This window comes from Crocuta crocuta, unplaced genomic scaffold (assembly GCF_008692635.1).
Source record: "Crocuta crocuta isolate KB4526 unplaced genomic scaffold, BGI_CrCroc_1.0 scaffold24, whole genome shotgun sequence".
NCBI classification, from domain to species: domain Eukaryota; kingdom Metazoa; phylum Chordata; class Mammalia; order Carnivora; family Hyaenidae; genus Crocuta; species Crocuta crocuta.
The window spans coordinates 6,730,746-6,796,810 of NW_027530974.1; the positions used below are offsets into that span (position 1 = coordinate 6,730,746).

Consider the following 66,065-nt stretch of genomic DNA (forward strand, 5'->3'; position numbering starts at 1 on the left):
AAAACATGGAAAGAGCCTAAGTGTCCATCAACAGATGAATGGATCAAGAAGATGTGGTTTATCTATACCATGGAATACTACATGGCAATGAGAAACAATGAAATCTGGCCATGTGTAGCAACATGGATGGACCTTGAGGGTGTTATGCTGAGCGAAATAAGTCAGGCAGAGAAGGAGAAATATCACATGTTTGCACGTATAGGAGGATTAGGAGGAACTTAACTGAGGACCATGGGGGAGAAGAAGGGGGGAAATGGTGGGGGAAAGGGAGAGAGGCAAACCATGAGAGACTTTTGAATGCTGAGAAACAAACTGAGGACTGATGGATGTGGGAGGGAGGGGGGAGATGGGCATGGAGGAGGGCACTTGTGGGGATAAGCACTGGGTGTTATATGGAAACCAATATGACAATCAACTATTTGTAAAAAAAATTAAAAAAAAAAGAATTTCCCTTGTTTTAAATCATAGTCAGCACATGTTCTCAGCATGGGACATAAAACCGCATAAAACACATTCTTTGTCCTTGAACAATTTAGTCTTCTGGGAAAGGAAATGGGAAATCCTTAAATAGGGGTAGCTGCTTAATAAAACCCCATAGCATTTTCTCGCTAATTATATAAAAGCAACATATCTAAAAGATGAAGAAAAGACCCTTCAATGTCTTTTTTACTTTCCTAATTTATAGTGATCATATTCTCAAAAGAAAAATTCAGTTACTTGGGAAAACAAGTAAGAATGCATATAAAAGGGAAATGGGGTTGATTATCTAAATCAGAAACTGTGCTAGTAATTGGCATAAGTAATACAAATAGCACATAAACATATCTATATATGGATGTTAAAAATCCCCACTACCTTAAATTCCAAACCAAGATCTTCATTTCTAACCTTGCCCTGTCTAGACTAGCAACTGCTGTTTTCAGCTACATTCTCAAGATCTATGAGCAGGTTAGTAATTTCCTCTAACAATCAGTCATACCTCTGAGTCGACAGAGTAACCTTCCTGTAACTTTCATAGTGCCACTTATTCTAATAGTCTCATTACCTATAGGGTAAACGCAAATTACTAAAGTTGGAAATGATGTGAAAATTTTCTAAGTGATGTGTTTAAGTCCCTGTATAAATTTAGTGAGGGTATGACTAAAGCCGGCCTTTTAGCTCCCAAACCAGTGTGCTTTTCAAAACCTAGTCCTCCCTAGCACTGTTTTCAACATCGAAGAGTCTACGAATTACTCTTTTGAATTTGCTGGGAGTATTTCCATCTGTGTTTTTGGTAAACAAGGGCAGAAACGAACCTTTATTCACTTCTCTATCCCTAGTATCTATTGAGGAAGAGAGTGGCTAGAATATAGGTGCTCCATAAATGCTTACTGAACTAAACTGAACCAGACATATTTTGCCATCCTTTTCATTCTCTAAGACCTAATGAATTCAAGTTTTATCTGTATTAAGAACGATTCTTTGACCATAATTCACAAAGATGGCTCTTACCTGGAATTCACTTATATATTATGGAGTGTGTGTATGTGTGTGTGTGTGTGTGTGTCTATACACACACATACATATATATGTATATATGTATGTATATATATTTTTGACATATAATATTATGGTCTTTGATATATTATTACAGTCTTGGTTTTTCTAGTATTATATATGTACAACTTGATTATAAATTCCTTTAAGATTGAATGCTATATTGATTATATTTCTCTTGGAATCAAGTCCAGACTGCACAATGCACCAAGGAATAAATGCTTATTAAATCTTACTTTGGCTTCTATACTAGGTGGGGGGAAAATACCCTGACAACCAGCTCTTCAATTCCTACTATTTTCTACCAATTACATGTTTATCTCTAAACATCATTTAGAAATTATAACTCTCCCTTTATTTGGAGTAAAGGACCAAGAGTTTTTCAAAATTCATTTGAAAACATTCCTGGGAAAGCTGTTTCTTTTTTTTATTTTAATTTTTTAATGTTTATTTATTCTGAGAATGAGACAGAGAGTGGGTGGGAGAGGAGCAGAGAGAGAGGGAGACAGAGAATCCCACACAGGCTCCACGCAGTCAGTGAAGAGTCCAGTGTGGGGCTTGAACCCACAAACCATGAGATCTTGACCTGAGCTGAAATCAAGAGTTGGACGCTCAACGAACTGAGCCACGCAGACACCCCTGGTAATGCTGTTTCTTGATTTTGGTTACACAGAGGTAACCAATCACCGGTTTGCTAGTTAATATACTTCAGTATAAAGTCCAAAACACCACCTGGGATTTTTTTCTATATACTTTTACTGCTGATAAAACCCTCACATCAATTATGTATGTTTGAGACAGGAAGAAAGTTAGGAAAAAATACAATTCTCAAAAGTACTCCTAACCTGCCTGACATCTTGTACATACTTTTCTACATTCTAGTATTTTTTTCACTGCTATAACTTAAATTCATTATCTCTTACACTTTGTTCATATGTACACAGAACTGCTTAAAAGGAGGGGAAAAGAAAACAAATCTGTTATCACAGTGACACCTGCTGGCTTTAGCTATAAATTTTAGATTCCAAGCAAAGGACACATTCTTTAGAATCAAAATTTTGCTTAATAAAATTAAACATTAATTTTTCCAGTTTAAGAAATTATTTTTGATGTATACTTAATTTTTAAAACAAATTTAATATGCAATTGACATTTTTAAATATTTTGTGACAATGATCTCACTGTAAGTTTATAAACTACTTCCTTAAAAAAGATACATTTCCCAAAAAAAGCTGTTAATTAAACCTTTCAGAGTACATGAAGTTTTTAAAAAAGTGTAAAACTTGTAGCTTTCTTTCCAAATTCTCTACAAATATATTTTAAGGGAATGCATTATATTACATCTTAAAAACATTTACAGGATGTTTTCTTTGTAGAATTGTAATTTTAGCAATATAAGCAATTTCATTTAAAAAAAAAGTCAAGAATTACATCTATGAGGGGGTGCCTGGGTGGCTCAGTCAGTTAAGCGTCCGACTTCAGCTCAGGTCCTGATCTCATGGTTCGTGGGTTTGAGCCCCGCATCGGGCTCTGTGCTGACAGCTCAGAGCCTGAAGCCTGTTTCAGATTCTGTGTCTCCCTCTCTCTCTGATCCTCCCCTGCTCACGCTGTCTCTTTCTCTCAGAAATAAATAAAACACTTTTAAAAAAAAAGAATTACATCTATGCAATAAAGGTTTTTTAAAAATATTTGTTTTGAGAGAGAGTGAGAGAGAGAGAGCACTTAAGCAGGGGAGGGAGGAGCAGAGAGATAGGGAGAGACAGAATCCCAAGCAGGTTCCACGTGGCCAGCATTGACCCTGATGTGGGGCTCGAATTCAGGAACCATGAGATCATAACCCAAGCCAAAACCAAAAATCGGATGCTCAACCAACTGAGTCATCCAGGAGCCCCTAGAGAAACTTTTAAACACAATCTAGCTAATCTCAATATTGACTTTTTTTGATCAGCTTTACTGAGATATAACTGACATGTAACATGGTATTAGCTTAAAGTGTGCCACATGATTTATGTATATATATCTAAATGGTCACCACAATAACATCCATCACTTCACAGTTATAACTTTTTTCTTGTGATAAGAACTTTTAAGGTCTATTCTCTTAACTTTCAAATATACAATACAGTACTGTTTATTATAGTCCCCATGTTGTACATGACATCCCATGACTTATTTATTTTACAACTGGAAGTTTGTACCTTTGACCCTCTTTGCCCATTTCACTCACTCATTCCCCACCCTCCTCCTCTGGAAACCACCAATCTGTTGCTGTTGACTTTGATTTTTTTTTTTTTTTAAATTCTGCATATAAGTGAGATCATATAGCATTTGTCTTTCTCTAACTTATCTTACCTATAATACTCTTAAGGGCTCATCCATGTTTTTGCAAATGACAAGATTACCTTCTTTATGGCTGCTAAATACTCCATTGTATATATATGTATCACATTTTCCTTATTCAACCGCTGATGGATTTAGGTTGTTTCCACATCTTGGCTATTGTAAATACTACAGTGAACAGACGGGTGTAGATCTCTTCCAGATAGTGATAATGTTCCCTTTAAATATATACCCAGATGTGGAATTGCTAGATCCTGTGGTAGTTCTAGGTTTAATTTTTTGGGGAAACTTCATACTGTTTTCCATGGTGGCTGCACCAATTTACAGTTCCACTAACAGAGCATGAGAGCTCCCCTTCCTCCACATCCTTGCCAATACTTGTTATTTCTTGTCTTTTTGATAGTAGTCACTCTAACAGGCATGAGGTAATATCCCATTGTGGTTTTGATTTGCATTTTTCTGATTAGGGGTGTTGAACACTTCTCTATGTAACTGTTGGCTATTTGTATGACTTTTTTCAAAAAATGTCTATTCAGTTCCTCTGACCATTTTCCAATTAACTGTTTGCTTTTATGCTGTTGAGTTGTAGGAGTTATGTTTTTGATATTAACCTATCAGATATGATTTGTAAATAAATTCTCCCCTAGTTTTCATTTTATTGATGTACAGAAATAAGTTCTTTCGTTTGAAGTAGTCCCACTTTTTGTTTTTGGTATCAAATCCAAAAAAAAATCATCAAATTCAAAGTGCTTACCTCTGTCTTCCTTCTTCTAGGGGTTTTATGGTCATACATTATTTAATCCATTTCAGTTTTTGTGTATGGCGTAAAATAGTGATCTTTCATTGTTCTGCATGTGGCTGTGCAGTTTTCCCATCACTACTTATTGAAGAAACTATCATTTCCCCATTGTGTGTGTGTGTGTGTGTGTGTGTATATATATATATATATTTTTAAGTTTATTTATTTCGAGAGAGAGTGTGCATGTGAACAGTGGGGAAAGGAAAAGAGATGGGGAGAGAATCCCAAGCAGGCTCCACATGTGTAATGCAAAACCGGACACAGGGCTCAGTCCCATAAACTGCAAGGTCTTGACCTGAGCCAAAATCAAGAGTCAAATGCTCAACTGACTGAGCCACCTAGGGACCCTCCCCATTGTATATTCTTGACTCTCTCATCATAAATTAAATGACCATATATATACCTGGGCTCTATATTCTGTTTCACTCATTTGTTTTTTATGCCAATATCAACTGTTTTGAGTACTACAGCTGTGTAATATATTTTGAAATAAGGAAGTGTGGTGCTTCCAGACTTGTTCTTCTTTCTCAAGATTGCTTTGGCTATTCGGTCTTTTGTGGTTCCACACTGTTTTTAGGATTATTTGATCTCTGTGAAAAATGCCATTGGACTTTTGTTAGGGACTACATTGAATCTGTAGTAACTGCATTGAATTAGGGTAGTACAGACATTTTATAAATTTTATAATTCTTCCAGACCTTGAACACAGAGCATTTTTCCATTTATTTGTATCTTCTTTAATTTCTTTCATCAACATCTGGTAGTTTTCTGTGTATCAATCTTTCATCTCTGGTTAAATTTATTCCTAGGTATTCTTTTTGATGCAATTATAAGTGGGTTTTCTTAATTTCACTTTGATTTCTCTTACTTTTGTTAGTCTATAGAAACAACTGATTTTTGTGTATTGATTTTGTATCCTATAACTTGACTGAATTTGTTGATTAATTCTTTATTTCTAACAGTTTTTTGGTGACATATTCAGGGGTTTTCTATATATATCATGAAGGAAGTACAATTGTCTCTCTTTGCAGATGACACTGACTTCTCTTACAGTGAAAATTTTCACTGAAATGGTGAGATCTGCTATGAAGTCTAAACTTTGCCATGCCTGCCTGGTCTCAATCAAACTTGATTTTCTTTTTTAAGAAACTTTCTAAGTTTAAGGGAGGAAAACAACTACTCCAGAGAAATAATGGGAACCACACATTCTGTATTAAGTACACGCTGGCTGTGGAGTGGATTTGCTGGCCAGGAGGGCTCCATGCACTGCCAAGGGCTGATTCTTATATCCCCTTTATCCTTTGCTATTTAAGTAAAGGCTGGGCCACTTGGGCCTGCTGAGTGTTGACTGTTCTCAGTGACCTCAAATCATACAGTGGTCTCTTCCCCAGTGGCACTTATCTTTTAACCTTTGCCACACTCATATAATTTTCTATCCTATGGCACAGCATGAAACAGTAGTGGATAGTTTTAGTAATTCAGAATATCTTAGAATATTGAAATTTCACATACTGACGTATTAATGTTTGTAGTACATGAAACATTCTTTAAAAAAACTATGTAATGGTAAAGAAAAATTGGGGGACACGTCTGTACTGTGGATTTTCATATTATTTATGGAATATTTTTAAAAACCATTAAGTGTTATTTATGTATCTAATGTGCTGCTGACTCAATGATAAGTGAGCAAAACACTGTATTTCTACCATTTTACTTTTTCTCGAAAAGAACAGTGTAGATGTCTTGCTTACAAGGATGAAGATTAAATTACATGTAAGGCACTTAAAAGCACAATGTACACTGTAAGCTATAAGCTATGTTATAGGAATGTATAGTTACCTTAAATCGATTTGAATTATTTCTTCAGAAATAATTATAATCTTGAATTTGTGTGAGAATCAGATGTCAGTGTACTTATTAACTTATTGCTCTTATAGTGCATTACATTTGAAAATCTGTTTTTCTGTTGTTTATGGAACATAAATATAAAAATTTCAGAAGTCATACTGCTTTGTTAATTTTGCCAGACCAGTCACAAGAAAGCACTGTTTTTAGTAGTTAAAATTTTAAAATGGGAAGAGGAAGAGCAGGCACACGGTGATGTGAGCGATTTTGATCCTCGGTTCATTCTATAACCTTGAATTACACTGTCAATAAAATATTAACGTCCATATTTACTAAAGTTGAAAATTAGTGTAATGATTATAAAATTTTTCTGAAGGACTAAGAACAAACAACTAGAAAATACATTTTCTAGAATGGTAGCTTCAAATATTTTAACTGAATTAATGTTTCAAATATTTTTCTGGTATTTTTCATCCTGAGATGTAGACTTATAACCCCAAATTGCAAAAAGAGCTCCTAGGGTACTCTTTCAGGAAAGATAGTCGCTATGCTAAATTCCAAAGCAATAAAACCCTCTACTTTTAATTTGCAATGGCAACAGGAACCTAATACGTCAAAATACATGTACATTTTAAAAACAGTTGAGAAAGTGAATGGAAGTGTTTAGATGGAAAGCCTATGTGTTACAGGAGCAAAGACGACAGTTTACTATGTATCTTGGAGGCATTTGTGACTCCTCCAGGTTTTCGTGGCATTTCAGGTTCAATACCACACATCTAGTACCTGCATCTACATATCCATAGTAGCTACCTACATATTCACAAACCACAATAATGTCCTGAAAAGAATCCAAAATGATGTATTCAGATAAAAGTGACTCAGAACAAGATTACACTCTCATTTGTTTTCAATAGCTCACAAATAGTAAGAAGAAAGTCTCCCATAGAAGTAATAAAAGCAATCAAATTAGTTCAGAGATAACAAACAAATGAATAGTGTACAGTAATTAAAAGGAAAGGTATCACCTTTTATACTAGAATATGGACATTTCTTTTGGGGGTAAATTTTTAAATCATTAAAAGTTTTTTTGTTTTTTTTTTTATTTGGTGGGGGAAGAGAGAAAAAGAGAGAGAATTCTCATGAGAGGGGCAGAGATAGAGGGAGAGAGAGAATCCCAAGCTCTGTCAGCACAGAGCCTAAACTGGGCCTGGATCTCCAGAACTGAGATCATGACCTGAGCTGAGATCAGGAGTTGGACACTTAAACAACTGGGCCACCCAGGTGCCCCTTGGGGGTAAATTTTAATGTAATAAAATCAACACGTATTTGTCTAACACGCTATTTCTGTACAGAGAAATCTCAGTAGATACCGAATATCAAAAACAATGAGAAAAACTTATTTTTTTAATTCATGGCTGAGTAATGTCAAAATAATGAAAACAACTGAAGGCAAGACAGGAAAAAGTGAAATCCCATAGCATCATTTAGACTGGCAATTGGTAACAGTCCTAAAAACATTTCCCCATCCCTGGGGCCTAAAAGGGCCCCGGGTTTAAGAAGCCATGCCTACCTGGGAGACGGTAATTACACAGTTCAGGACTATTCATCTGCTCTGCCATAACAAAATACTACAGATGGGGTGGTTTAAACAAATTTGTTTTCTCATAGTTCTGGAGGCGGGAAGTCCAAAATCATGATTCCAGAAAATTCCGCTTCTGGTGAGGCTTGCCGATGGCCACCTTTTTGCTGTGTCCTCCTATGAACTTTTCTCTGTGTGCAAGTGGAGAGAGTGCTCTGTTGTCTCTTCCTCTTTTTATAAGCACATGGTTATGGGATCAGGGCCCCACCCTTCTGACTTCATTTAACCTTAATTCCCTCTGTAACGCCCGATTTCCAAATACAATCACATTGGGGGTTAGGGCTTCAACGTATGAATTTGGCAGGACACAATTCAGTTCACAACAGGGGCTGAGCTGGATGGTCTGAGCTAGATGGGCAAGAGACTTGTGAACCCCCAAAGGGTATCAGTCTCCATGAGCAAACTAGGAAATACCTAAATGTGCCTTTCTTTACTCCAAGTAGATCCACGAAGGGGACAAAAGTCTCTGCCTGAAGGACAAGGGAGAGAGAGGCAGGAAACCCAAGATGAAAACTGAAGTGATCCAGGGTTTGTCATGCCACGAGATACAAACTGGTGATGTGAAAAAATAAAAACACTATCTGTTTTACAGAAACATATTTTAAATAAAAATTCCCCAAAATAAAGTTTAGAGGAATACCAACTCACAACCAAAATCACTGGTCATATTAGAAAACAAATAATCAATAAGCTTGTTTCAGACAAAGTAACATACAACAAATTGTAGATTTAGAGTCACAAAAAAGGAGAAAACATGAAATCACATGGAGAACATAAACATTTACTCTTTTTTAGGAAAAGAAAAAGAGGACAAGGCGATTGGGTGGCTCAGTAGGTTAAGTGTCCAACTTGACTCTTGATTTCGGCTTGTGTCTCATGGTTCCTGAGATTGAGCCCTTGAGCTGGGTTTTGCACTGGCAGCATAGAGCCTCCTTGGGATTCTCTCTCTCTCTCTCTCTCTCTCTCTCTTTCTCTCTCTCTCTCTTTCTCTCTCTCTCTCTCAAAATAAACATTTTTAAAAAAGGAAAAGAAAAAAGAGGAAATAATAGAACTATTCCAAATGACCAGGAATGTTTGAGAAAGAAAGAAATAAGATTTTTGGTAAAGAAAAAAGAAAAAACAACTGTAATTAAAAACTCAGTAGGTTAGGGGCTCAGCTGGATTAGTGTCTGACTCTTGATTTTGGCTCAGGTCATGAGATCGAGCCCCACTTTGGGTTTAGATTCTCTCTCTCTCTCTGCCACTCTCCTCTGCTCTAAATAAATATTTAAAAAGTTAGAAAACACTCAATAGCTTGTAAATAGGTTACAGAGGGCAAGAACACAGACCTAGGGACCTGGAAAACAGAATTAAAGAAATATCCAGAATGCAACACACTGTAGACATGAAACAGAAAATATGAAACAGATATAAAAGGGATACGAAGAACAGTGTGATGACAAAACATAAGTGTAATCTGATTTCCTAAAGGAGAGAACAGAGAAAATGAGCAATACGGAGTATTTAAAGAGACAGTGGTTGAGAATTTTCCAGAATTGTGAAAATCACTAATTTTCAGGTTGAGAAAGCTCAATTAATTTCAACAGAAGAATAAAAAGTAATTTTTAAAAGTCAAAAATACTGGAGTTAAAATAAAAAAGGAAATCCACAGATGGACACATTGTATTATAATGACTTTAATTGTAAAATACCAAAGATAGACTGTAAAGAATCTTTACAGAGAAAGAAGACAGACTAGCTTCAAAGGAGTACAAATCAGATCACAACTGTAATTTCAGTAGCAACAATGGAAGCAAGATCATGAAAGAATATCATTAAATTCTGAGAGAAAATAATCATTAATCCAGAATTGTAGAGCCAGCTAACTTTCAAGAATAATAAAATGATACAGTTTTGAATAAATCTAAATAAATAATGACTGTATGAAATAAAACAGCTATTCTGGGGATTAAACTGAGAAAAAATTAAAATTCTAGACACTAACTGATTGAGGAAATCAAACTTTGTTCAAAAATCTCTGGTTAAGAAAACAGGAAAGATACTAATTTTAGATTTTGTTAACTATGCAGGTTAAATTTCTTGGTAAGCACTAAAAGTTAAAAATTGAATTTTACCTTAAAAACATTTTTTATGTTTATTCATTGAGAGAGAGAGAGAGAAAGCACAAGTGAAGGAGAGGCACAGAGAAGGGGAAAGGCACAGAGGAGGAGAGACAGAATCCCAAGCTGGCTCTGCATCATCAGAGCAGAGCCTGATGTGGGGCTTAAACTCATGAACCGTGAGATCATGACCTGAGCCAAGATCAAGAGTTGGATGCTTAACTGACTGTGCCATCCAGGCACCCAAGTTTTACCTTTTAAACTAGTAGATGGAGTGTAAATGGAAAAAGAAAACAAGGGGCACCTGGGTGGCTCAATTAAGCATCTGACTTTGGCTCAGGTTGTGATCTCACGGTTCATGAATTTGAGTCCTGCATTGGGTGCTGTGCTGACAGCTCAGAGCCTGGAGCCTGCTTTAGATTCTTTCTTTCTCTCTTTCTCTCCCTCTCTCTCTCTGCCCCTCCGTTCCCCCACTCTCATTTTCTCTCTCAAAAATAAACATTAAAAAAAAAAAAAAAGAAAAAGAAAACAAAGCTCAATATAAGAGAAGGCAAAAAACAAAACAAACAACCAACAAAACCTGGGCAGTGAGGAAACACAAAAGCACAGAAGAGGAGATAAATGAATCCTAATAGATTAGTAGTTTCAACAAATTTAAGTGGATTAAACCCTCCAGTTAAAAGGTAATCAGATAGAAAGAAAAAAAAAAGTCAGAATTTTTCAGTTAAAAAACATAGATTTAAAAGTAATACAAAATGAAATAAAAAACATTACTAGAAATAGAAGCTACACTATGAGATTCAATTCTAAGCTTTGAAGACAGAAAATGTTAAATTTGTATGTACCTAATAAGAAAGTTTCAAAATACAGAAAACAAAAATTGACAGAATGACAGGAAGAATTAGAAAATCTACTAGAGTAAGAAATTTCAACATATCTCAGAATCTGAGGGATCACTGAGAAGGAAAACAGTAAAAGAGAAATAATTTGAACACCACTATAAGTTTGGTTTAATGGATACCCAGTAACCGGAAACAGCACACATTCAAGCACTAATGAAACACTTAACAAAAACTAACAATATTTTAGGTCATAAAGCAAATAAATTTCAACATATCAGTCTGATACTGACCCATTCCCTAACCATAATCCAATTACAGCATAAATCCATCATAAGGACAATTAAAAATCTACAGGTTATGAAATGAAAAACTCCACAAATATAGAAGTCAAAAAAAGAAATCATGATGAAAAATAGAAACTACTTAGACCTTAAAAACAAATATTGCTATAGCACTTTGATAGGACAGAACATTATTTCATTTGATCATTATAAAATAATCCTGTGAGCTACACAGAATCCATATTACCTCTCTCAACCGCATAAACAACAGAAATGCTGTAAATTAATTTTTATATGTAAATAAAATCTCTGTCAAAAGTGCTTTGGAAACTGAAATGTAAGTGAAAAATTTAAGGGGAAGGCAAACCAACTATCTCTTTTACACACTATGTTGACTAGCTCACAAAGTTATAAAGAAAGAATGTACTATCTTAACACTGAAAGTTCAAGATGCCCACCAGTTCATTTTGGTTTACAAAGTCCTTTAGATCTTTATGTAAAATATACAAACTTATATGGTATTTATTATTCATATGAGATGAACAAACACTATCAGAAGCCTTTGCTGCACGAGTGGAGGAACCAGAGTTAAGACATTTGCTCTCTCACACACAGTCCTGACGTCTTGGTTTTAGCATCTGTTCAAATGGTGCACAGGCAATTAACAGCATTCCAAAAACTGCCTACAGTACAAAGGGAATTTTCATTTAAGGTTCCCCTCCCTTTTCATGTGTGGGCTATTTTTGGAAGTGTGGTTTTATTTTTTTTCATGCACTGAAAGAGAATTAAGAAAATTCCAACATGCCTTTGTGTCAGCAAGTGCTCTTTTTAGTCCAGGTACCAGCGAGTGATTGATGGACCTGTCAGGCCCACAGTAGCGGACAGAGAAAGTTGGCAGAAGTTCAGTGTTATTGAAAGAAATCTCAAATACTTATTTCATCTCCTCTATTAACTTTAATCACATTTTCAACATGGAGCCAAGAATGAAGCTTTGACAGTAAGCCATAAATTTACACAAGCAAGCATTGTCACTTTTCTGCAGTAGCAACACTGAGATAACACGAGGGAGTTGGGTATTTTCTTTCTTGCGCCTTTCTCTACTGAAGAGCACTAAAAACTACTTGAAAAATTTACCCATACCTCAAATCCATTTGCCATAAATCTCAAGAAATTATTGCATTTAATTTTGCTTGGTTTATGGCAAATAAAAAAATCAACTTGGTTCCTCAATTAGACTGTTAAAAGCAGACTTTTTTTAAAGATCACAGTGATGACAGAATTGGTACATGTTTCATCATAATACACCTGCTTATGAGAACAGACACTGAACACTAAAAAAGGATTTACATTTAACACGGATCATTTGCTATGTGGGCAAATACTTCTGGTTTATTTAGAGCCAGAGTCTTTATATGGTTCCAGAGGGACTCCTTGGCAGATTTTGCTGATTACTCATTAAACAGTTGAAACGTGTATAGACATTATTTATCTTACAGAGCTTACCCACAGCAACACAGACACAAAAACGAGGTAAATGAGGTAACAGACAAGATTATGGTTCTTGGAAAGGCTAAAAGTCAAATAGATTTTTGGTAAGCTTTTCCTTCTAAGTATGTCTTAAAAGTTGAAAATACTACGTGCCGGAAGGCCACAAAGCTTAACAAGTGTGTCTTGTCACTCAGTGACACACGCGGCACTCTGCTGTTCTGCACAGTCTGTAACCTTCCCAGCAGGCAGTTCAAAGACCGACGTGGCCATCTTTGCCTCAGCAGAGACAAGGTCTTGACTCCCCTCTCTTCAATATGATGTCTGCTCCAAAGACAGTTGTTTCTGTCTACATTACTCATGGAATAATACTGTACACAGTCTTCCAATAGCCAAGGACATTATGACAGGCAGCCATTAGATCTGCCTTCTAAGCCAAATAACTACTATTCACCCTGTGTAAGAATGAATTATTTGTTCTAAAAAGTCTGTGCTTACAGTTCTCTGAGATAATCAATGGAAAGAACACCCAATTCTGATTAACAAAAAACAAATTTGTGCCATTTTTTCCTGCTACTCCTCCCCATTCAAATAATGAGATACAGGCACTTAAAACTGGAAAGATGTAGCTCTCTTCTTCTATTAAACACTTTCCTGCCTTCTGATGTAAGAGTGCCGCTGAATTTACTGCTAAGCTTGAAGCAGAGGCTAAATGGTTTGGTGGGAACAGTTTTTTTGGGGGGGAAAGTCAATGTTTTCCTATGAAAACATTGTTGCTCTTACGGTTAAAGTTCTTAAAAGGTTGAAAATTTTGCTAGGTCCTTCTCCATCTCGGCGTACTGTTCTTTAAGTCTCTCCATGGCTTTTCTGTGTTCTTCATCCACTTCGGCCTGTTTGCTGTGTTGTTCTTTCATGAAATCTTCCCACTGGATTATATGCTGTTTTTCACTAGCTATTAAATGGTCAGTAAGAATCTGAGAAAAGAAATTTGAAAGTCACATGACATTTTCCAGATAATTATTCTTCTATGCAGAAGAGACAAACATAACTTTACATCTTGATATTTGGTTACTACAGCAATCGGCTTGAAAGTCACAGTGCTAAAAGTGCATTCATTACAGTAATGTCCAACAGGAACACAACGTATTAGAAACATCTAAGTCTTCTCTTACCATGACCGAACGTGGGTAACCATATTTCTGAAATCTCAAAAATCTCTAGTATCTTTAAATGACAAAATCAAACACAATCCAAGTAAATTTTTATGCCTCTATGTCTCCTCAAATTTCACTTAACTACCTATAATTTTTAAATCAAGTTTAAAGAATATATGCCAAGAAGCAGCATTATTGTAAGAAATTAAAGTGCAGGTCTTAAATAAAATATTTTTTAGATGCATTAAAAAAGTACAGTTTGTTAATCACTGGGAAAGAACGGAAGACATCTCTTCTGGTTCAACTCCATTCCTTAAAGTAAATAAACACCTAAAGCATCTGTGTCAGATGTCTGAAGTTCTTCCTGAGATGTTCTCAGTGTTTCTATAGGGAGATGAAAAAATGTTCTTTTGAGTTCCACAACAATAAAGATAAAACAAGGTGTGGGCCAAAAAGGCACAGATTTAGTACAATGAAAATTACTGTCTCTGAAGACGCACAGCAAAGAAGACTGGAGAGGAAAAGAGTTTATGAAAACCAACGTCATCCTTTATCCCTGCCTTCAATGCTCCACACGTCTTCAGAAGTTAAGTTCTGACACAGATTAAGTCCTATCAAACAAACAGCACTGTGACCGATGCAGACCCTACCAAGTTATAGCGCACCTCAGGTCAGCACTGATTCCAGGCCCTCCAGTGAAAACAGGACACGTGGCACACTCAGGTACCGTCACACTAGCTAACGGGGAAAAAGGAAACTGTGTTTTCCCATGGCCATGTGTCCTTGCTGCTCTGATTTCTCGCTCATCCGAGTCATGATGAGCAGGATGAAAAGCTGGACGACCCATCATACTCTCAGTATTTATGAAGCGCCTATTTTGGCCAGCTGTTTCGCCTACCTTACCTACTTCTAAAAACCACTCTTATAAAATCACATTACTTCTACTTTACTGATGAAGAAATTAAGGTTTAAGGACACCACATTTAATTTCCTCACATGGTCAATCTGCAATGAAGTTGTAGATTCAAACTTAGGTCTCTGTGACGCCCGACCCATGCAGGCCGTTTCTATCATGATCTATCTGGATCTTTCCAGAAGGTTTGCACAGGTAGCTAGAAGTCTCTCTCGCAAGACGAAACAACTATTAGAAAAGCTTCTTCTGCCAATCTGATCTGAAGTTCCTCTTCACTGAGGCTTTTCAAGCAAAAAGAGGCTGGATTAGAGGCTGAGGTTAGAGGTAGAGTCAAAGGTTCCCTTAAAGTCTGTGCCCCAGACCCCTGGGACCTGCACAGGCACTACACTGGTAGGGAGAGTGGGCTGGGGAGGGGATGCTGATGCTATAAATTTGGGAAACAGGTTAAACAAAATCCATTTTTTCAGCCTCATGGACTGTAATTCTTCAAAAGATGAATAAAACATGAAGACTTAAACTCTTTTCATGGAACTTTGGCAAAACATATTATATTCTGAAAGAGACGAAAATGTCAACAAGCTCCCTCAAAAATGGAATCCTGCTTTAGCTGTAAATTATTTTTTAATAAATACAGAAAATAACTAATGAAACATGCATGCTCAGATGCTGTTTAATCACTTTTTCTTTTCATTTTATTCTTTTAGGACACGCACCATAACTGCCTCAGCCAACCCTGTGACCTGGACCACGAGGCAACAGCCTGGACACTTCCCATCAGAGAGCACTTTTTCCAGCACAACTCAACAGAAAAATAAAGATTTGGGAAGCACATTTCAAATTCTGGTTCACTTGTTACTAGTTGCATGACCCTGAGCAAGGTAAAGTTTCTTTAACTTTGAAATGAGGAGAATAACACTTTACAGTAATAAATAATATTTACAAAGACCAGAGGTAATACATGTCAAGGTCCTGGCTCACTGCCTATGGAGAAATGAAAATTAATATTACTCTTATATGAATTATAAACAAAACATCTAGAAGGCAGATCAAACCACTTTTTATCTTCCCCATTTTTTGTCCTTTAATTCTAATAATTTAATTTCAGGAACAGATTCTTGGGATAATTTGAACCATACAGACAACTCAAATAAAAGTCAGTTTCCTCTTCCCGTTCCTATACTCAATTCAATCCTCCTCGATGATTCTACTATTTACCATCTGGTTCTAGGGAACGACTTTAAGATGTTGCTAAATATGGTATGTCCATTTTGTAGTTTCAGGATATCATGACTAAAATATACATATATACCCAACTAGCTTTTTCACAGAAGACAGATCATGTCTTGGCCTCAAAGTCCGGGTGAAAAGAAGTTGAATGCTGACCACTCTCTAACCCAGTTGAGAATCTAGTCTTGCTTTCTTATCAAGAAATTCTTAAACTCACTCTATTTCTTAGCCTCTCACTTTTAACAGTAAGTGCTATGCAAACTTGCATTCTTCATAGCAATCAGTAAACAAAACAAAACAAAACCAGAGGGCAGTTTATATATTCATATACTGACAAGACCATACTCTTTATATATATATAAATAAAATTTGGCTACCTGAAAATAACATCTGCCTGAAATTTAGTTGATATGGTAAAACTTTTAATCCATCAAAAAGAAAAAAAGATACCAAAAAGCCCAATTACACACATTGCAGTGTTCATGAAAAGCTCTTCTGATTTTGAATCTACTTACCTTACTTTACACATAATTCTAACCATGTCAGTTAACTGGTTTCCAAATGTACACCATATTAAATGTCACAAATTAGAAAAAAATGCTGATAAATGAGATAGGAAGAAATGATAGGCATCAGCCTTACAGGGAAGGAGAACATAGATAACAATAACTTAAAACACAGTCTTTGACGGCATTTGGTATGGAAAAACACTCTCTTGGAGCACCTGGGTAGCTCAGTCAGTTGAGCATCTGACTCTTGATTTCAGCTTAGGTCATAATACCAAAGTCGTGGGCCTGAGCCCTGTGTTGGGTTCCGTGCTGAGCAGAGAGTCTGCTAAGATTTTTTCTCTCTTCGGGCGCCTGGGGAGCATAGTCAGTTAAGTGTCCGTCTCTTGATCTTGGCTCAGGTCATGATGTCAGAGTTTGTGAGTTGGGATTCTGTCTCTCCTTCTCCCTGCCCCTCCCCTGCTTGTGCCTTCTCTCTCTCTCTCCTTCCAACCCTCTCCCTTTGCCCCCTCCCCTGCTCATATTCTCTCTTGCTCTCTAGAAAAAATTTTTTTTCTAAATTTTAAAAAAGAACATTCTCTCTTTCTCTTAATTCCCTGAGGACATCCCCACAGTCACCATAATACAAAACTGTATATTCTCAGTAATTCCTAATTCACAAAGTTTATAAAATTTAATTTTTTAAAAAACCATTAAAGTATGAAATATATCTATAAATAGATTCTTAAACTTATTTTTTTCTTGAAGCAGTGTGAATGTACACAGCATGGAGCAGGTGCAGGCAGAGGAGGGGGTTCAGGGACATCATGGACCCTCCAGCCTTCCCTAGGCTGCCGCCTACTCTCAGAGCTCTGCAGGTCCCAAAGACCATGGGGCTCAGAGTCCATCTGGCAAAACACATCAGCTGCTTAGACAAGTATGAAATACATTTTCAAAGATTTCTATCCAAGACAAAGTTATAAAAGTGGTGTGCTTAAAGAAGATAAAACCTGGGGCACCTGCGTGGCTCAGTCAGTTAAGCGTCCGACTTTGGCTCAGGTCATGGTTTCACGGTTTGTGGGTTCGAGCCCTGCGTCGGGCTCTGTGCTGACAGCTAGCTCAGAGCCTGGAACCTGCTTCAGATTCTGTGTCTCCTTTTTTCTCTGACCCTCCCCTGCTGTGTCTCTCTGTCTCTCAGAAATAAATAAAACATTTTAAAAATTAAAAAAAAAAAAGAAGATAAAACCTCAGCTTTGTGTAAACTTGGCTAGATGGAATGGCTCATTTTCTAAGATTCCTAGACACATAAGGTTTTATTGTATAATATAGCAAAAAAAAAAAATCCCCAATTAGCTATCTCTTACATACCACTTAAGCAAAAGGTAAAAAGTGTTCTAAGCCAACAGGTGTGAAGGTTATCCCAGAGTGTATCTATTCCAGGTGTGAGGATGTGTGGCTTGGAAGGCTGTGACTTTACTGGACAAAATGACAAGTTGCTGAGCAGCTGCTTCAACGAAAGCAGCAGATACGCCGCCTGACAGACTGTCACAATACGTCCTCAATGCCACCAAAGCCATTCTAACGCCAGCATGCGCCCCAGTCCATATGCTTATAAAATCCAAAGATTTAATTTGACACGCCATTGAATCTGTTTAAAGCTACAAATAACTCTCAGAAATAAGGAAAAATCTTTTATAAATACTGAACTAACTGTACACCATCACCACCTGTTGCCCATCACTTTCAAAAACAGCCATTCTGCTTTTATGTTCAATTAATGGGGTTCTATAAAAGATTTAGTCTGAAATAAGTATTCCTCTAATTAAAACACATCTGAAAAACAACAATCCCATCAAACTATAGTTACATTCAAACAGGTTCATACAAGTCTAATAGGAAGTGATAGCTCCCCTACATACATATCAAATCCTTTTTCTACGACCCCTTTTCCTGGCATTAGTAGTTCAATGAGTACCAAAGACTTTTTTCCTGATGTTTATACAGACATATTTCTTTAATAACAACAAAATGAGGTCATATTACATAGGACGGTCTACAGCATTCTCTTTTCAATAGGCAACAATATGTACTAGAGGCCCCGCACCAGCAGGAGGGTGGGAGAGCTCTGCCCTGGGTGCACGCAATAAGAGGGTGTATTGTCTGTACAGAATTTAAATCAATGACACAAACAAATGAAAGACTTTTTTTTTTTTTTTTTTTTTTTTTAANGGAAAATACTGGTGATAAAATATTCCTAAACCAAAAATCATTCTTTGGTCTAGAGCCCTAAATAATTACTGAGGTTATTGGCCAATGTTAATAATATGTTTCAAATTAACAAATTTTAATAAAATGTTTCAAGTTAACACATTTCTATTGTTTATCCTTTAGCAAGATTTTATATTTTACACTGAAGTTAATTTAGAGGACTTCCAGTTACGCAACCCGTCCCAGACAAAACTGAAGTCGGCTATACATGCTTATTTCAAAAGGAAATTCCTAATAATTCAGAATCATTTAAGCTTTCTTTAGACGTGCAGCCCCTCAAACACCTTGGGAGTAAATACTATTGCACTTAAACAATGATAGTAGAGCAAGATAGTAGAGCAACCGCAGATAAAACCTGAATCAGTTCAAATGCATTATTCTACGTTATCTCTTTTTGGTACTTAAATTTGCATATGTTTTTATCTGTACTTAAACTATTATACTGTGGGGACATTGGGAGCCATTAGAATAGTTGCCAAAGAAACAAAGGCAGTATTGCAATTTCTGGAATTTATTGTGACATGTGATTTTTATAAAGCTCTTCCAGACTTACTTTATGCTTAAAACTTTTCTGAACTATGCATCATCTATTGCTTCAAGCGAGAGAAATTTTTCAAAATTATAAAAAAAGCATTTTTAATCAACTATGACTCAAAACTGATTGATAAATCTGAGTATACTATTTAGTCTGAATAGTCAAAGATCAAATTCAATGAAGTTATTAATAAATTTGCATAAGAATCAAAAGCAAACTATTTAATTATTACTCATTACCATAACAGACCAATTTGGATAACAGGTTTTTGTTTTTTTTAAATAACTGATGTACTTAAATGTATTAATCTGTCATTTTTTTCCTTTGGTGTTGTAATGCTTCTTAAGTTCTTAATTTTTTTTTTACTGGTGGACTATATACATGAAGTTAGAGAGAACACCGCCTGTATTTTTTTCTTGTTATTATTCTTTAACATCAGATTTATTAATTAAAAATAATTTTGTTTGGGGAGTGTTAAAACACGGTCTATTCTAGGTGTAAAATACTGTACATGCACTGCCCCTATGGACCTATTTCCAAGGTCACAGAGTGAGAAGAGGGTAGCATCAGGGGTAAAAATCCAGTTTTCTACTCTTTTTGCTATATAATGCTGTGTAAACCAAATAATGTTAAATTATTAGTCTCTCAGGATCGGCAATGCTTTTAAAAATGACAGAAACTAACAAGTACTTCACATTCCAGTTTCAAAAGTAATTAAGAGCTTTAAAAAACCTTGCTGAATATGCCTGAATAGGCAGAACAAAAAGCCATGGGCACACACTGTGAACCACCCACTTAGGGACTTACATGTCGGGCTCTGGCTAATTTTCAAAACAAAAGCGGAACTAACTTTGCACTAGTTTTTCTTTTTCTAGCAAGAGGTCATATGGGAAAGCATGTGGTATTAAAAATCAAGTCACCCCAGACCAGATGAGATTACTGGTGAATACCACCAAACGTTGAAAGAAGAATGAACATTAATCTAATTCTTCTCCAGCTCTTCAAAAAACTGAAGAAGAGGAAAGACCTCCCAACTCATTCTGAGGCCAGCAAGATCCTGAGACCAAAGCCAGACAAAGACACTATAAGAAAAAAGAATTGCAGATCGATATTCCTAATGAATACTGATATAATATCCTCAATAAAATACTAGCAAATTGAATTCAACAGCATATGGTTCAATATATGAAAATCAACAAATGAAATACAGTACATCAACAAAATGAAGGGGAAAAAAACCAGAATCTTGTCAGTCTTTGCAGACAATACATTTGACAAAGTTCAAGATCCTTACATGATAAAAATACTGCACAAACTAGCAATAGAAGGAAACTATTTCAACATAATAAAGGCCATATGTGAAAAAGTCACAGCTAACCTCCTATCCAGTGATGAAAAACTGAAAGCTTTCCCTCTTGTATCAGGCAATTCTGCTTTTACCACTTCTATTCAGCATAGTATTGGAAGTCCTAGCCAGGGCAATATGGAAAGGGGAAAAAAGGCATCCAAATTGTAAAGGAAGAAGTTCAATTATCTGTGCTTACAGACAACATGATATTATCTGTAGAAAACCATAAAACTGCAACAAAAAACTTACTAAACAAATTCAGCAAATGTGTAGGATACAAAACCAATACTCAAAAATTAGTTGCATGTCTATACTCTACAACAATGAACAATCCAGAAAAGGGTGTTAAGAAAATGCCATTTACAATAGTATTGAAAAGAATAAAGTATTGGGGAGTGAATTTAACCAGGGAGAAAAAAGATATACACTGGTAACTATAGAACATCCCTGGAAAAGAAATTAAAGACACAGTCATTGAAAAGTCATCTCATGTTCATGGACTGGAAGACTTAATACTGTTAAGAAGTCAGTGCTATCCAAAGTGATCTGTGGGGTCAATGACATCGCTATTAAAATCCCAATGATGTTTTTTGCAGAAATAGAAGAATCCATCCTAACATTCATATGAAATCTCAAGCAACACCAAATAGTCAAAACAATCCTGAAAAAAGAATGAAGTTGGTCTCACACTGTATTAACCATGTGTCCATGGGGCTTTGACATCTGGGACTAAAACCATCACTTTTCACCCTGGAGAGATTGTCCCTCCCAGGGGTAGCCTATTCCTAGAGATAATAAACAACTCCCCCATAGTATGCCTTTTACATGCAAGCTAACCAGTCCAGAGCCCATATCCCAACCACCTCTACTGGGCTCTCACCCTCTGGGCCACTGTCCTAATCATACAAGGCCAGATAGCGAGGGACAGCCTCTATGCCCCAGAATCTGCTGAAATTGTTCAATTTAGTCAATGCTAAAACTGCTAATCCTGTCTCCCATGTTTCTTCTGCTGAAGCTACAATAACCTGTTTTCCCCTCTCTCTTTGCCTCCTGACTAGCCCTGGTGCTTCCTCCTATGGTCCTACGCGCATGGCAGCATCCTCCTCTTGGGAACTATGAGTTAACAAACAGCTTTCCATAACAATCACCCCCTTATCTGTTGGCCTTACCATATCTGCATAACAATAAAGCCTTCATTTTAGAAAATACATTTCCTGATTTCAAAACTTACCACGAAGTTACTATAATCAAAATAGTGTGGTGCTGCCATACAGATAGACATAGAGACCACCAGAATAGAAGAATTAGAAATAAACCCTTGCATATAAGGTCAAGTAATTTTTGATAAGGGTGTCAAAACCATCCAAAAGGGAAAGGGCAATGGTGCTGGGAAAACTAGGTATCCACATGCAAATAAAAATGAAAATGGACCCTTACCTTGCATCATATACAAAAATTAACTCTAAATGGGCCAAAGATGTAAATGTGAAGACCTAAAACTATAAAATTCTTAGAAGACGGGAGAGGGAAAGCTTCAAGACATTAGATTTGGCAATGATTTCTTTGTTATAACACCAAAAGGATAGGCAACAAAAATAAAAATAAACTGAACTTCATCAAAATTAAACCCTTTTGTGCCTCAAAGGACTCTATCAACAGAGTGAATGCCAATTCACTGAATGGGAGAACAGATTTGTAAATCACATATATGATAAAGGGTTAATATCCAAAATATATAAAGAACTCCTACAATTCAATGACAAGAACAAAGAACCAGGTTTTAAAAATGGGCAAAGGACTTGAATGAACATTTCTAGAAAGAAGATACACACATAGCCAATAAGCAAAGGAAAAGATACTCAACATCACTAATCATTAAAGAAATGCAAATCAAAACCATAAGATACCATCTCACACCCATTAGGACTGCTGCTACCAAAGACACAGGAAATAACAGCGCTGACGAGGATGTGGAGGAAAGGGACCCTTGTGTACTGCTGAAGGGAATACAAAGTGGTGCAGCTGCTGTGGAAAACAGGATGGTGGCGCCTCAGAAAATTAAACATAGAATTGCCATTTCATCCAGTAAGTCCGCTTTTGAATATATACCCAGAAGAATCATGAACTCATGTTAAAAGCAGTGTTAGTCACAAGAGCAAAAAGGCAGAAGCAACCCAAGTATCCACAGATAAGTGAACAGATACACAAAATATGGAATATACATATAATGGAATACTAGTCATCCTTAAAAAGGAAAGAAGCTCTGATACTTGCTACAACACAGATGAACCTTGAAGACTCTATGTTAGAGAAATAAGCCCCTCACAAAATGATAATGTTGCATGATTCCACTAAAAAACTGTGCCAAGAGTAGTCGAATTATAGAGACCGAAAATAGAGCGGTGGTTGCCAGGAATGGGGGCGGAGGGTGATGGGGAGTTAGTGTTTAATGAGCAGAGTCTCAGCTGGAGAAGATGAAAAGTTCTGGAAATGGATGGTAGTACTGGTTGTACAACAATATGAGTACACTTAATGCCACAGATGTGCACACTTAAAAATAGTTAAAATTTAGCTCTGTGTATTTTACCACAACAAAAAAATTCTCAAAGCATGTTTGAGTGTTCTTCCTAAATGAAATCAATTGCATTTCTTAAATAAATGGATACTTTTTTTTCCCCTTAAGATATAATTAGAAAATGCCAACTTTAAAAGATAATGAGGGGCGCCTGGGTGGCTCAGTTGGTTCAGCATCTGATTTTGGCTCAGGTCGGGATCTGATGGTCCATGGGTTTGAGCCCTGCATCAGGCTCTGTGGTGACAGCTCAGAGCCTGGAGCCTGCTTCAGATTCTATGTCTCCCTCGCTCTCTGACCCTCCCCGACTCATGCTCTGTCTCTTTCTCTTTAAAAAATTTAAAAAAAAAAAAAAAAAGGAAAAGAATGTTTACTAGTAAGCCACAACTGTGTACCAGAAGTATTTAGCTATAATGATTTTGTCTCTTTCTACAAGAGACATAGTAAATTGGCTTACATATACCTCATTAGAGATAAATTTAAAGAGAAGCCAATCCTGAGGCCAAACTATGTCTAATAATAGGTCTATAAATGAACTCTGGGCTACAGAATAGAAAAGTTTTGCATATATTATGTCTAAGTCAGTGACTTAACTGGCAGGGAGGGGTGTGGATTTTGACCCTCTTGTCCCTCAAACCCTCAAAGCACAGGAGGAAAGCCTACTGGCATCTAGTGGGTAAAAGCCAAGGATGCTGCTAAACATCCCACAAAGCACAGGACAGCTTCCACAACAAAGAATTATCTGTTCCATAATGTCAATACTGCAGAGGTTGGGAAACCCTGGTCTAAGGGAAAACTCTGAATATGCCAACTAAGGTCTAAAAGGCCCTTTCATACATCTGTCAGTAATACACTGTCATTAATTTTACCTATGCCTTACACTGACAAATAAAGAACTTAATTCATTTAGTGAGAAGTGTCAGAATAACAGCCATCAGTAAGGATTTTAAATAGAATACTACACACTGATCTATTTGTATTTTTAAACTCCATCAAGAATGTATACGCTATTTCACTGCTCTCATGAAAAAAAGCATGCAGGGTAATAACCAAATCTAATAAATTTCTGCAGATAAGATGAATCAAAGGATTCATGTTTATTTCATTATTATCCCTAGTCTGGTTGAATATGGTTTCAAAAACTGACACTTGTGCATGAACCGAACTTTAAACTACTTACAGATATTAACAGCTCATTTCCCTTGATGGAATATTTTTAAGAGTCAGTGAATTTTCTAAGCTAGTTTTATTTTCATTTCACTACTCTTAATGCTAGCTTCCAAAATCCAGCTTTGCATAAGTGGGTAGTTTTTCAAGACTTATGTCAAATAATTGGGGAATGTACATTTATTGTTCTTCTGAATGAACTTTTAGGTATCAATTGTGGGAAGTGTAATTTGGATGAATGACGTTTATCATAATTTACTTCCCACAGAATTCCACAAATTGTCTTGACATAAAAGAATGATTAATGGCAATAGTCTATTTTATTCCATTACTACTCCCATCTTTCTTTGTTCTGAGAGTCATTCAAATATACAAAATGTAGCCAAAAGTATAACCAAGGGCAACATTGCCAGTAGATTATAAAAGGAAGCTACAGGTCAATTTTGCTTTGTACACATTTGCTAGATGAAACATTAAACTTTATGTCTGTATCTTTTATATATATGTAATCTGAGTGCTCTGCCATGGCAATGTCGGCAAAAACCAGATAGAACAGTAAAAAAAAAAAAAAGTTCTTAAAGATACATATTTCAAATATTCTGGTAATTAGAGAAGTACCAGAAAAGAAACAAAGACTAAAGGTTTATTGCCCTGCAAAAATATAAGGAATTTTTACTTTTCTCTAAGCTGTGTCTGAGAAAGACATTTTTGTGTCACATTCAATTTAATTTTATTAAATTATCTGGAGAAAAAAATCAGAGTAGATTCTTACACATGTAGGTTTCGTAAATGTCATATTAATTCTAGTGACACATTTCAGTATATTCTAAAATACACATTTTTAATGTTTTTGCACATTAAAAATGGTTTAGTAACATTCTCTGGCATAATATCTATAAGAAATATATTTAAGACAAACATAATTTAAGTGCTTTTATTATTTCTTGAGGCCATTATTTTTTCAAACCCTGTGATGGTATCTTAGTATCTTTTAATTTAGAAAATCATGAATGGGGGGTGTTAGGAGCCATTCTGAACTCAATGGTAGAGAGTACTCCTTGTGAGGTTAAGGCAGATTTGCAAGGTCTCCTGCTGTCAGATGATGACTGATATCCACTCCCACGCAACTGTTTTTGCTTGAGCACCGACCTCTGAAGCACCTTGTTGACTGGTATTGGGAGTGACTTATTCTGGCCCTGGTATGCTGAGTGCACCTTGTGAAGGAACTTAGTGTAGGAACTTTTGTGATTATGGGAGCAAACATTATGTTTCCCGAGAATCCTGTTTTTCTTATAGTTCCCCTTAAGTCAACAGGCTATTGACCCCTGCTCATAAAGAACTAACTTTTGCCTTTGCTATGCTAAAAACATGGTCTTGTATTTGAATGCTAAAGATACCTTCCTTCCCCATATGATAAGCATCTAAATCACCTACATCAATCACTGTTGATAAAGGTTATGCATGAGTCTTCTACAAATCTATGTTCTGGAAAATTCTTACATATCAAAGGAATTTATCATCAGAAATCATTGTCTAAGGCAAATGCCACTTCTGTGCAGTCCCCCAAACACTTAACCATAAATAAAGCTGAGTCTCAGTCAGTGCGGAGACGCCTGCCTGGTGACCAGAAAGGATCTTGGGGCTCTCTCATCCCTCCCTCACCGACACTGTCCATCCTGCAGGGGCCCCTGGACCAGCTGCAGTGTGACCCCGGCAGGGCGGGATTCTCAGTGCTTCACCAACCTAACCAGACCACAGCAGGGCTCTTATCTGTAGAGTGATGACTGCACCTTAAACAAATGATTGGGCTGGCCGGGGAGAAATGGCGCCTTCCATTTGGAGCAAGAGGCAATCTGCAAAGTCATTTCATGTCGATTACATACTATAGTTTATCTGGTAAGTAGAAAATCAACCTATCAGGTAAGTAAAACTGGTATTTATTTTGCAGATGAGAAGACTGAAGCTCAAGGGCTTGCCCAAGGGCATACAGCTGGCTAACAAAAGAAACTCCCACAAGCAGAAGATGCCAGGTATTTTTTCACCTACGCTGGTCATTTTCCTACCTGTATACAGTTAATACACCAAATGTGAAAAAAGTTCCAAGTGACAAGAGGAACTATTCTGATTATAATTTTATGTAAGTTCTGCTCAGGAATGACAAGGATTGACACTTAATCACAATCATAACTGCACTGACCATGTCTTAGGAAGAAAGACCCATAACATGTGTGTGCATTTTCACGAGAATCTGCTTAACCACATAGCAATGTGCTACCACAGCACTCTTTATTTTACTTTGAAAACCAAGAGAACTGCTTATTTACAGGAACAGTCAGTACAGCCAGTGTTCTATCAGCTAGTGTTTCTGTTTCTCAAAAACAGAAATACTCCTGGTGCCCTCAACAACAAATTGCCTAATCCAGCATTCAAGAGTCTCCAGTCATCTCTGGAAATACCCACTTAGATACTCCACATGCCAGCTGCGTGAGACTATGGACTTCTCCCACCTTTTACCTTTGCTTACACTGTATCCATCGCCCTACATTATCTTTCTCCCCATCCTCTACGAAACTGAATTCCGACCCACTAATCAAGGCTGGGCTTGAATGTCCCCATCATCTGAATACATTAGTCCTTTTGCCAAGATCCTACAAAGTTCTTTGTAACTTGATCACAGCTCTTAGTTTCTCCTACATTACACCAGTGTCACTGGCTTGGGACTCCCTCTTCTAGACTGTTAGTTCCTGAGTGTAATGAATTGCCTTACACTTAACAAAGTCTTTCATCCCCACTGGCATCTTGCAAAGTAGAGAACTAAAAAAAAATCTCTGCCCTCAGCCTGGCATGGCCCATGTAAGGTCCAGTGCTTGCCTTTACAGTGTTCTCTGGGCATGGCGCAAGCACTATACCCTAACAGACGTTCCTGCCCGTGGCTCTACCTCACCATTTTATCAACATGCTCAGCAGCCCTCCTTCCTGACGCAGCCTGCTGTGATTTCACACCTCTTGGGCGGCCTTCCCACCTGCTTGAAAAGTCAAGTCCTTTCAGTAAGGCCTAATTCATCAAATTGCTGAATTTTAAACTCCATATCAATATTTAGAGTTGAGTGGAGGGTACAGAAACATAACCTCTGGCAAGGTTTATTCCACTGTATTTTTACATACAGTGCAGATCTGAACTATTATTGTGGATTAACCACAGCACATTCTAGAGAAATGGAGATTGTAACATAAAAGGCATTATTTTCAGAGTACCTCAATATTTTCAATATTTCTTAAAAGTACACCTTTATTAGCTTAGAATAATGAATTAGTTATAAAACTACTTTATGGAAATTGTAAGTGAAAATAACAAATTATCACAGGACCTTAAATTCTTGTGCTGCTTTTCTACATCTGAATTTACTAAGATACACTTTCAATAAGCAAAGCACTACCCAGCAACTGATTTGCATACTCTTATGACTATTCATTAAGTAATCCATCCATGGGCGTGAATGCTTCCTTTTCTAGAATAAATATAGATAACATACTTATCAGTGCTTCAGGCTCAAAGAAAAGACTTATATTTCCAATCTGGTAGGTATTTTCTGTTCCAAGTAAAAGTCTTATTCTCTCTCCTCAATAAGACAAATATTGCTTTGAGGGAAAAGGTGGAAATGTTGAAAAGGGAAAAAAAAAAAAAAAGATCTGCAATTTGAATTATAAAACTATGGAGGGTATAATCATGTGCTCATACCTCTTTAACACATCTTCAATGAATTAGCCATTTTTAAATCTTTTAAAATCACTGTATAAAGAAAACAAATTCAGAGACTTTTTTAATAAAAAGCAACTGCTAATAATATGATGATAAAAAGAGTTATGGGCCCCATTTTCCAAATGATCTACTTTTACCTTCTTTCGTTCCTGCTCCTTCTGTTGGAGTCTACAGACTGCGTCAGAAGCTGTTTGCACTGAAATAAAACAGACAAAGGGTTTTCAATCAGCAGCCCTTGTTCACAACTTACCTGACAAAAACACCCCCAAAAGCTGAATTATTTCAGATCTCAAGAAACTATGCAAAAAAAAACCTGATACTATTTTGGCTGTGATAGAATGGCTAGAAGGGAAAAAAGAAGTTTTGCCAATATATTTAGGTTTCATAATTAGAACCGCCATCATTCATTCAGGAGCCTTGAAGGACAAGCCAAGGACAATTAAGTACTAATTCCAATGACAAGTTGTCAACAGTGACTTCAGAATTCTCTAAAAAGACATAAAATGCCGGATAAATTTATCATTACATTCTCATTTTGTCTACAGTGTCTGATTCATTAGCCCTCCCTCTCCCTTTTTCTCATTCATAGAAACTTCTCTCTTGCAGCCAGTACTCGGTACCCACAATGCTCAACCACTTTCTATTCTTGCTTCCACTCTTGTCTGCTAATTCACCCTGGCTGCACTGCCAGATTCAAATTTCTCTGGATTGTTATGAATGGGCCAATCAGGCAATTAGAGATGAAATTAAAAAATATATGGAAACAAATGAAAATGAAAACACAACAATCCAAAATCTATGGGATGCGGCAAAGGCAGTCCTAAGAGGAAAGTACATTACTCTCCAGGCCTATTTCAAGAGATTAGAAAAAGCCCAAGTGCAAAATCTAACAGCTCACCTAAAGGAACTAGAGGCAGAGCAACAAGAACGCCCTAAACCCAGTAGAAGAAGAGAAATAGTAAAAATTAGAGCAGAAATAAACAACATAGAGACCAAAGAAACAATTGAACAGATCAATGAAACCAAGAGTTGGTTTTTTGAAAAAATAAACAAAATTGACAAACCTCTAGCCAGACTTATCAAATTTCTCTGGATTGTTTCCTTTGAGCAACTTCCCTTTCTAATGAACGTCTGTTCACAGTAATTATTATAGTTATTTATTATTATTGTGTGCCCAGAGCTGTGCTAAGTACTTTCCATGTATCACCCCTCTTAATCTCATCTTCCTAAATTAGGAGAGAATCACTATCCCATTTCACAGATTTTTGGCATTTGAGGTATAAACAATAGGTAATATGACTAAAAAGTATAGAAAGCAGGTTTTAAGGGGCGCCTGGGTGGCTCAGTCAGTTAAGCGTCCACTTTGGTTCAGGTCATGATCTCACAGTTCAAGAGTTTGAGCCCCACAGTGTGTGCTGACAGCTCAGAGCTTGGAGCCTGCTTTGGATTCTGTGTCTCCCTCTCTCTCTCCCCCACTTGCACTATCTCTCTCTCTCTCTCTCTCTAAAAAAGAAGAAACTTTTATAAAAAAATCAGACTCGTGCCTCTAAAGACGCGGCTCATACCCACAACAATCCTCCTCTTGTGATCTCATCAATGAGACTGGTTTCCATCCATCAGTTCTTCAGGCCTCTTCATTTACTGGATCCATTTTATTTCTGTACATAAATGTTTTCACTGACTTCACTGTTAGGCACGCAGGTGACCGTGAGCTATAGTCAAATGCAGAGTTGAGCACTCAGGTGTGTAACTGCATGTTTGCTTGCTCACTCGTTCATCTGTCAAATACCAAGTGAGCATCTGCTAGCAGCCAGGCACTGTCACTGGTGCTCCTCCTAATGCCTCAGCGCCTTAGTTCCTCATTTGTAAAATGAACGTAACAACTAATGAGGGGACTTCAGAACTGACGTTAAATGAGATAATAGTCGATATTATGCTGACAAGTAATTTAAACATGAATACCACTTAGAGCAGTTCCACACACATTGTAAGCTGTCAAGGAAGGCTGTGATTACTATTACTCCACTTACTATCCCTACTGAAAATGCTTTCCTTATTCCCGTCTCCTAATGACAATGTTCTACTTGTCTTAAAAAAACAGTTCAAGGTGTCCTGCCTTCATAATAAAGCCCGCCTAGATTAATCCCTGCCCTGTAAGGATTTTCTCTTCTTGGAAATTCCTTTATCAGGTATGTGTGTATCTCACCACTTTATCCTGCTTCGCTTATGCAGAGGTTTAGTAGTGGTTTACAATTTGCCTTCCTCTCCTACCCAAACCTAGTCCTGAATAGGTCCCAAGTTCCACAGTAGGGCAGGGACTGTGACTTCCCTTCGGAAAAATGTTAGGTCCCTCCCTGTGAGAATATGGTAAAAGAGGAGGATTCTGCTTTTAAAAAGTAATGTTTTCATCAGTAGCCATTTATTTTAGTTATATCAAAGATAATGTTTTAGGACTGAAAATTATGTTCCCAATCATTGTTTGTTCTAACAGAAAAGACGAAAACAAAACAAAATGGGAGCTGATTAGATCTGCCTTCTTTCTGTGGCATATTAATATTACATCATTTTCCCCAGGCCATGGTTCTATCATTTCCTGATTGGACTTTTTCCCCTGACTCTGAACATAACTTAAAACAAAATTTCACTTGTGGTCTTTGGGTGCTTCATCATTTTCAGATCATTCTGGGCTTAATCTAAGAGAAAAGTTACAAGACTGTGACATTATTTTGTCATCTGTTATGTCCTTTAAAAATTTAATTAGAACACATCTGACAAAGGCACACTTTTGTTCCTTATAGGGATTGTCTTTGTGCTCAGACAGAACGCCCATTTTTAGAAATTTCAGTGCCTTAGAAGTAGCTGATTTTTTAATTCTTTAGCCACACAATAAGTAAGGTTTACTTTCTAAATTTAATGAAATGTGCTTTTCTAAAATACAAGAAAATCATGTGACCATACCAAACATTCCTTCTTCATGATTAGAGACCCCGAGAGGAAAAGGCCCATTATTCAGCCTTCCTATCGCTTCCACTCATTAATGGGTGCACCTAACGCAGTAGGAAGCCATGTCCCCTGTCGTCTGTGTTCCAGGACACAATACTGATTTTAAAGAGTCAAGGATTGTCAAATTATTTTCTCTCAGCCAAAAGATTTTTTGAAATTAGCACCACATACAGTGATTGTGCCACATACGATGGGTGACAATGTCCCAACTGTCCTCACACAAGAGAAACGAATACATTCTATCACGATGTGTTAAGTGTGAACCTCAAATATATATGTAAGCAAATAATTTTGGCTTGGTATTAGAAGATGTTAGCTGAATTCTCAGTCATTCACATCAAGGAACAAATAATTACTTCAGGACTACAATGTGCCAGGCACTGTTTTAGGTGCCAAGGGTACCAGAGTCCCCGAGCTCAGGGAGCTTATATTCTGGTTGTGCAGATAGACAGCATATAAATGCTTAGCATGTCAGGTGGTGGTGGATACTGTGGAGGAAAAAGCACGGTGAAGAGAAGAGAGAATGCCAGAGTGAGGGGACATGATTATTACAGAGCAGCTAAGAAGGTCTCACTGTTGACACCTGAGCAGAGATCTTTGGGAAATGAGAATGTACAAATCTGACAAGAGTATTCAATGGGGCACCTGAGTGGCTCGGTCGATTAAGCTTCCGACTTTGGCTCACGTCATGATCTTGTGGTCCGTGGGTTCAAGCCCCACATCAGGCTCTGTGCAGATGGCTCAGTCTGCAGCCTGCTTTGGATTCTGTGTCTCCCTCTCTCTTTCTCTCTCTGCCCCTCCCCTGCTTGTGTTCTGTCTCTTTCTCAAAAATAAATAAACATTAAAAAGAAATTTTAAAAAAAATCTGACAAGACTATTTCAGAGGCAGCACCAAGTGCAAAGGCCTTGAAATAGAAGCACGTTTGGCACATATTAGAAGAATGAAGAGGCCAGAGTAGCTAGAATGATGTGTGGGAAAGAAAATGGAAGGAAATAAAAGTCAGAATGGGGACCATTATGTAGAATCATCTAGGCCACTGTGAGGATTCTGGCTGTTCTCTACGCAAGATGAGGAGATTCTGACATAGTACTGATAAGGGGCAAATTACATTTCAAACGGATCATTCAGCTCCTATGTGGACAACAGACTACAGGGAGGAAAGACATAAAGATGAGTTATGTGGTTACTACAGAGAGATCAGAGTGGCTTAGATCAGGGTGATGGCAGTTAGTGAAGTGGTGAGGGTGGTCAGATCCCGGTTATAGTCTCAAAGTTGTGCCCAAAAAATCTGTTAGTAAGATATGTGTGAGCAGAGGTGGGGAGAATGGGAAAGGTAGAGGAAGAAGATGGGGAGAGGGAGAGGCAGTCAGTGAAGAGAATGCTGGTGAAAATTCTAACTAGTAAAGCACTATAAAAGTTTTGGTATTTTAGGGGTGCCTGTATAGTTCAGTCAGTTGAGCATCAGACTCTTGATTTTGGCTCAGGTCATGATCCCAGGGTCGTGGGATGAAGCCTCATGATGAGTTCTGTCCTGAGTGTGGAGCCTGCTTAAGATTCATTCTCTCTCTCTCCCTCCCTCTCTCTCTCTCTTCCTCCGCCCCTCTCTCCTGCTCGCTCTTTCTCTGTCTCCCTAAAATAAAATAAAAATTGATATTTTAGGGGCGCCTGGGTGGCTCACTCAGTTAAGCATCCGACTTCGGCTCAGGTCATTATCTCACAGTTTGTGGGTTTGAGCCCCGCGTCGGGCTCTGTGCTGACAGCTAGCTCAGAGCCTGGAGCCTGTTTTGGATCCTGTATCTCCCTCTCTCTCTGACCCTCCCCTGCTCACGCTGTCTCTCTCTCTCTCTCTCTCTCTCAGAAACAAATAAAACATTAAAAAAATATTTTTGTAAAAATAAACATAAAAAAATAAAAACTGGTATTTTAAATCACTGAATTCTTAAAGATTTCTAGCTAGAGACAGACTAAAGCAAAACCAGACAAACTTCATCACCTAAATCACTCACAAAATAAATAAGAAGTTAAAAAAATAAAAGGTAAAAAATTCCATCATTTACTTAACAAGGGAAAATTATAATTGCATACTATAAACTTTGAAATGTGGTATGATGCCCAAGACCTGAGACTCCTAACCCCTAATTACTTCATCCCTCAAAAGTGAGAGAAAGAAAATAAGTTGACAAAATTGTTAGAACTCTAATATGCTTTAATTTGTACCGAAACCGATGTGGGGGGTGGATAAAGGCTCATATTATGTGAGAGACAGATGAAACAGACACTGGGTCCCTTCTGCAAGAAAATCTAATAAAATTGTCCATAGGTGCTCCATTATACAAAATCTCTCTTTATTAAAAGAGAGCAAACATATTGCATTAAATTAAAAATTGAAATTGCAGAGCTAAAGAAACAAACAGAACTCTAACATCATCATTACAGATCCAGTAAATAAATGAGAAGGAACACAAGAGTCTAAGACTAAATAACAAGTGGCAGCATTAGGATTTCAGGACAGAAAGCAAATACTGTAAACCTTGATCAGGTTAAAATTCACAAGTGAGGTTCGGGAAGAGAGAGGGAGGGAAGCTGTGAATGTCCTAACGCCTCCAACTCTCAAGGCATTAATCAACACAGAAATAATAACAACATGACTCTAACTTCTGAATGTTTTTTATAATTATTTTTCTTTGAATGATCTTTTAGTAAATACTATCTTTTATACAAAAATGACACTTATTTTAAGGTATTTCCTTTAGTTTTTAGTGTCTGTTCTGTTAAATTCAAATAAAATTAAGAATACCTAAGCTTAAAAGGTATATGACCCCCCCAAAACACAAAACAAAACACTCAAAAACAAACAAACAAAAAGAGGCGCCTAGATAGCTCAGTTGGCTAAGTGTCTTGACTTCACCATAAGGTCATGATATCGTGGGTTCCTGAGTTCCAGCACTGCGTTGGGCTCTGTGCTGACAGCTCAGAGGCTGCAGCCTGCTTGGGATTCTGTCTCCCTCCCTCTCATCCCCTCCTGCACTCATGTGTGTGCCCTCTCTCTCTCTCTCAGTCTCTCTCTCAAAAATAAACATTAAAAAAAAAAAGTGTATGATCTCATTATCAAGTGCTCCCTCTCCCCCTCATACCTGCCCAGCTATTCATTCAGCCATCATGTCTCTACCCATCCTTCTATTTGCATTTACACAAAGATGTCTGAAATGATGTTCACCAAAGTTAAAAAGCAATGGTTATTTTCAGGTAGTTTTTTAAAGGTGATTTATTGTTTTCTTTTTTTTTTCTTATTACTTAAACATACATTCTTCTGTTTAAATAATAATTTTAAAAAGTCATGTCTCTCTAAATAGAGAGGGAGGCAGGGAAGGAGAGAAAACTATCTTCCTATGACCGTGTTAGTTAACGTGAGTAAGGAAACCCACAGGCTCTGTCCTTACTCTAAAATCAAGGTCTAGGTCCTTAATACTAAGGCAAGATAAGATACTCAGACAACAAACTTGGTGAAATGCGTAAGTCTATTAAATAATTAATAAGCAGGGCATACACTCCTACTGTTTTCAGGATGAAAATAACATAAAGGCTGTATCTTGATTACTTTATGGTTGCTTTTTTTGTCCCCTCCTAGAACTTTCATTTACGTTTTGTGATTTTTTTTTTTAAAGGAACCACAGGTAAATTTTTATTCTAAAGCTGCTGGTCACCAAATCCAAAGACACTATGCAAGTGGCCACACAGACAAAAGTGGAAACAGTTCCAAGCTGAGGATTCCATAATAGGTCTACACTCCAATAATTCAAGATGTCCCTACTGCCCCAGAGTTACCTAATTCTGTGTCACACGTGAGATAAGCAGCCGAAAGTCCACAGCTGCAGAGTTCTGGGCGGCACAGGAAAAGAAAATGCGGCAACTGTCTTAACAGGCACGAAACAAAACTTAACTCATCACTAGGCCTGTAGAGTACTACTTGGACCAGAATATGTTCCACTACATTCCATATAAGTTGTCTTGCATGATTCTGTACAATTCCTTGATCAATCAATATCAAAAATAAACAAGCCAGCACTCTGCCTTAAAATGTCAGATTTTTAAATGGGCAATTCCCCAGGAAACTGGGGACAGGTGGGCCCAGGCAAAGCTCAAAGCTCTAAAATTAAAGCACATAATCCTCTCCATTCTACACATGCTCATGATACTTAGCATAAAATATTTGGGTTGAAGTCTACTGAGCCTTCCATGCCTCTAAGCAGGAAAACACCTCCAAAAGCCATTTCTTAGCTGCACAGAGCTAATTACATGCAGAGTAGTCCACAGATCTTAAAACCTTAATTATCAACTCTGGATTTTATGTGTTTTAATTCTTCCTTTTAGGATACACTTATAGTCTGAATTCCATTTCACTAGTAATACTTTTCTATTTCATTGTGGAGACAGCTTTTAAGAGGCTAGTCTTCACATCAGAAGTAATGTTAGCCAAAGAATGAATTTAGTCAAAACAACCATTCATAGATTTTTATCAAATTTTACCCAATTTACCTTAATGTACTCAAAGAGTAGAAAAGTTATAGGCACATCTCAAATGCATACATAAGTAGTCTTATTAATAACTGAGCTTTTTAGTAGAACATCTGGAATGTTTGTTAAGATTAAGAAAGTGATAGTCTGAGAAAATAAGGGATGTATATAGTAAAATGCAAAAGCCTACAGTCAATTTTAGACTTTGTACTGTTCCGCTCAAAGAAACCAAAACGTAATCCTGGGACATTAATTCTCTCCAAGCCCCTTTTAGCATTAGAGCACATGAGACTGACTGGTACCCGAATACAAACACTTGCTAATTTCAAGATTTGGTTAATACCAAATCTTTCTACTGTTTTCTTTCACAGGTCATTATTTTACTGGCTAGTTCTGTTTTCTCCTCCCCCCACCCCTCCACCCCCGGCTCCCCAAGAGATACTTTTTCATTCTGCACGTCAGTAATCCATCATTATTTACCAGCATATCTACCCTTGGACATGCTGAATATGTCACTATGGATCTAGACCCAACCCTGAGTTATCGATACACTTCTAATTTTAAAATCAGTTAGTAGTAAAACCCGTTAGTTTATATGCTTAATATCCTTTTTAAGTATCTCTCCACATTACAATATTTTGCTCAATGAAAAAAGTTATAAAATGTTTACAAACATTTATGATGGGATTCTTTTTTTAAAAAAGTTAAAAATTCTAGTATCCTGGTTGAAAATCAAGTTTCATTTCATTGCCTACTTCCTAGTCATCAAACTTCTTATGCATAATTAAACTAAAAAAAAGGTAAACAATGCTGCAATTTTCTCACATCCTAAAGGGACTGATTATCTTGTGTACCCCAGATGCCCACATCTCACTTTGGAGATTAATGCTCTCAACACCCCTGGCTGCACACATTAATCACTGGATAGTCATGTGCTCTGTGACAGGGCTTCCATTTTATCGGTTCCGATTAAGAATTCTCTCCCCACCTCCCACCAAAACACTGAAGGAAATGCATTTTGGCACAGCACTCATTTGAAATAAAACAGCATTAGAACAAAAACAAAAAACCAAAAAACTGCTGGCTTACATCTCTGGAGAACTTGGTTTAAGTTGTCCTGCACTATTTCTGTACATTTGGGCAGAGTCTGTTCGTTTGTCTCTTGGATCATATTCTTCAAATTTTCAAGAACTCGCATTTCTCGAAGACCACGTTTTTCCTATTAAAAGAAAGTAAATTATTTATACATATTGTGTCTTAAATCTCAGTAACTACTTTCTGGGATTTCCACCCAGCTTTTGGGTGTTACATTATTACTGTAATTTACACAGCTTTCTTCCAATTATTTGGCAATAAATGAGGTCACAACCTGGAGGCACTTTTTAATTATGAAATGCTTCAAAAGTTGCAGTGTGTAAGATTTTTACAGCAGTGTTTAAAAATGGGCATGAGATGGGGGTGCCTGGGTGGCTCAGTCGGTTAAGCATCTGACTTCGGTTCATGTCATGATCTTGTGGTTCATGAGTTCGAGCCTCACACTGGGATCTCTGCTGTCAGCGCAGAGCCTGCCTGGAATTCTCGGTCTCCCTCTCTCTCTCTGCGCCTCCCTCTCTTTCTCCCTCTTTGTCAAAAATAAACATTTAAAAAATTTTTTAGGGACATTTGGGTGGCTCAGTCGGTTGAGCGCCCAACTTCGGCTCAGGTCATGATCTCATGGCTCGTGGGTTCGAGCCCCGCATCGGGCTCTGTGCTGACAGCTAGCTCAGAACCTGGAGCCTGTTTCAGAGTCTGTGTCTCCCTCTGTTTCTGACCCTCCCCTGCTCATCCTGGATCGATCTCTCAGAAATAAAAAAGTAAAATAAAATAAATTTTCTTAATGGGCATGAGAAATAATTTACAAACAAAAAGAGGCCTAGATTGCCACATACTTCATTCTGTAAAACAAAGAAATTGGACACCCTTGATCCAATTTTCTTTTGCTGTTTTCACATCAAATACATAATAATAGCCCTTATTATTAAACTGTTTTTTAAACTTATTCCATTTTTCTCAAAAATGTGTGGTAAAGGGAACAATAGTTCCCTGTGCAGAAAAGAGTTAACACTGATCGCTGTTCTCAGAAAGGCCTGCTTACAAGGCTGGCCTTCAGCTGGGGGCTGGGAACTTGACCAGTAAATAGTGCCCTACACTGGTATAAAACTTTCTATAAATGATAAGACATATCCTTTCTTCTGGGAGTTTGGACTTTTGATACATGCTGGGCAGAGACTGCCTACTTGACCAGTCGCCAATCAAATCCCTGGACTCCTAGACTCAGGTAGCTTCTCTGGTGGACATTTCACATGTGCTGTCACAGCTCACTGATGAGGGACTAAAGCACATCTGTGTGACTCCACAGGGAGAGGACTCTTGGAAGCTTCTGCTTAGTTTTCTCCAAACTTCTTGTCATATACCTGTTCCCCTTATTGATTTTGCTCTGTATCCTTTTGCCGTAATAAAGCCTAGCCACCAATATGACCATATGCTAAGGCCTATGTAGTCAATCGCTGAACCTGGATGTGGTCTTGATCCCTGACACACCCTGTTTCAGAACTCAGACTTTAACACTACCCTACCACTACACTTGAGGGTAGGCCAGTGACTTGGTTCCAAAAAACAGAGTGGGGAAAGAGAAAAATATTAACTTCACAGTGGAGACAATGAAAGTTGACATCATCTGTGATGTCATGGTGATAACATGTACCCTCTGATGTAATGTGACAAGAAGGGTACTTCCCCCAAACCCATAACCCCAGTCTAATCTGAAGAAAAACATCAGACAAACCCAGATTGGGGGACATTCTACAGGAGACTGGCCAGTATTCAAGATTGTAAAAGTCATGAAAAACATGGAAAGTGATAACTGTCACAGACCAAAGAACACCAGTGAGCCCAACAAGTAAATGTAATGTGGTACCCTGGATAAGGTCCCAGAACAAAAAGAGAACCGTAATGGAAAAATTTGTGACAGCTGAATGGAGTCTGGTATTTCATCAACAGTAAAATACCAATGTTAATTTCTTAGTTTTTACCCGTTTAGCATGGTAATTTAAGACATTAATAGTGACAGAAACTGAGTGAGGGTAAGGTACAGAACTCTTTATACTACCTGAGCAACTTTACTGTCAATCTAAAATTAATACAAAATAAAAAGTTTATTTTAAAAAGGGAAGTAAATTTGATTGTAGGGAAATATGAAGTTTATTGTGATACTGGGGTTTTTCTTTTCTTTTGAGCCATTCTTAAGGAGCAGCTACGGCCAGGTTTTTACTCTAATTTTTCCAAAGTAAAAAATTAAAAAGTTAGACAAAAGTTGAGAAAAAATAAAAAATGAATCCTGTACTTATTACAATCAACAATTCTCTACTCCTGGATGATTTTGTTCCCTCTGTAACATTCCATACACCCTCCTACCCACAATCTTAGATTCTTTTGAAGCAAATTCTGGACAGCATATCATTTTAACTGTAAATATTTCAACGTGTATCTTTAAAAGACGAAGACTCTTCTTAAAAAAAAAAATACATTAAGACTCTCTCTCTGCCCCCTGCTCACTCACACACATACTCAATAATCCTTTAATATCATTAAATATCAAAGTAGTATTCCCATTTCCTCAAATGTCCCATTCATTTTTTTATCCCCATTTAAACATAAATCTAAGGAAAACATATATTGCAATCGGCATGTTTCTTAAAATTTTTTAATCTACAGATTTTCCCTCCATCACTTTTTTCTTTGCAATTTGTTGAAAAAAAAGTTGAGTCATCTGTTCTGCAGTTTCCCACAGTCTGTTATGTGGCTGGAGGAATCCCCATGGTATAATTTAACATCTCCCTTGGTCTGTTCTCCTTCCTGTAAATTAGTAGTTAGAATGAGAGGTTTGATCAGATTCAGGGTTTTGTTTTGTTTTCTGTTTGCAGGAATATTTCAGAGGGAGGTGGGCTGTGTGCTTTCAGCAGGATGCCGGTAGCACCGTCTTCATTTACCAGCAGGAATACCTCTGTAAAGGGAAATTTCCCCTCAACTACTTGGTTACTCTGAGGAATGCTTACATGTGAAAGGCAAAATAAAACACTTGATTATTTCCTCTTATTTAACAGTTTTAAAAAGAATGATTTGGTTCCCTAGTATTCTCTAAAGGCTTCTGTTTGTCCTATGCATTCCTATGACTCACAGATTTAAGATATCTGAAGTTCTTCAAGCCATGACAGTATTTTTCCTTACTGGTGCTCAAACTGTCCTATTTTTTTGTCCAGTGGGAGCCTAGTTAAGTTGGCTGTGTGATGCTTTAGACAAAATTCTACGTTCTTTAGCGGCCTCTCTGCTTTCTGATATGACTGGGTACTCTAGGCTCACCTGTACATTTCTGGACTCAAAATCAGCAGGTCTCTAAACACCACTATTTAGAAATCGTACTTAGAGAATGATTACCGGGGGTGCTCACTGCTACTGTGTCACTCATTATTTCTAGGCCTTTCAGTGAACAAGGCTATGAAATACGTGTTTTTATTTTTTTTAATTTTTTTTTTTTTTTTGAGAGAGCAAGAGAACGTGCATGTGAGAGTGTGAGGTGCAGAGAGAGAGGGAGAAAAAGAACCTGAGGCAGGCTCCTCACTGACCGTGCAGAGCCCAACACAAAACTCAATCCCATGAACCAAACCATGAGATCATGACCAGAGCCAAAATTAAGAGTAAGGCACTTAACCTATAGAGCCACCCAGGTGCCCCAAGGTATGTGTTTTTACGAGATGAATTTTAATACAGTGCCTAGGTGGCTCAGTCAGTTAGACGTCCAACTCGATTTCAGCTCAGGTCATGATCTCAAGGTTCATGGGTTCAAGTCCCACATCGGGCTCTGCACTCACTGTGTAGAGCCTGCTTGGGATTTTCTCTCATCCTCTCTCTACCCCTCCTGTTAGCTTTCTCTCACTCTCTCAGAAAGAAATAAAAACCATTAGAAAAAAGATGCATTTTAAGTTTATAACCACAAATTAAGGACAATAAGGCTTTTAATTACACTTCTCAGTCTTATGTTTCTTTGCAGTTTTCAAAACACCAATAGAACTACAATTTATTTTATCACTACTTCAATCAAACAACAATAACAACACCAGTATCAACGAAGTGATTACTGAAAACAAATTAAGGGTTTGTTGTTGCTGTTTTGAAGGGATATTCAATTAAATATGCACAAATTACCATGTTTTACAGTTACTTGGGAAAATTTCTCTCTGCATGGTAGGCAATGCCACCATCCAGAAAGACAGGTTTGCTTTTTTACAGTTTACTTGATTTTCAGGGATTGTTCCTTAAAAATTTTCTTTTAAATTATGTAAAATATTTACATGTCTCCAAAACTATACTAAAAATATATATATATATTCAAAAAAAGTCTAGCTTCTATGCATGTCTTTTGCATTGTATTACCTCCTACCTCTCTCTTTAGGTAATTATTTTATTTTATTTTATTTTTTTTAAATGTTTTATTTATTTCTAGGGGAGAGAGAGAGACAGCGCGAGCAGGGGAGGGTCAGAGAGAGAGGGAGTCACAGACTGAAACAGGCTCCAGGCTCTGAGCTGGCAGTCAGCACAGAGCCCGACGCGGGGCTCGAACCCACGAACCGCGAGATCATGACCTAAGCGAAAGTTGGACGCTTAACCGACTGAGCCACCCAGGCGCCCCTTCAGGTAATTATTTTAAAACTTTATCCTACTACTGTCTAAGAATAAGGATACACATCCACATATATACATATATATACACACATACACAGGCATATATAAATGTATGCATGTATTCACATGTATAAGTGTATATATATATATATATATTTCCAATTCCTTCCTTCTTAAATGTAAACATGATATACAGACTTTTCTTATTTCACTTTATGAGGGAAATTCATACACACACACACAATGTGTATAATCTTTCTCTGTGTGATCATGTGGTCTATTTGTTCTTTTCTGGTATATATTTCAGGGCTGAGAAAAATCTGGCATTTTTGTTCTCGTGGTTATTTGTGTCAGTACCTTATAGAATACTCTCGGTCTCCACTTTGTTGGTTATTGTCTACTGGTTCCGTACTATAGGCAATAGCATTCAAGGCTTCACAAGACCCCCTGCCATCCGTCCATGTCTTGCTCCAGTTTCTGATTTCACAGAGGCTTGTTAGCTGTTTAGCTGGTGACTGGGTCGTTGGTATTATGGGGTTTTATGACAGATGTTGTTTGACTGTAGACTTTGGTTTTATGACAGATGTTGTCTGATTTTGCTACCCTAGTAATTCTGCTTCTATAGACAGACTGAAGCGAAAAAACCCAGAACAAAACAAGAGAAAACTACATCAAAGCTTGCTGCCATCCCCCATGGCACTAGAATCTGAATGAATCAAGACTATAAAGATTATTCATTTCTTATGGTGCATCTTTTCTTTGTCAAGATGCAAAGGAATGGTCTCTCAATTCAAATACAAAGACAATGAAGAACAGAGACTGGAGTTCTGCAGTTCTACTCAGGGTCCAGGTCTTACTCGGGGGTCCATGGACAGGCTTTGGGGTTCCAGAATCCCCTTGAAATAGTACTGAAATTGAATATATATATGTCTTCTATGCATTTTTCTGGGGCAAAAAAATTCTTCAAGGACATCTTGACTTACTGAAGTTACCACTATCAAAGTTATAATATAAAGTTAAGAATCCCTAAAAACACCAACAGCACTTTCCAGAAATAGAACAAAGAATACTGAACTTTGTATGGAACCACAAAAGATCCCACACACCAACAGTCTTGAGAGAGAAGAACAAAGCTGGAGGTATCATGATCTCAGATTTCAAGATATACTAGAAAGCTGTAGCAATCAAAACAAAAAGACTCCTAAATCAATACAACAGAACAGAGAGCCTAGAAATAAACCCATGCTTATATAATCAATTAAGCTATGGCAAGGGAGGCAAGAATATGCAGTGAGGAAAAGATAGTCTCCTCAATAAATGGTGCTGGGGAAACTGGACCACTTTTTACCTGATACACAAAAATAAACTCAAAATGGACTGAAGACCAAAATGTGAGACGTGAAACCATAAATATCCCAGAAAATACAGTGATTTCTTTAATATCGGCCTTAGGCAAAAGAAACAAAGCAAAAATAAACTATAAGGCTATACCAAAAAAAAAAATGTTTTTGCACAGGGGTGCCTGGGTGGCTCAGTCAGTTAAGCGTCCAACTTTGGCTCAGGTCATCTCACAGTTCATGGGTTCGAGCCCCACATCAGGCTCCATGCTAACAGCTCAGAGCCTGGAGCCTGCTTCAGATTCTGGGTCTCCTTCTCTCCTTGCCTGCCCCTCCCCTGCTTACACTCTGCCTCTTTCTCTCAAAAATAAATAAACACTAAAAAAAAAACAAATTTTTTTTAAGTTTTTGCACAGCAAAGGAAACCATCAACAACATGAAAAGGCAAACTATGAAATGGGAGAAGATATATGCAAATGATATATCTGATAAGGGGTTAATATCCAAAATACACAAAGAACATACACAATTCAACAGCAAATAACAAATAATCCAATTAAAAATGGGGAGAGGACCTAAATAGGCTTCTTTTTAAGAAGACATAAGGACGGCCAACAGACACATGAAAAGATGCTCAACATCACTCATCAATCATGAGGGAAATGCAAACCAAAACCTCACACTCGTCAGAATAGTTAGAATCAAGAAGATAAGAAACACCAAGTGTTGGCAAGGATGTGGAGAAAAAGGAACCCTTATGTACTGCTGGTGGGAATGTAAACTGGTGCAACCCCTGTGGGAAACAGTTATGGAGATTCCTCAAAAAACTAAAAATAGAAATACCATTCAATTCAGTAATTCCACTACTGAGTATTTACCCAAAGAAAATGAAAACTGGATGCCTGGGTGGCTCAGTCAGTTAAGCATCTGACTTTGGCTCAGGTCATGATCTCACAGCTCATGCATTTGAGCCCTGTGTCAGGCTCTTGCTGATGGCTCAGAGCCTGGAGCCTGTTTCAGAGTCTGTGTCTCCCTCTCTCTCTGACCCTCCCCTGCTCACGCTGTCTCTCTCTCTCCTAGAAATAAATAAAAAATAAAAAAATAAAAGAAATCAGAAACAGTCTCGCCCTTAAAGTTACCCTCTGGTATGTGCTTGTTTTTATGCTGATTATCTTTGACCAAGGTGTACAGTTGACACTCATTACAAAAGGAAGACTATTTAACATCTATTTAACTGTATATATATATTCACACATGTTCTGGTGCATAAATATCAAAGCTCAGCAATAATGAAGCTTGGCTTCTAATGTGTAACACACCACAAAATTACATATACAGTTAACTTTTCAGTTGAAATTAATAGCAAGTGCTCATGTAATGTTCTTAAAATAGTGTCTGGCATTATGTGCTTAAAGGTGCTAGCAATTATTAATATTAGTATAGTTACTATAATTTTCATATTTAAGATGTAATAAGATGTAATTTGATAGTAAGAAAGGAAAGGGGAAATCAATATAATAATTAAAAATTTTTTCAATCACTAAACTGGTCAGTCCAACAAGCTTTAAAACCATATTGCATATGCCTATGTTTATTACATGTTACGTGGGACAGGCTTTATCCTGATATTTAATAATATGCCAGTTACTCTAATAATCTAACCAAAATGAGAGATTAGGACATCAAGTGACGTTCTAGCCTGACCTACCTTTGGAGGGATTTTCTCTTCATGAATTCAACTCACATTCCAACTCATCGAGCCAATCTCTCCTGACTCCTAGAATTACTGTACTTATTTGAATACCTTTTTTTAGCCTCTAATTTTAATCATCATTTCTCCATTTTTTTTTCCTACTGGCTAACATCTAGTTTCCTTTCTCAGCTCAAACACCACCCTTTCTCTGAAAACTTTCTTCCCAGCTCTGTGGAGAGTGGTTTCTGGAGCTGTTTCCTCCTGAGATCTCAAGCGCTTTGTGCTTATTTTATCTTAATAATTCCTTCATGAAAATTCACTGTTTACAGGTCTTTCTTCTTCCTAGACCATCAACTTCCTGGAGGTAGACTGTTTCTCATTTATTTTTATATGTCTACTGTGACAGGTAGTTCTGGATCTCTTTCCTGGAAGTCTCCAAATATTCTTTGAGGTGGGCTATGTGCCTGTACACAGACTGCGTGTCGTTTCCCATCTGCATTCCTTTTTGCGACATGAAGTGCAGGTATCATGGCAGGAGCTCCCTGAGCCATCCTGGAAGCCTAAGGGTAAGAGCAGCACTGCAGGAGACAGAGGCGAAGCTAGAAGAACGCTGACGTCATAGAGCCCTAGGCTCCAGGTATTGTGAGAGAAAAATAAACACTTGTGAAAGACACTATTTTTTGGGTATCTATTACTAGTACCTAAACACATTCCTTACTAATACTTATACATGTAGATAATCAACAACTGTTCAATAGAGCAATGAAGGAATAAAATTTGCTAAAAATGAAATAAGCGATCAGAGGGGAGGTGTTGGGGGATGGGCAAAATGGGTCAAGGACAGTGGGAGACACAAGCTTCCCGTTACAAAATTAATATCTTGGGGATAAAATGCACAGAGAAGGGAATATAGTCAATGGTATTGTAACAGCCTTGTGGGGTGACAGACGGTAGCAACGTGTGGGAAGCACAGAATAATATATAGATTTGTTAAATTACCACACTGTATAGCTGAAACTAATATCACATTATGTGTCAACTATAATCGATAAAAAATGTTTTTCCATTAAAAAGGAGACTTATGAAACAAAAAAATGAATAAGGAACTTGTGCAGGACCCTGTACCCCAAAACACGTCAGAAATGCTCACTAACGGGGGTGTTTCCTCTCTTCCACCTGAGACGCCATGACATCTCCTCTGTGGCTAGAAAGCTAATGTACAGCAGGTAGTGCCTCTACCCATTGACACTACTGGATCGATGCTCATGGAAAGGGCCCTACGTGGATCTCGGTTCAGTGGAATCAAGGATATAAAAGATCTGCATAAAGTCAGGAGGAAGACAGTCAACTGTCCAGAAACATTAACAAACACAAAAAGAGTGCTTAAATATAATAGAACTTCAATACTTTACGTAATGCTGCCACCATGTGGCACTTACTCTCTCCTTTAGAAATAAAATTTTATAAAGAAAAAGATGATTGCTGCCTGTGCATAAACTTTTTGAAGCATAAGAATTATAAACAACTGTAGTTTTAAACAACTGTAGTTTTAAATACTACCCAGGTTTTCTTAAGGTGAACTATGCTTAAATGTGAGAGAGATGAATGTTCTAGAGCATACTGGTAACTCTCTTCTGCCATTCTTCTGCCCAACCAGGCCATCTGGGGGTGAATTAGTGGATGCTACTATTTGGACCTAGATAGAAAAGAACTGTAAATAATGCAGATATATATTCAAATCCAAAGCCTCTAAAATGCTTTCAGCTTTTTTCTTCTAATTTGAAGAGAAATGCCAGAATACAATACACAGAAAATACAGGAAGTTTCCAGGCTACTCTGAACCCTCAAGAAGATCAACTGGGGAAGTGATGGTATAAAAGCCTAGATCAGGAAAAGGAATTATATTACATTTAGTTGAAGATAACAAGTTAAACTCAGCTGACAAGAGATTTTTGAGCCCTTCAGAGGTCTTTCATGACAATATGAGAATATCTTGCTTTGTGAAGTGTGGGTCTGTGTCTGTCCTCTTCATCAGTGCTGCACAGGTCCCTATGTTATGTCTCACACAAAGCTAAGTCCCTGAGACACTTACTTGCAAAACAAGCTTGTTTCTACCATACCCAGTGTGATAATTTTATTCTCTAGTAAACATCTTTTACTTTTCTAAATTTTATTTATTTTGAGAGAGAGAGAGAGAGAGTGGGGTAGGGGCAGAGAGAGAGCGAGAGAATCCCAAGCAAGATTGTGCACTGACAGCACAGAGCCCAACACAGGGCATGATTTCACAAATGGTGAGATCGTGACCTGAGTGGAAATAAAGAGCTGGAGGCCTAACTGACTAAGCCACCCAGGTGCCCCCATAAATAAACATTTTTTCTAAGGTAGCAGTTCTGCCACTACTTAGCAAAACTCTATTTTCCCTAAAATCATTAAAAATTGAACCTGAGATCATTCAAATTATTGTAAATCCTGAATTAAAACTTTTTTGACTGTATTTGCCACCATTTTTCTCTTAATAATAACAGTTACCAACATTTGTCTAACACCCATATATCAGGGATTTAAAAAAAATAATGTATCATTAAATCCTCACAAAAACTGCACAGTACATATTGTTCTTCCCATTTTTAAGTGGGAAACTTAAACCTCAGTAAAGAAGTAATTATAGCTAGTAAGAGGGCGGCAGAATTTGAATCCAAAGAAGTCAAGCTCCAAGGCCCATGTTATATTCATTCCTCAACATAGCCTCCTTTCCAAAAAGACCTTGGAAGGCTTCGCAATGTGGAACGCAGGTAATTTCTCTCCTGAGACACATGCCCATCTTCCCTTGGCAACTATCTTCTATCCCAATTAAAAGAGGTGTTGGCTTCAACAGGAAGTGAGCTCTTAACAGCATAAATGTAATACTTTCTTCATTTTCCATTCCACATGCAGTTTCACTTGTATAGACAGCCCTTTCACAAAACCATCTACATTATTTAAGGAATGCTGATATAGGGGCTCCTGGGTGGCTCAGTTGGTTAAGTGTCTGACTTTGGCTCCGGTCATGATCTTACAGCACATGAGTTCGAGCCCCGCGTCAGGCTCCGTGCTGACAGCTCAGAGCCTGGAGCCTGCTTTGGATCCTGTGTTTCCATCTCTCTCTGCCCCTCCCCCCACTCATGCTCTGTGTCTCACTGTCTCTCTAAAATAAATAAACATTAAAAAAAATTTTTTTAAATGCTGATATAAGTATAATGACATATATTATAGGGATAACTCAGCCACTGATTAGCAACGTGCAACTTTTTAATGTTGCTTTCCATCTCTGGGCTCAGTTTCTATGAAGTGAAAGGTTAGTGGGGGGTCGGATTAGAAAATCCATCTTAACCCCACAATTCTATGTTTAATACCAAGTAGATCTCTAAAGCTGTATTTTAAAAACTATTGAGTATTTCAAATTAATCAGACTGGCAAAAAGAAGAAAAAGATAACTTATGAAAAAGATGACTTACGACATCACTAGACATCAGAAAACTCAAGTTTTTGTCAGGACTCTGCCGTTTTTCTTTCGAATCATATTAAGCACTTACAATGCACTGGACATTGGTTTAGCCATTTTTAATATAATGAGAATATGGCATTTTTATACAATCAGGAGCTCTGACTCTTATGGTACCTCTATTCGAATGAAGGAGGACAGGCAATAAACAAATAAATAACAAGAAAAAGATCAGGTAGTTACAAGAGCTTATGCTAGGCAGAATTCTAGGATGGCCCACGAGGCCCACCCCTAGTGTACACGCACCTTCTCTTATTCAATCAAACTCTAATCCAGGTGCTACTGTATATATATTCTACAGATTTACTAAGGCCCCAAATCAGCTGACTTTAAGGGAGGGAGATTATCTCCAGTGGGCCTGACTTAATCAGGCGAGTCCTGTACAAAGTCTAGGCTCTTCCTGGCAAGCATGACAGGGAGGGACTCCATGTGAGCAAGACTGATTTGAGGCTCTGAAGATGGAAGGGGCCACGTGCCAAGGGACATGAGCGGTCTCTCTAGGAGTTCAGAGAGGCCCCTGGCTGACAGCCAATAAGGAAATGGGCACTTCATTTTATCAGGGCAAAGAACTGAGTTTTGGTACAATCATGTCAATTAGGAAGAGGACTCTGAGCTCCAAATAAGAACAATGTCTAGCCACATCTTGATTTTAACCTTGAGAGAGTCTGAGCAGAGAACCCAGCCGCGAAGCCCAGAATTTATTCTCACTTAGGAAGTGGCAATAATCTTCAAATAGCATAAGGGAATAATTTCTGGATAATATTCTGTGTGTCCCAGATTATCTATATCCCACCACAACAGTAATGATAATGATGACAGCTAACAGTTAATTCTTCCCAGGTACCTGATAATGTTCTAAGACACACACACACAGACGCACACATTGTATGAATGTGCATATCTTTAATCTTTACAACCACCTATGAGGTAGGTATTATGCAGATTTTGAGCACGAGCCTATTGAACCTAGAAATGCTGTCTGATGTTGCAACTCTGTCCTTTTATCTTGAGTGCTCTGTACCACAGGCTTCCTGGAGTTTTAAAGGATTTATGAAAAGGTTCTCTCCTTTTGGCAGGCTTAGACTTGCTGCTTGGAGTCACTTGAAAACAGAACCCCAACTCACACAGAACCATGAAATTTTTTGTGCAACACCATTTACCACCTATGTGAAAGCAGCTTGAGATGCTGCTGTTTAATGCACAATGAACCAGTCGTACATGTGTGAAACCACAGGATGGCAGGCTGGTGCACAAGCAATACTGGAGCCCAGCACGAAAGGCCGGCTGGCAGATGGTAAAGCCAGCAAGGCAGGGGCCAGTCATAGAAGGATGCGTGGACTTCATCCTGTACGCGGCAAACATCATCAAAGGGTTTTAAAAAGTGAAATAATGTCAGAACACGCCAGCAGCATGGTGAAGACTGGATGTGACTGGGCTGACGACACAGACACGCAAATCAGAAGGGATGGAGATTAAGGAGTAATATCCAAAAGAAATGGTCACTGAATGGGGGTCCTAACCGGGTCAGAACAACAAAAGTATGAGTCTCGTGTTTTAATCTGAGTGCTCTGGGTGAGTGCTGATGCTTCAACTGAGAAAAAAAATAGAAAATGGATCTGGAGGACCAATACCCATCAGTCTTTAAAATCTTTTTTTCTTTCCCAAGGGAGACAGGGGTGCTGATGGAAGAGGCATGTGTACCCCAATGTGCATAGCAGCACTCTCAACAATAGCCAAAATATGGAAAAAGCCTAAGTGTCCATCAACTGACAAATGGATCAATAAGATACGGTTTATCTACACAATGGAATACTACATGGCAATGAGAAAGAATGAAATCTGGCCATGTGTTGCTACACATGGATGGAACTTGAGAGTGTTATGCTGAGCGAAATAAGTCAGGCAGAGAAGGACAGATACCATATGTCTGCACATATAGGTATATTAGGAGGAACTTATCGGAGGACCATGGGGGAGGAGAAGGGGAAAAAATAGTTGGGGAGAGGGAGAGAGGCAAACCATGAGAGACTCTTGAATGCTGAGAACAAACTGAGGACTGATGGGTGTGGCGGGGAGCGGAAGGGGGGTGATGGGCATGGGGGAGGGGACTTGTGGGGATAAGCACTGGGGGTTATATGGAAACCAACTTGACAATAAACTATTTAAGAATAAATAAATAAATAAATAACTTTTTTTCACTGTATCTCATGTTACAGATGAAAAAGCCTGAGATCAACAGACACGAAATACCCCAGAGCAGGCACCAGGACTTGAGCTCAAGTCTCCTGCTGCCTAGTCTTACGTTCTTTCCATGAATGGTAATGCCTCCTAATGAGCTGTACTTTGCCTATGTTATGAACACATAAATGGAAATCAGAGATTTTAAAACCACAGAATACCCCTTCTGTATATTAACACACTAACAACTAGGGCAGTATTTTTACAAAATAAGGTTTAAATACTCACTTCAAATTCTTTCACAAAATAACGGGTTTCACCTTGAATAACTGGTCTGTGATCTAAAAGCCTTGAATGAATTTCTCCAAGGTCTATAAAGACAAAACGAAATTGAAAGTTAATCCACACTGGGTGGCACAATCTCTAGCTCTATTTACTTTTCCCAAATACATGTATTCCCAAGAATACATGTAGGTTAAAATCTAGTTTAGACTGGATTAAGAGGAAATCTTATCCACTGCCAGTAAATAGGTACAAGTACTTCTGAGAGCAATTTGGCAATATCGAAATTTGGCAACAGCTTAGGACCTGCACCCCTGGCAGTTCCATGCCTACGGTGTGCCCTAGAAAATCTATTGCACAAATGAAAGACATTTAAAAATGTTTACTACAGTGAGTGTAATGTCAAAAGAAGAAAAAAGGAAACAATCTAAACATACTCATACAATGGAATATTATGAATCAGCAAGTAAAAATGAAGACACTGGAATGCCTGGGTGGCTCAGTCGGGTAAGCCCCTGACTCTTGACTTCAGCTCAGGTCAGGATCTCTCAGTCTGTGAGATAGAGCCCTGTGTCGGCACAGAGCCTGCTTGGGATTCTCTCTTTCTCTCTCTCTGCCCCTTCCCCATTCACACTCTCTCAAAATAAATAAACTTAGAAAATGACCCAAATACATTAAGGTTACATTTATTAATATGGATAAATCCCACAAATATAATGCTTGACAGAAAAGCAGGTTTCAGAAGAATGAAGGCATTATCTAAACTTAAAAAAAAACATGCAAAAGACACTTAATTTTGGGACACATACAGAAGCAACAAAACTAGAAACGCATGAGAATGGTAAACAGCAAATCCAAGACAGTGGTTACCCTGAGAGAGGAGAGGGGGCAATGCAATTAGAGCAGGGGACCCAGTGGGCTTTGAGTGTTTATTAAGATGGGTAAAGTGTTCATTACAGGTCTCTATACTCTTTGATAAGTCTGAAAAACTTAAGGGAAAAAGTTCTGAATTTTAACTGTTTTTTGGTAAGTCAATCTATTCACTCTACTTTGTAACAACTATGTAGTGTAAGAGGTAAACCTCAAAACTCCCAGAGGAAATTAAATCTCCAAATAAGAACATGCACCATTCATGTTGATTTACTGGTAAAATTTGTTCCTCAAATCTTTTATTTTTGCAGACACATAACGGTGCAAATTTCATTACTCTATTTAAGGAGTTTTATTAAGATACATCTTGGGAAGTATGCTAAGTAAAAACATGTAAACATTAAATATAACTTTTGCTTAAGTTCTTCAACAACTCATTACTAGAATTACAGAGCACTTCTATAAAAAAACTAATAGTTCATTTAAAAAGAAAACAAGAAAAAAGAAAAGAGGCCTATGCTTAGTTAAATTTGGGAAACATTAGATAACATTAATTAAGTAAGCCAGGATCTTTACCCTCAGATCTTCTGGGAGCCTACGGTTTATTTATATGAATTCTTAATGGCTGCAGTGAAGGCTGCAGTGTGCAGAAATTTATGGACCTTATTTGATTAAGAGAACCTACGCGGCAAAGACTATTCACATTCCAACAAACACCAGTGTCTTTAAAACACAACTGGCCAGCAGGCTGAAGTGCAAGCCTCCTAGTAGCCACATATGGTCCTCCACGCCTGGTTCCGAGCCTAGTTCCCACGTTGACAACTGTGAACGACTTCCTGTTTTCCGACCACATCGAGCTACCTCATGCATCCTTGCCACAGTGCTAGCTCTTGTCGCCCCCGGGAATCCTTCCTGAGTCCCCACTCTTCCTTCCAAACTGCACACACATCACACTTCCTTGAAATTTTCATTCATTCTATTCAGCTTCCTCCTAGGATTCAAGGAGTGCCCCTATTTTATGCCTCCCAAAGCACTCGGGGCAATTACTTCTCTATCACACAACTTACTACATTGTCCTGAAATTCCCTCTTCTCCAGTGAGTATCTTAGAGACATTACTTGTATTACCCACAGAGGATAAGTGGGTTAACGTTTATTTTTCTATATGACTGAGAAGCTATTAAGCTTTGTTGACTTGGGGAGATCTTTTGCAGCCTGATATCATGAGAATTCAGTTGGCCTTTGGAGAGAGAATTCAATTCCATTTAGAAATGGATAGTGATCACTTCTGAAACTCTGTGCCCCAAAATTTAAGATAGTAAAGATTTGGGGAGAACATACATATTACTACAGAAATTAAGCCACTAAAATTGTAGAGCTCTCATTATCTAATAAAAGAAGTGTATTCTCTGGCCCTGAATGTCCAGGCCTTTATTAAAATATCATAAGGAACAATTTACTGCAGTTGTTTCTGATAACACCCATGGCCATCACCAAAGAGATGCTATTCTTCCTCACCACTTCTCAAAACCATTCCCTCTTTTTCATCCCTGCTCGTCTCACTAGGACTATGTGAACAGCTAGTCACCCCTCTCTACAAGCCACTCTACACAGAGTCAGTTCTTGTCATTCCCAGTAGCAGTGCTTACAAAGTTGCCTCAAACACTGAACTAGCAAGCACTGAACTACTGGTCCTCCAGAAAATGATACGGTTAGGTTTCTGCAAGCTTCTGGTCACATTTTTGTCAAACCAAAATGCCATGTGTATCACACAGGTTTGTTTACCAACATCCCCGTGAAGCATGCCAGTCTTAGTGTCCAAAGTCTGCTCTTCCGGTAGAATCCTTTTTCCTGTATAACACTTAACAGGTATTCTTAAAGTTCTCCCACAGCCCCTTGACCTGCATAACCTACCTCACCTGCAAGTTGAACACTTTCATCCTGTACCACCTTTGAAAGTGTGGCCTGCAATAGACAGAAGGGTTGAACGTTTTCCTGACCCTATACAACTGATCATACATTTTTGTGGCTTTCAGCTTTACGACAATGCTGTCTACTACACTTGATCAACCACCTCAAGAATCCCCAAATTTAGCTGCCTGCCCATCACTTCATCACACACTATGAATGTTGCTTTGGCACTTTCTGGAATGGCCTAACACACACACTGGTGAATCTCCTTCCTTATTCTGGGCTGCTGACTGATTAACATTGATCTCACGGCAAAAGGCACTGTAATTCATCGCTAAAAGAAACTTGTCTTCTACAATGTTTTCTCTGTAAGGCACACTACAGAGTCTGTATGTGCTTACGGAAAACTCAGCACCACACAAGGGGGATCGCTTGAAAAAGCAAAATCACCAACAAAAAGCACAAAAACGTGAAAAGTATGACACTAAATAAAAAGTAAAAATAACACACTTATGGTGTGAGAGCTAAAACAAAAAGCAAAGTGTTGCCTTTTAGCTTCAACTATGAATGTGCATGTAGGAAAACTCAAATTTTTCTCTATTCTGTGCATGTGGGAATGACCATGAAAGCATCATCAATATTGATTCTGAAGTTACAAATTCATTTTAGCAATTAGGCAAATTCACAAATACCTAATTCACAAGATGAGGATCCACTGTTACCTGCCTGAATGCTTTATTTAAAATACAAATCTGGGGCACCTGGGTGGCTTGGTCGACCGAGTGTTCGACTTCAGCTCACGTCATGATCTCACGGTTTGTGGTTTCGAGCCCCGTGTTGGGTTCTGTGCTGACAGCTAGCTCAGAGCCTGGAATCTGCTTCAGATTCTGTGTGTCTCCCTCTCTGCTCTTCCCCCCCCCACCCAAATAAATAAAACATTTTTTAAAAATTAAAAAAACACAAATCTAACCATGATTTTCATACTTACTGAATAGTTTCCTAACATTTAAGAAAATGTCCAATCTAAGGCAACAAGTCTTCTCCTGTCTGGTTTCCACCAAACTCCACCTCTCTGAGAGTCACTCTGTAGCAATACATGTAATTTCCCAAACATGCCATACTGTTTGGGGCCTCCACCCCTTTGCTCAGGCTGTTCCAAACTAAGTTCAAAATACCCTTGCCTTCTTTTCTTAACTGCTAACACCTTTCTCCTGACTCCAATGTTCAGGAAGCCCTTCCTATTTTCCAGTCTTTACCTCCTAACACCCACCCGTGGGCCAGAAACCCTTACAGACCCAGGGCATAAGTAGTGAAATCATTTATTTGTTTCCTTTTCACTAAACTTTCACAATATAATTCAACAATGATCTGTTCAGAACCAATGGTCTTCAAATAAAGATGAACTTAAAAACAGATTTTCAGAATGAAAAGAGTGAATGGTTCCATAAAAAAAAGCCAAGGAAATTCTAGGCATATTTTTAATTAAAACTCAATTTTCGATTAACTTGAAAAACTTTCCCTAAATAATCTTTTTTTAAAAAGTAATATAAAAAAAAAAACCTGTGTGTGAAGGGATACAATCAACTGACGAAAAAGGCAACCCATGGAGAGTGAGAAAATATATGCAAATCATCCATGAGAAAAGGAGTTAATATCTAGACTTATACAGAGAACTTTTTTGTTTAACTTTTTTTTTTTAATGTTTTATTTATTTCTAGGAGAGAGAGAGACAGCGTGAGCAGGGGAGGGTCAGAGAGAGAGGGAGTCACAGACTGAAACAGGCTCCAGGCTCTGAGCTGGCAGTCAGCACAGAGCCCGATGCGGGGCTCGAACCCACGAACCGCGAGATCATGACCTAAGCGAAAGTCGGATGCTTAACCGACTAAGCCACCCAGGCGCCCCTATACAGAGAACTTCTACAACTCGCCAACAAAAACCTGATCAAAAAAATGGGTACAGGACTTCAAAAGACATTTCTCCAAAGAACACATACAAATGGCCAATAAGCACATAAGATGTGCTCAACACCACTAATCATTAGGAAAATGAAAATCAAAATTACAAGGCACTACTTCATACCCATGAGGAGGGCCACTACCAAAGTACAGAAAATTGTAAGCGCTGGTGAGGCTATGGAGAAAATGGAACCCTTGTGCACTATGTGACTGTGAATAGTGCAGCCACTATGAAGACAGAATGGTGACTGGTCAAAAAATTAAAAACAAAATTATCATTTGGTCCAGCAACTCCAGTTCCAGGCATATACTCAAAAGAATTGAAAGCAAGGACTCAAACAGGTATTTGCATACCTCTGTTCACAGCAGCATTATTCACAATAACCAAAAAGTGGAAGTAACCCAAGGGTCCATCCACAGATGAATGGGCACAGAATATGTGGTATAGACATACAATGGAATATTATTCAGCTTTTAAAGGATATTCTAACACACACTACAACGTGGATAAACCTTGAGGACATTATTCAAAGTGAGATAAGCCAGTCACAAAAGGGCAAATACTATAGGATTTCACATATTTGATTTAGAAAAACAGTCACATACAGAGAAGGAAAGGAGAATGGTGGTTGCTAGGGGCTGGAGGGAAGGGCCAGATGGGGAGTTAGTGTTTCATAGGTACAATGAGTTTCAGTTTGGGAGGATGAAGTTATGGAGATGGATGGTGGTGATGGCTGCACAACAATGTGGATGTACACTTAAAAATGGTTCAGATAAATTTTATGTTACAAGTATTTCACCGCAATTTAACACATTTTTCAGTAATTCACTTAGGTCGCACATATAAACATTTATAATTTACCCCTACCACCCACGCACCACTCTCGACACTCCTAATTAGATTTAAGAGGCACCCTGAAGTCTAGAAATAGCCACAGCCAGCTAATTGTGGCTGTCTACAATCCTGACAGATAAGGTTAGAATGAAACAGGCAGCAACCGAAGGATGTTATTCCCTGGGTAGTGCTGAGGGACTCAGGAACCCTCCAAGGGGTTCGACGCTGCAAGATGTTGGGGCAGACAGGACCAGCACAGGGTTAGGGAAGGATGAAGATGAGAAAGTGCAGTGTCTAACTGGCAAAGGTCCTGCTACAGGAAAAAGGGTTTGAGCTGGAATCAAACCTATTCAAGTTCTATGAGAATCCAGGTTGTAACCTTCTCCCAGCGCAAAGCCGACAAGACAAATGGACATCTATACGTGTGTGTGGCGCTTTCATGTTTTAAGCTGCTTTTATGTTATCTCATTTATTCCTTCCATGATCCAGGAGCAGACAGAGGTAGAGTAGGTAAAGCGGACGACCCAAAGTCACCCAACTCCTAAGCGACCTGACTGGGGCCACAGACCCTTTCCCGACCCCCAACCTCGATGCTTTTTCTAAGCGCTACAGGACGGTCGGGAGGCGGCGTCCAAATAAGTTCCGCGCCCAAAGGTCCTGGGCTTGGGAAAGGGGAGGGGGGCGGGCCTCAAGACTCACGTCCGCGGGTTTTTCGAAGTAGTAACTGGGACTGAATTGGTTGGTTGTTACTGGAAGGCACCTGGCGTGGGGAACCATGCGGACTCCGGCCACGAGTCCCCCACCGCCCACGAACGCGAGACAGTCCCGGAGGTGGGGGGCGCCCCAGGGAGCGGCCCCGGGTCAGAGGGCGCCGCCCCGGAGGTGAAGCGGCGCCGGGATCCACCAGAGCGACAGCCCCACCGCTCCGTACCCTTGATAATGAGGTGCGCTGGAGAGCCCGAGGTCCCCAGCGAGTCCTTTTTCTTGTCGCCGCCGCCCGGGGAGGCCTCGCAACCCACAGGCGTCTCCGTCCCTCCGCCACTCATCGCGACCTGCTCCGCCCACCCGCCTCCGCGTTGCGCCTGCGCAGACCTGAACTGCCCGCCTTCCGGGCGCGGGTTTGGAGCGTCATCAAAGGGCGTCGGGCAAGCGGAGTCCCCTAGGCGGGCACCATGTTGCGTTTGTGTAGCCAGAGATGTAAACTTGAAGAAGCCGATGCCGCCATGCCGGGTTAGGGCAGATGCTGGAGGAGTTGGAACGTGCCTTAAAATTAGAGGGAACCTTTGTTATTGCACCTGAAACCAGCTGGAATTTATTCTGGATTAGAGAGACAGAGAGAGGGATACAGCCGCAGAATAATAGTAATAGTAGAAGTATATTATTTCTATTATTACCTGCCACCAATATTATAAAGCATTTTGCCGTGCATTGGTGCGTTTGGTCTGCATAGCAACTCGGGGAAACGATTTTATCATTTCTTTCTAACAAATGAAGAAATAGGATTAAAGGTTAAGTAACTGTGTCTAAGTATAATCACTTAGACTCATTCGTGCTCCTGTGAAGAAAAAACAAATTTGTTCTTGGCATTTGTATTTGTAAACTTTCAACCAGTTGTATATGATACGGTCTAAGAGAAAATATATGTAATTATGAAAGGGACCGATTTGCTGGGCTGCTTTGAATTGTGGTTATGAAGTGTCAGCTTTGGGGATGCATATATCTAATTGCTGCTCTTTGTTAAACTCCATGACGTTTATCTTGGAATCTCAACAAGCCTTCGTGTCTGTTCAAAGTACAGACAACGTGCAGCTTTGCAATGGCTCCTTCACCTCCTGTGTTCATCCAGTGGTTCTAAGAATCATCTCTACGTCTACCCCTGTTCTCCCTCTCCCCCCCCCCATTATTGTACAGCCCTTACCATCAAGGGTCTTTCAGTCTAGTGCTGAAGAGACATAGACCAGCATTTAAAACATAAATCCTACAAATAACAGCGTGGAGGAAGGTGCAGTAGGTGTGGGCCAACCCCGGAATGGGAGGTAGCCAGGAAAGACTTCCTAGAGGAGGCACCTATCTGTCCTCAGACCAGAAATGAAGAGACATCAGTCAGGGTATGTGAAGAGAAGATGGAACTTGTGGTTTTGAAATAACAGGCCCAAAGGCAAAGAGGCATAAAATAGATAAATACATGAAATGTACAGCTGGTTAGCTCCAAGTTGTTGCCTCTGGTTTGTAACCTTTCTCATCTCACTTTCATTTCCCTAGCTTTAGCATCAACCTCTAGGAAATATTATTTTTAAAGCCCTTCATTATTCTCACCCCCTTCTAGGTACTTTTCTCATTCAAATTTTCGTCTGCACCTCTCTTAGCTTTCCTCTCTTTAAATTTCCTCTCTTAGCTTGTCTTCTTAGTGTCTTCGAATTAGTGGCACTCCTGGGTGACTCAATCGGTTAAGTGTCCAATTTCGATCTTGTGGCTCACAGGTTCGAGCCCCGCATTGGGCTCTGGGCTGTCAGCTCGGAGCCTGGAGTCTGCTTCAGATTCAGTCTCTCTCTCTCTCTCTCTCTCTCTCTCTCTCTCTCTCTCTCTCTCTCTCATAGATAAACGTTGAGTGTCTCTGAATTAGGGAAAAATCTGAAAAGGCTCACTATGGTACAGTGAGGTTAATGCTTCTTGAGCATCAATGTGGCTGTTACATATGCAGCTTCTGGGTTCCATATTCAAAAGTTCTGTGTCAGTAGTTCTGGGGGAGCTCCTACCTCCCCTTTCCCAGCTGCCAATTAATAATGATTTAAGTGATAGAAGAATTCTAGGTGCAGTAGTTAAGACTTTAGAACCAGACAGAATTGGTTTGAAGCTCTGGCTCTGCCATTTGCCTGCAGTTCCTTCCCTGTAAAATGGCAATAAAATATCCATTTATGAGGTTGTGATGCTTAAAAAGATACTACCTATAAAGTGCTTAGTACAATGCTTGGCACAAAGCAAATGCTCCATAAATGTTATTATGATCACAATAACCTCCTTATCTCCTTTTAAAGCCTTGTATAATCTGCTCTCATTCTTACAATCCACCTGTATCACCCACCACTAAAATAGCTTGTACTTTTTTAGGACTTCACAATTTATAAAATGCTATCACATACCATCTGCCACATGTCTCTTAATCTTTTCGTGAATCTGGTTGAGGTAGCTATTAAGATACCCATTTTGATGAGTAAACTGAGGGTCAGAGGATATGGTAGAGAGCCTCTGAAGATGACTGTAGTGACTCCTTCCCCACTCTGTACACATGCAACATACTTCTCTTCCCGACAAGACAGGGAGTTTGTTTCCCCTCCCCTTGAAAATGGACTGGCTTTTTGACTTGCTTTGGTGAGTAGAACATGGTGGAAGAAAATGTTGTGCTGGTTTGGGACCCTGAGACACCTGGAAGTTTCTACTTATGCTCTCTTGTCAGCAAGTCCAGGCTCTCCGGCCCTGAAAGATGAGACAGCACGTGTAAAGAGAGGCCATGTGAGTGAGAACTGAGGCACCAGGCAGTCAGCACCAGGCCCTGGAAGTGCGAGGGAGCCATTCTTGGCTCCTTCATCTGAGCCATCAGCTTTTTGAATGAAGTTGCACAAATGGCCGTGAAGCTGATACCACCATGTGAAGCCAGAAAGCTGCCTACTCTGTCTTGTGCATTTGGTGAGAAATAGTACATTTTTGAGAAATAATAAAATTTTGAGAAATAGTAAGTAAACCAATCTATTAAATTGTGTGTTTCCATTATGTCCACCTCTCGTAGACAGGATTTAAGATGGCTTACAGGATGACATCATAGCTACTAAATAGCAGAACCATGGTCAGAGTTCTGGCCTTTAGATTAGCAGGTCGGTGTATTCCAATATAGCAAAGCCCAATCAGCTCGGGGGTCTTTCCACTGTGCCGTGACTGTGCTGGGCATATGTCTGCTTCTTCTCTTTGAACACTCCCTTCCTCATCCCTTCTGCCTATTTGGTTCAGTAAACTTTATTTATGTTGCATAATAAAGAATTTGGCTGATTTCTGTTCCTGATTCCTTGGAGATAAGCTCTAAATCTTTGGAATATCTCAAGTGATAGCAATGTGTTTATTATTCATGGTGGCCTGAGTTTATGCTAACAAGGTGGCTCTCGAGGGCCCTTAGATGGTTTCAGGATGGGGATTCAAAGACCAACGTGTGATTAGAGGGTTGGGACTTTGTGCTATGTAATATCAGTCTGACCTCTGGGGAGAGGGGGACGGGTACAGGGGACAGAGTTCAATCACATGGCCAATGATTCAAGCATCCATGCCTAAGTAATGAAACCCAGATAAAACCTCCTGGACACAGAAGCCCCCGGTGAGCTTCCTACCTGGCAATCTCCCACTGATGTGCCTAGAGGGTGAGGCATACTGAGTATATAGCAGCTTCGTGTTGGGGACTCTCCCAGATCTCACTCCATGCATGTATTCCTTTGGCTGCTCCTGATTTGTATCCCTTCAATAGAACTAGAATCATAAGTACAGTATTGTCCTGAGTTCTAGGAACCATTCTAGGAATTGTTGAACCTGAGGGGATAGTGAGCACCTCCAAAATTGGAGACAGCTGGTCAGAAACGTGGGTCGCTTGGGAGCCTGGAGCTTGTGCTTGGTGTCTGAAATGAGGGCAGTCTTGTAGAGGAGGAGGTGCTTCACTGGTGGGGTCTGAGCTAACTCCCGTAGTCAGTGTCAGAATTGTGTTGCAATTGAACAGACACCTACATGGCAACCATGGTATCCCAGGTCATGTTGTAAGTGCTCTACACATACTAAGTCAATTAACCCTCATGTTGGTCCTTTGAAGTAGGTACTATTGTTACTATCCTCATCTTAAAGATGAGGAGGCTGAGGCACAGAGAGGTTAGATGACTGCCCAATGTGCATGTGGCAGAAACAACCTTGGTCCCTTTGCAGGCATTTTCATGGGTGAGGAGAGAGTGGGGAAGGGAGACTGGGAGGGAGGGGAGAGAGAAGCCTTTCGACCTCTAAAAAGCCAGATGGGCTGTAAACTTTTTTTTTTTAATTTCTTTAATGTTTTATTTATTTATGAGAGAGACAGCATGAGCAGGGGAGGGTCAGAAAGAGAGGGAGATACAGAAACTGAAACAGGCTCCAGGCTCTGAGCTAGCTGTCAGCACAGAGCCTGACGTGGGGCTCGAACCCACGAACTGTGAGATCATAACCTGAGCCAAAGCCGGACGCTTAACCGACTGAGCCACCCAGGCACCCCGGGCTGTAAACCTTTTCATTCAGACACCTTTAACAAGCATGTAGTGAGTACTTTCTCTGTACCGAGTGCAGTGTTAGGAGCAGAGACATACCAGTGAGCAAGACTGTTCAGCCTTTTCCTTCTCTCAGTGGGGGTACACTCTACCAGAGGGAACACTATTAAATCATTGTACAATTACTCTTCTGCAGTTCTGTTGCTTATAATCTGTAGATCCATGTTCCAGCTGTTTGTATAGGTCTACATACTACTGAGTTATGTCATTCTCTGGGATGGTTGGGTGCATAGCAACGAGCCAGAGAAGAGTCACATTAGCAGTGCTGTTACATCGGGAACCTTCGGCTAGGATTAGGGCTGCTTGGACTCCATTATCATCCTTCCAAAGGTCTGGTATTACCCTTGTTGTCTGCATTGATGGATTTTTCTGTATCCTTAAAAGAAACTTTGAGATAATTATGGATTCTCACACAGCTGTAAGAAATAATACAGAGAGATTCCTTGTACGCTTCACCTACTTTTTCCTCCAATGGTAAGATTTTGCAAATGTTAATATCACAAACAGGATATTGACATTGATTCAATTTACCAATCTTATTCAGGTTTCTCATTTTCTTATATTCATGGTGTGTGTGTGTGTGTGTGTGTGTATGCGTGTGTGTGAGAGAGAGAGACAGAGAGAGACAGAGAGACAGAGAATGTGTGTATGCATTTGGCTCTATACAATTTTTAAATGTTTTTATTTATTTTTGAGAGAAAGAGACAGAGTGTGAGCAGGGGAGGGGCGGGGGTGGGTGGGTGACAGAGAATCCAAAGCAGGCTCCGGGCTCTGAGCTATCAGGATTGAACCTGATGTGGGGTTCGAACCCACAAACCATGAGATCACGACCTGAGCTGAAGTCAGACGCCCAACCAACCGAGTCATCCAGGTGCCCCTGGCTCTATACAATTTTATCACAGTCAAGATAATGAACAGTTTCAAAGCCATAAGGATCCCCCATGATGCCCTTTTGTAACCACAACTACCTTCCTCTCTGTCCCCATCCCAATCCCTGGCAATCCATAATATAGCCTCCATTTCTAAGATTCTGTCTTTTCAAAAAATACCACGTACAAGGCATCATACATTGAGTACTTCTGTGTTTCTAAGAATAGGTGTTCTCACCTTCATATTACACAATACAAGATCATTTTCCAGAGGCTCAATATCAGACAGTTTCAAACCATGTAATTACCAAGGGATTTTTCCAGTTATTGTGCTTCATGAGAGTTAAGACATCTAAATCATGGGAATAATGTTAATTTCGTAGGAGTAAAGTTCTGACTTCAGGGTAATATTCGCTAAATCCGTATTGGATCCTATGAAAATTAGAAAATAGAAATAAAATGAGCATGTAATTGTATACATATTGAGAACAAAATTGAAATCCATTCCTTGGGATAAGCCCATCCTTATAGGCATCGCTGGGGGAGGGGGCTTCCTAAATCTAGTTTGCTTTTTATCCTATCTATTTCATGAGATTTTCCTCTGGAATATTTTCTGTTGACATTACTGTTTATCCCCTTCTGCCTATATTTGAAGCAGATGAAAACAACTGAAAATGGAAGAAACTAATGAAAGCAAAGGACAAGGAAAGATTAGAGGGCCTTTTGGGGTAAGATGGTAAATATTACTGCATATTCATCTCATGAAGTTTTGGGAACTCACCTGGCACACTAGACTTGAGAGGCCATTTGGTGGACATAGCAGGCTGTTTTGATATTTGTCGTCTTCTGGGGGGACAGCCACTGGATAGTTCTGTACTGAATCCTGCTTGTTGCCCCTACAGATGCTTCTAATGTAGCTACATTGCTTGAAGCGCATGCGGTGCTTTACTGCAGAGCTGCCACAAGAGGAACCATGCTCCTCTGATAGGGCCAACGGATCAGAACACAGAGTGCTCTAGCATGCTGGTCACACCTCCAGAAAATTCCACTCAGCTATGCAAAAGGACAAAAACACCCATTGTTGAGTGCTCTATGCCTATTGTCACCAATCTTTGGACAAGTGTAGTAGAGTGGCCCTTGGGGTAGGGTCAACACCTGACCCCTTGAACCACACAAACACAGATTGGGGCCCAGCAACTTGTACAGAAGTCCTAGGTGACTGACCACGCACGCTGAAGTCTGAGAACTACTGCTTTGGTGCGACGTCTATCACGCACTCCCCTTCTGACAAGGATAGTCAACTCTGCAATTCTTTTATCCAAGTGACAGGGCTCAAGTCAAATGCTGAAAACAATCAGAAACTGCTAAGTGGATGAGGCCAACCAGAGGGTTAAAAAATCTCTTAAGGGACTTGAAGATAAGGGTGTGTGTGTTGTAGAAGGTCAGGAAAAATGAGCCAGTAGAGGAAAGACAGCCTATGTGACATGAACAGACTAGTTCATGGACCGCACCAAAGAAACACTGGAATTGGTAATCAGATGGCTGGAAGTTAGTGGTCTTGGTCAAAGCAAGCCTGTGGTTTTATTGTTCAGAGCTATGCCTTGTCGAATTAGTTGTGCGGCTACTGTATTTCAAGCTTAACTTGGACAGACAGGCCTGCCAGGCACAAATTTCTCAAGCAGATGATGTTACGGAGGACAAAAATTATCCACCGCAGGACTGTAAGGCAGATGACAGTCGGCAGGAATGGCAAGCCAAATCTGCAGAATCCATAATACAATTGGCTAGCCCTAGGGACCCAGTCTCTTTGAAGTGGAAGAGACAGCACGAAAGAGCCATTGCATTAACTCACCAGGCCGGAAGAGATGCAAAGCTTTCATTCTCCCCACAAAGAAATGAAAGTTTAAAAGATTCAAATATTCCTAAAGGAATCACGATAATGGAAGCAGAAATCCTTGAGACGTGATAGCAAAAACTGTCAACATCTCAAAATGCTCCTGACTTCTGGTCTACCTTCTTTTGGCCTCTCTCATAAGTGAAAGATGAGTTTTGCTAGATTAGGTAGCAGTTGGAATTAGTTTTATTCACCAGCAGTACTGGGAATAAAGGCAGAGCCTGCAGGAATGCGGGCTCCAGCAACAAGTAATCATTATTGCAAAATCAAATTCCCCATCTCATCTCTGATATGCCTGTATGTAACCCTAGAGCTGGGCTTCAAAGTGTTATAAATTCAGCATACAAGACATGGAGCAGTGGGATATAGAGCCCCTTGTGTATCTAAAAGCTGTGCCTAGCAAGAGAGATATATGATGGTAACTTTCTCCCCATTGCTTTTGCAATAAAATTCACCCAGAGCTCCAGGAAGTTAGAAATGTAATTCAGCATCAATAAATCAAGACTAAAATTAAGATGGCCAGATATGTAGCAGCCTGCTCAGGTGTATGGAGAATTTGAAATTTAGTGCCCTGGTAATGGGTAGGAGCAGATTATCTAATTATGGAGAGAAAGAAGAAATACTGCTCTCTGGGGTAAAAAGCTAAATGCTCTAATCCATTAAACCACCACATCTCTGCCAAAGCTAGATTACTATCAACGTTCAGGTAACATCTTTTTTTTTTTTTTAAAGGAATGAAGTTAAATGAAAAAAATATATAAATGAAAAAACTATACTACACAATAATTCTAATTTGACTACTTGTCAAATAGTTGTGTGTTTGATCTTACAGTGGGATGTACCTGTACCTGATTAGAATAGAGTTCTGTTCTTTCCCAACAATAGACCTGCTTAAATTTTTATCAACACGTCTTCAGGCTTTTCTGGAAGGACTTTCAGCAGGGCTCTCGTATGATGCCCTGGCAGGAGGTGATCTTCCCATGCATTCTGCTCCTACCTTCTTGCCTTCATCCTTGAAGGAGCCCTTAGGAGCTTATCACTGACTGTGGTTAACTATGGCTTCAGATTTAATTGGGTGGAGCCAATGGAGAACGTTCATTTAACAGGGAGTAAAAATGAGAATGCCCACATATTTGTTAAGAACCTCGGTACGAACCTCTGTTACGTGTAATAATCTTATTGCTGAATTTGGGTGAGGAGGGAGTAGAGTTTCAACCAGTAAGTCAGGTATGGATAGGTGATTAGGTCATTCTTGAAGCTATGTTACATTTTTCTACCATATTGTGACAGCAGCGACTTGAGATTTACACCCACAGAACCGCACGAAATAGTTCATGACATCTGGGATGTTTTGGATACAACTGTGCCTAAAGTCAAACGACCTTTTGAAATTGCCTCCAGTCCTATTATTTCTATTTGTTTTAAAACCAGTGTTCATTTTAATGAATGAAAAATTCATGGATTCTTGACTGAAGAACGATCCTTCGCTATTTGAAATTTATCTGTTCTTGAAAGTTGCATGTGGAATACGGAGACATGGCCATGTATCCACACAGGGCAGTCCAATCAACCCGTGTAACAGACTATGGTGATAGACTATGTTCTCTGACTCTAAAATTGTACAATTCTTGCGCACTCCGGTGACAGTTTGAGGTGTTGGTTAGCATGCCGATTGGTCTATGCCCCATCCTAACTCCTTAATTAATGTGAGATAATTTGAATGTGCAGTGTCTAGTAAAGAGCCTGCGACATAGTAGACATTCAGTATCTGATTGTTGTTTTTTTTTTTTGTTTTTTTTTTTTTAAATTTTTTTTAATGTTTTATTTATTTCTAGGAGAGAGAGAGAG

The 66,065-nt window shown here is 38.8% G+C and overlaps 1 protein-coding gene across 1 annotated transcript; it reads right to left on the bottom strand.

Annotated features, from left to right (window-relative positions):
• Positions 1-11,244: 11,244 nt before the first annotated feature.
• Positions 11,245-57,187, bottom strand: BLOC1S5 (biogenesis of lysosomal organelles complex 1 subunit 5). The gene is made up of 5 exons (XM_077770081.1): positions 57,065-57,187; positions 50,570-50,652; positions 36,904-37,033; positions 28,433-28,491; positions 11,245-13,840 (listed from the first exon to the last, which is right to left on the bottom strand). The coding sequence occupies exons 1-5, from the start codon at positions 57,177-57,179 to the stop codon at positions 13,661-13,663; spliced, it is 567 nt and encodes a 188-aa protein (XP_077626207.1). The 5' UTR covers positions 57,180-57,187; the 3' UTR covers positions 11,245-13,660.
• Between the last annotated feature and the right edge of the window lie 8,878 nt (positions 57,188-66,065).

Excerpts from the sequence above, each read along its gene's own strand:
- BLOC1S5 (XM_077770081.1), bottom strand. The coding sequence starts at position 57,179 with ATGAGTGGCGGAGGGACGGAGACGCCTGTGGGTTGCGAGGCCTCCCCG. Across the intron at positions 28,492-36,903 it reads AAACCAAGTTCTCCAGAGAT|TGCAAACAGCTTCTGACGCA; the intron begins GTAAGCCAGCAG and ends GTTTTATTTCAG. Across the intron at positions 13,841-28,432 it reads AGGAGCAGGAACGAAAGAAG|ATTCTTACTGACCATTTAAT; the intron begins GTAAAAGTAGAT and ends TTCTTTTCTCAG.